The 72,089-nt window shown below is 38.5% G+C and overlaps 3 protein-coding genes across 10 annotated transcripts in view; 2 read left to right on the forward strand and 1 right to left on the reverse strand.

The window, feature by feature from the left end:
• Window positions 1–5,350: 5,350 nt before the first annotated feature.
• On the forward strand, window positions 5,351–33,807 carry LOC141428330 (CD63 antigen-like). Of its 2 annotated transcripts, none has more exons than XM_074088278.1 (6): window positions 5,351–5,542; window positions 26,643–26,828; window positions 27,494–27,658; window positions 29,563–29,766; window positions 30,637–30,728; window positions 32,855–33,807. In XM_074088278.1, the coding sequence occupies exons 1-5, from the start codon at window positions 5,483–5,485 to the stop codon at window positions 30,706–30,708; spliced, it is 687 nt and encodes a 228-aa protein (XP_073944379.1). In that variant the 5' UTR covers window positions 5,351–5,482; the 3' UTR covers window positions 30,709–30,728; window positions 32,855–33,807. The 2 variants fall into 2 exon arrangements, with proteins under 2 accessions (XP_073944379.1, XP_073944380.1); XM_074088279.1 differs by having other exon boundaries at window positions 5,352–5,542; window positions 30,637–30,695.
• Window positions 33,808–35,386: 1,579 nt separating this feature from the next.
• Ero1L (endoplasmic reticulum oxidoreductin-1-like protein) lies at window positions 35,387–45,706 on the forward strand. 2 transcript variants are annotated; one of them, XM_074088277.1, is made up of 2 exons: window positions 35,387–37,024; window positions 45,595–45,706. In XM_074088277.1, the coding sequence occupies exons 1-2, from the start codon at window positions 35,598–35,600 to the stop codon at window positions 45,644–45,646; spliced, it is 1,479 nt and encodes a 492-aa protein (XP_073944378.1). In that variant the 5' UTR covers window positions 35,387–35,597; the 3' UTR covers window positions 45,647–45,706. The 2 variants fall into 2 exon arrangements, with proteins under 2 accessions (XP_073944378.1, XP_073944377.1); XM_074088276.1 differs by lacking the exon at window positions 45,595–45,706 and adding an exon at window positions 39,751–44,642.
• Window positions 45,707–50,577: 4,871 nt separating this feature from the next.
• The window catches only part of LOC141428332 (uncharacterized), a 609,788-nt gene continuing 588,276 nt past the window's right edge, over window positions 50,578–72,089 (reverse strand). For 4 of the 6 annotated variants that reach the window (XM_074088283.1, XM_074088282.1, XM_074088286.1 and 1 more), the window contains 8 exons: window positions 67,374–67,526; window positions 63,790–63,955; window positions 63,082–63,239; window positions 62,426–62,555; window positions 60,118–62,341; window positions 59,689–59,818; window positions 58,448–58,580; window positions 50,578–54,796 (listed from right to left, as the gene is read on the reverse strand). In XM_074088283.1, coding sequence (XP_073944384.1) covers window positions 54,624–54,796; window positions 58,448–58,580; window positions 59,689–59,818; window positions 60,118–62,341; window positions 62,426–62,555; window positions 63,082–63,239; window positions 63,790–63,955; window positions 67,374–67,526 — 3,267 coding nt within the window. In that variant the 3' untranslated portion in view covers window positions 50,578–54,623. Of the gene's footprint in view, window positions 54,832–58,447; window positions 58,581–59,688; window positions 59,819–60,117; window positions 62,342–62,425; window positions 62,556–63,081; window positions 63,240–63,789; window positions 63,956–67,373; window positions 67,527–72,089 lie in introns of all 6 variants that reach the window. The other 2 variants (XM_074088285.1, XM_074088284.1) reach the window with 2 other exon arrangements.

Genomic DNA, 72,089 nt, shown 5'->3' on the forward strand with positions numbered 1-72,089 from the left:
GATGTGTGGGTTGTGTGATTGTTATTTCTTTTTGTTAATTTTATATTTTAATTTAATAATTTTAAGACAATAAAAGTGACTTTTGTACTGTTTAGATATTAAATTTTAATGACAATAAAAATGATAAAGAAATATTCGCGTGTTTACTTATTTATCCTGAATTATGTTTATAAATGACACCTACCTATTTAGTAAGTAATTAGGTACTCCTTTATTAGCCCTTACTCATGGCTTCGCTTACGTCTAGTATTTGAGTATAAATTCCGTGTACTCGTTAAAATTCCCGTGGGAATTCCCAAAAATAACATCATGGTCTTCATTAAAGTTGCACAAAAACACCCCTGCCAAACTGCATGACTCTACATAAACCTAGCGGTAGAGTGGGCGTGGGAATATTGGGTAAGAAATAGCCTATGTCAGAGATCCAGCTATCTGCATGCATATTAAATTCCATCCAAATCCGTCCAGCCGTTTTAGCGTGAAAAATAACAAATACGGGCACGCACGCACAAATTGACTCTCAAAATTTCACATGGCGATGATGATGATTAACCATTTAAAGTCTAGTGTCAAAATAAAATCGTTAATCCTGTGTCAGCAGTTTGTTTGGAGATTAACTTAAAGTTATAAGGTCCGCATAGACAAATCATCGAGTCAAATGGTATCTATGACAACGTAGAAATCATCCTTGAGCGAGTTAGCACCGATTTTTTACAGCTTCATTCCTTCTATTTTGAAATCCCGGCTCGCAATGCAACACATCCGATGTTGCAGTTTGTGCAGAATTCGCAAACATTGGCCAACGGGCCTTGTCCGCGTGCCGAGGTCTGCAGTTCTGCAATGCACCACGCATAACCAATACATACTTGCGAATTAAGACTGAATCACTAATTATTTACGCACATGAACTTTTATCGTACTTGCATGATTTTCACTCTGAACCTCGAAAGAAAAATACCTACGCAACAATTGAGACATTTATATAAATAGATTACCATGCCACACATTTTAGGAACTGAGACTGACATGAAATTTGGCACAAGTGTCATTCATTGCATGTATAATGAAAATAAAAACACCATGTTATTTTTGAATTTAGTAATTTCTGTTTTCAATTCAACTGACAAGCAAAGCAGCGGATAAAGGCTAGTACTGTCTATGGTTGCGGATTGGAGGCCAGCTGATAGCGGGGCGGACAGGGAAGCGGACAGCGGAGCGGCGAGCATATTCTCTATTCATTGCACCGCCTAGACTCTCGCACAGAGGTCACTTAGCAGCGCAGCACTCGCAATGAACAGAGAAATAGCTTCAAGGGCTTGGGGCCTAGCCACATCACCATATGCGGCGTCACGACGTAAAACAACGAAAGGGAGCGCGGCGCAGGAGTGCGTTACGTTGCCGTTACGTTCCGGATTCGGAGCGCTACAACATGCTGACTGTAGGTTGTATCATGTTCTCGGCACCGTGTATACTGTACGATGCGGCAACGTGCCTCACTCCGGTGCCGCGTTTTTTCACGATACGGCGCCGTGTCGTTTTACGTAACGACGCCGTTCCGTGTTGATGTGGTCACAGGCCTTTAACCGCGTAATATTTCTAAGCCAGTAGGTCTCCGAAGTTTTCGACAAGCAAATGCTTCTATCTAATACCATAAAAATAACTTTGGCTAATATAAATCAAAATGGACGTCACGTGCAAAGCGATCCGCGGCCCACGCGCCTCCCGAAAAGGATATGGCGCAATGACATAATGGTACTGTTATGTAAGTATAACGACATATAGCTATGTTTGTTTTTACCCGACCGCCCGAAGGAGGGTTTTATACCTACCTTGTAAAATAGGAGTAAGCCGTTGGTAGCTTAGTGGTTTGGCAACATATGACGCGGTTCCAGTTGAGCCGTTTACAATTTTGATATCATGACCTGATTCTTAAAAGGTCACGAAGAGAAAGTCTTTTTTTATTCCTTGTATCTTTTTGTAAATGTTCTCTGGGAAAGATCGCTTGATTGAGAAGGTTGATAACCGACTAGCCTAGAGGTACTGACTACGAAGCCTGGTGGGTTAGTACTATTATATATTCTGTGACCGGGTTTAAAATACGTAAGTATTTTTTTTCTGGAATCTCTCATATTAAATATTTACCTATCGTATTGTATACATAAGCCTTGGGTAGTTTGGAACTTGGTTGATTGGTGTTATAAGTGTTCCATAAACATTTTTCGTAGTGCTCTGAAATCAGTTGGTAATGTCACAAACTTTTTTTTACTTAGAATTTTCTCTAGGAATATAAGTAATAATATGTTAACACTTTTTCTTTATTTTCTTAATGATATTGATATGTATCTACAATACAAATCTTTACAGTACATAAAATCTAGAGACGTAGCAGATAACAGTACAAAAAAAGATAGACAAAGGTGAACTCATTCCTTAAATTTTTCAGGATGTGAAGAAAAAATCTAAATAATGTTCCCTATAGTAGTGAATGATCGAATTCGTTAATTTTTCCACACAAAACATCAAGAGTCATTGCCTATGCCTACCACATCGTACCTACACTATGCAGTGTAAATATTTACCATGGGCTTTAGCATTCGATTTGCCAGCGGCGCGATTGGAAAGTCGTTGGTTACCACATCGGCTTTACTACTTGTTTGTCCACCACTTTCTCGATAAGTTTACACTCCCTTTTTCGGCGGGTAGGTTGCGTAAAATGATTATTTATGTATTTAGCTAGGTACAGTATTGTTATTTTTTAATTAAACGGCATACTTTAGACAAATGAGAATTACATATTGAAAATCTAAGACTGTCTGCACCGACCAGTGCCAAGGCTTTCATGCTTCGTAGTCAGCTAGTCAAGTTCTCTAACAACTGTATTGTACTTACGGTCGTCAACATGAAGTTTTGCAAAGATGTGCTTCATACAACGTAAATGAAAAATATAACTAAATCCATACTAACATTATAAATGCGAAAGTGTTTTTGTGTGTTTGTCCGTCTTTCACGCCGTAACGGAGCGACAGATCGACGTGATTTTTGGCATAGAGATAGTTTATGGGCCCGAGAGTGACATAGGCTACTTTTTATCTCGGAAAATGCACAGTTTCCGAGGGAACAGCGCGCGATAACCGAATACCACGCGGGCGGAGCTGCGGGCCAAAGCTAGTATGAAATAAGTATGTAATTCTTGAGAATTTAGTAGAATCTACGAATTTCAATTCAACTGCCAGATCTATAAATTGTTCTCGCGAGCGAAGCCTGGGTAAAGAAATGGTAAGTAGTTATCATATCACTTAGTAAGTACATAAATGGGTCAATCAACTTTTTTACCGATACTAATCTGTCCGCGACATTTTTTAAATAATTGCAGATTTTTGTAAGTAAACATGTTCTTTTTGTAATTTAATAGATGGTATACATGAATACATGCCATCCTACGTAAGTTCAACCCATTAAATCGTGAAATATCTTGTTGGAAGTACGATTTTTTGGTAATGCCGGAGACAATTTTGGTAAAGCAGGAGACGCCCAAAGTGTCGGTAAAATAGTTGATTGGCCCAAATATCATCAGCACCTTGTAGTCTATTAATAATTTCTGTGGTACGGACTCCATATAGGCGGTATGGCATGGACGATGCAGTGCTTAACTTTCTCTGGTGGGTTTCTCGGCTTACGGCGATTATGGTGAGTATGGTGCGACCGCTTTTTGCGAATCGAAAGCGAAAAATGGGGAATGCTGTTGTATGTTTGTTTGGATTCGATTTTATAGTAATTTATTGAATCAGACGTTACTTAGGTTCTTATCAATGAACTAAAAACAATTAATACCTATTGACAACAACAATTTATTCATTTTATGGTCGCGTGTGTGTCCACCAAAATAATTGTTTTTGGTTCATGGATTTTACAGGTCTTTAGAAGGTCTTGTACGATAAAATGGAGCTTGCTTTACGTGTTTCTTTCATCGTCTGCTTGTGTATGGCGTCTTAAATGGACAGAACAGGTTAGATACATACCTACCAATTAAGTAAATGCAATCCCCCCAAAAATATATTTTAATGGAAAAATTTGCGAAGTCGAGACCATTGGCTCGCACTGTCAAATAGTAGAGCCAAGCTTTAAACTCTACATTCCCTGATTCAGTTTCTTTGACTGCAAGCCCGTACTTCGGATTGATTGGATTTTTTAGATTTTTTGGATCCGTTGGGTAGTTCCAGAATTCAAGAATTCACACGCAAACAAGGAGATAATTTTTTAGGGTTCCGTACATCAAAGTGACAAGACGGAAACGGTGTCTGTTTGTCTGCCTGTCTGTCACAGCTTTGCTCCGAGTCTAATGATAATAAATAAGCCTATTAAAAATCAAACTTGGTAAATGTACGTGGTTTTGAATTAAGGGGAAATTCTGATTATAAAATAAATAAAGTTTTGTAAACTGTACCTCCCGTTAAATACGTCAATGAAAGGTTTGGTTGCAAGAATTTCATATTGAAAAAAATACTACATAAAATAGTTTGTTACTTGGTTTTATACTTTAACAGTTTCTTATTTGTAGAATGGAATGTTATTATAGAGATTAGTATAAGCTAGAGGGAGAGACAGACACGACGGGGGAATTTGATTTATACTAAATGTGCAGCAGTGGGTAAGTATATCTTAATAAAGAAGGGGAAATTTGTCAGAGTATCGTAGGAAGGGATCTCCCATATCTAATGCTTGATACTCTAGTGCACCGAGATAGTGTAGGTCCGGCCCGTTGCATCTTGCGTAACACTAAAATAAAAATAGAAAAAAGATAGCCCTAAATTTTGTACAGGTACCTAACCTGCACCTAAGTAGTAGGTATATGGCGCGAAAAAAAAACCGATCAAATGAGTCGGACCCGTGTACCAAGGGTACCTACGAGTACTATTAAGTATGTCAAATTGTACAGTACAGTGTAGGTACCCAAAGCGCGTCAAATATCGGTATTGGGACGTATTGGGTGGGACGCCGTCCTAAAAAGTGTCGTGTGTTTTTTTTGTTTAATTGACAAAAGAAAAAATGCGTGTCCAATATTTTCTAAAAATTTGACGGACCATTTAGAATTTTTAAGGACGCTAACCTATCTCCAGTCCTCCAAAATAAACTTTTCGGCCATAAAAAACTACGCACCAATTAACATTTAATTTTAATAAACTGTTTTTGCGTGACTCAACAGATGACTCCATCTGCTACTCATCATACTTGACGTCTTCAAAACATTGGGAAACATTCAGTTTCCCGCGATTTTGTCCGCGCGGGCGAGAGGTACCGGGGGTTGCGCGGGGTCAGAGCGCGGGGGGCGGGGCAGGCGTCGCCGCCATCGCGTTCTACTCCTCATCACAGTCGCCAGACACGCCGAACCGAGTAGGCCACGTTAACTTGCTCGACCAAGTAAACAAATTCGCGAGTGCATTTGTGAAGTTTTGTGACTCAGAAACGAAATAGTGTCTTCAACATGGGTTGTGGAACGAGTTTTGTGAAATATGTGCTGTTCTTCTTCAACTTGTTGTTCGCGGTGAGTTTAAGGGCGCGGGAACCGGTTTCGTTTTGTTCCGGTGCGTGGTCAACCGACAGTGACTGGTCCACGAGCCATGGGCCTGTGACGTGGCCCCAGTTTTACCTGAGAGTAGGTTCGATCGAAGAGTACCCGAATGGGCAAGGTTTGCGTTCGTTGTATGTACGAATTTCAACGTAACGCTCGCGACGTTACGCGAACTCGAGGCACGTCTTTCACGTCAAGTTTTGTAATGAATGAGTGTTTAATTTGAAGCGTGGGTAGAATAATTATTTTCTGGGGTCACTCGTACTCATACTTAATTGAACCAATAGGGACTGGAAACGCCCATCTAAACAGTTGTTATTCAGCCAATCTGTTACTGCCTACGTTTTTTTATGATACTTGCTACGTTTTTTATAGTACGTATTTTGATCGAATAAATCATTTCAAGTAATTAAGGAATAATAAATTAAGGAAACCAAAATTTTAGTCAAGGAATTAGGTATATACTTATAATTAATTTGTAAAACCACAGGAGCGCGTTTTAGCCACAGATAATAATATTTTTGATGTAGGGTAAAACGTATCGTTAATGGACCTCAGGAGTATTTTGTTTTTATGCTTTACTTTTATTATTTCTAGACTGCGATCCTTTAACTGCCATATGAATCACGAAAATCTATTTCAACGTTGCTTTGCTTGTAGGTATAATTCGCAGTTTTTTTGCACCTGGTGTTCTTTTTCTGAGCACAATACATCTGACCTTGTGCTTTCGATGCTGCCAGTGTAGGTACCTACCCGAGATATTATTGTAGCAACAGGGCCTACCTATGTATTTTTGTATAGTTATTGTTTTGTTAATAATTCAATGTCATAATAAGCTGTGATCTATGCTGTAAAAGTAACTCAAGCAGTTATTTATTACATGAGTTACATGACATGCTATGGTGTGTAGTGTACCTAACTTGTAAACTATGAATTGCCTAATTTCATAATAATAATAAATTAGCGAGCTTAATTAATAGCCTGTCAAGCTAATGAGCTAACACACACCTAATACAACTATTCAAATTAAATTAGTAACGACATTGCTGACAATAATATTCACTTACTTTTGGGAGGGTCGTTTTAATATAAGGCACACAGTCGAGTCATTCCCACCTCATGGGACACATTCCAATTCATGTAGGTAAGTACCTGAATAAAATGATGCTGGTCATTCTAATTTATATTAATTTATATTTATCAGGTATGTAGGTACTTATGTAGTTCAATTCAATTCAATTCAATTTTTGGGATTATAATGGCCCCATCGAATGATGCGATGTTTCCGCCAATGTCGAGGTTGGATAAGACACTGCCAGTCAACTAGGTCGAGTACGGTAGAGCTTTCCTTGTTCGGTAGAATACCAGCCACTACTTATGTAGTTAAAAATACCTACGTTCATTTACTGAGCATAAGGATAAAACAAATACGCCTCGTGAGATACCTACCTACCAAGAATTTAAAAGGGGGAATGCCAATGCCACATCTCATCACCTGCCATACTTGACAAAAAAATGCCATGTGTGTGTGGTGTGCGCCCTCGCACTCAAGCCAGTCAGTACAATAGCATCAGAAAACGCCCTGAGAAACATTCTTTTGGTGAATATTGTATACGAAAAAGACATACCTATGTTTAGATAAAGCAGCGTTGAGAGAAATGGGGGAGAAACTAAATAAAAATGGTCCTGTTTCTCTTCAAAACTACCTACTCTCCCTCAAAATGTTCACACGGTTTCTGCTCGATTTTGTTGGATAACTTCTCGTAAATGCTACAAACCTTTGTCGCATGATGATGTTTACAAAGCCATTTCTCAGAATGATTACCGCTATATTATTCCTTTAATACCACTACTGTTTTAACCTCAAAGTTACAATAAAGTTGTCATGATTTGATTTAAAGCAATTTAAAACACGAAGGTTAATGCTGTTTAAATCTTATCCCTTGAATTGGTAGTTGCGGTTACTTTTAAACTTAAAATGCATGCATAACTGCTACTTTATGCCGTGGCGACGACAATGATTATTATAACTGGCAACTTAACAGCAGGGCTACCACGAAACTCGAAACTCGAAGTTCGTATCGTACCGTCCCTCTCGCGCTCGTATTAAATAGTACATAAGTGTCAGAGGGACCGCACGACACGAACTTCGAGTTTTGAGTTTCGTAGTAGCCCTGCTGCAATCTGACCATGCCAATTTAATTTACCAGTTTAACAATTATTAGGAAATTAGTTTCTGATTGAACATTCGTAATCACAAATATAATTAATATTTACTGTTAGCTTGCAGTTTGATTAAAGCTAACTTAAAAGCCAAACACTTGTTGTTTTGTAAAAAAATACTTCACTTGCATTGCACGCTTTCCTAACGAACCCCTAACTGGGGCGTCGTTTGCGTGACCAAGCTCCCTTTGCCTTCACGCCCTGCAATCAACAGGTGTATTTGGTATTCAATGAATAATTAATGCATCGTAATTTTCCGGTAGTTTCGTGATCATTTCTTCCAAGTATTATTGTTCAACAGGTACATCACTATGATTCAGTTTGATGTGTACAAATGACATGACAGTCCAAGGGGCTCCTAGACGGGCCATATTTTCATTGCAATTTGTGGCCGGCAACTATTGGTGTCCCTCTCTTACTTACATGTTAGACAGGGACACCATTAGTTGCCGGCCACATATTGCAGTGAAAATATCGCCCGTCTAGGAGCCCTAAGCAGTCCATCGATGATTCACGTATTTTTCGTCGTTATGGCCGTCGTAGTAATGCACGACATCCAAATGTCCGACCCAGTCCAATGGTAATAGTAACAGTAAATACCTACTGATCGATTTATCTTTAACGACTTTGTGTCGACTAATGTGAGATAGATTCTAATCTTTCTCGATTTAGCTCTCTTTAGAATAAATCGACTTCAGCCCAAATTGATGTTAAAAGAAGGAACACAAATAAGGAATAGCACGCACTAGTAGTAGGTATTCTATAACTTAAAGTAATACGAACGTTATACGACTGTTTTATATCGTAAATATTTCGCACTACAAGGTTAGTACTTACTGTGATGAAGGTTGTAGCTTTCACTTTATCGGAAATCCTTGTAGAAACTCCTTGGAGACGAAGTGGGTCAAGGAAATATCCTTTGGATCGATAGGATCCGAGGCTAAGACGTGACTCAGTTTCAAGGTCATGTTGTGATTTTCGTACCATTATCCTCGTCACCTACGCCTCAGGGAACAGAATACTTTGTGCGGTTTCGTTGACTTCTTCATTATTTAAATCATTCAATTGTTATGTTGAAGTTCAAACGAAATATAATTATTATATTTTGTCTTTGTAGAGAGCTCATCCAGTTTCCCCATCATTTTATCTACGAGCAACGAGCAATACGACGAAATATTTATGAAACGAATATCAATCTAAGAAAGTATTGCTGACCTTTTATATCCAAGTTTAGTCATACATTATTGATATTATTGTCTCAGACTCAATGTCCGAAAAGCACGTCGGTAACGAAAATCGTTAGCTATGCAAATAACTTATTTCTGACACGTGACCGGAGGAGTGAGGACGTGACATCATCGTACAAACGAGCACTCTCAGACGCCCCACTGGCGCCGACGTTTTGGCTCCAGCTACTGGTAGTTTACCCTGCTGATATTTACATTAATCTATTGTCTTTTAAAATAGTGAATGTTAAGGTACGCAAAAACCACTAAACGAAGTAGGCAAGGAAAGTTGTTGGTCGCTCAGTGTTCCTCGAGATGCGGTTTGCTTCTCATTTATCGTAGACTGCTTTTCAGCAGTGAACTCTCATACGTTATTAAAGTTAGAGTTAAAACACAAGGTTGATCTATAGCTCTGGATCTGGAAAGCTGCATTGTCTTATAAATATGACATCAACATAATTAGAGATTTGATACCACTCTTAATTTAAATACTTATTCATTTTCACAGTAAGACCTAAGATTTGATTTGAAAACACTATTTACGATTATGCATAAAAGTTTGTCTAGGTACCTATACATCATTTCTTTCTTTCATCCTTTCCTTCAATTTACACAACTTTTGTTCTCCTCTTCTTATCTTTGACCTTTTTCTCAAGCCACTCATAATGACATCACTATGTGTTCAAGCATTTTATTTACTTATGTAGCACGTTCACACATTACGTAAGGTAATATTTAGGCGTTTCGACTTTAATTGCGGATGTTGCACGGCGACCTTGTTACTTCAGCAGTTTCATGCTTCATTTCACTGTTAAGTATTAAACCTGTGTGCTTGCAATAGGGGTTAATTTAGCTTCTTCTTTAGATTCCGGGACTGAAGAAACAAATGATTCCATAGCTAATAATTTCTGATTAAGAATCTAGGAGAATTGATACATGCGCTCATTAAAATCTATATTAGTCGTAAAGATTAATGGCATATTTCTTATTGTATTTGTAACAACTGAATGATGTCATCGGCTGTTAAGTCCGCCACAAAGGCGCGGATCCTTGGCGACCCACGATACCCTAATAAATAAGTACCTATTTTAGACAACCTGCTAACATTTTGTGTTTGTTCAGCTTTTAAGAAACGCAGTTTCATTGAGTAATACAGTTGTAGTATGGCATGATAATGATGTAAGTGTTATTGAAATGAACAGTGTGTAGGTGTGGTAGTGTAATAATACATGTGTATGTTGGATTATTTTGAATTTTAAAACAATATGCTGAACATTTTGAATTTTACGATAACGTCAAAATTTGTAGTTTTGAAATTAAAATATTATTATTTAGAGAACTACATATTTATTTTACATGCAGTAGCAAAACACTATCCTTAAATTACGTGTTGTTTTCGAAGAGACTTGTGGCTAAATCCAGAATTAAAGTGTTTTCAATTTATTAATTTATCATTATCAAGTTAGGTGTCACGTCAATGTTAAGCTTAAGAATCTTACAATTTCACCTTTCACAATAACTGTTAACTTATATTATGTATGAAAAAAACATTACCAAGTAATTTATTATTTCAATGAACTGAGTCGTCTGTTAAAATTAACGGAAATCAAGGAAACTAGTGTACGATCGGTGAATGTTTGTGGCGTAAAAGTCGAATATCCCAATACGTTACCTTACACAAAAACAACCCTCGAAACGTCGATTCCCCGAACGCGGATAGACATAAACATCAAAATTCATTGAACGCTACTTGATCAAGGATCTCGTTCAGAATAGAATGAAGTTTAGACAAAAAAAATCAAAACCTTTTATATCTATTTGTTTATACATACGCAGCAACGCCATCTTAAGCTTATCTTATTTATAAGAAATGACCTATTCGAAAATCTGTGACATTTCCGTGTAACCACTTGACTCACTCATTGGGAAGTTTGAGACCATATTGTTCGGGAATTCCAAATAGTACAAGTTTAATTATGACGTCAATAATTATCTATTTCATTTGCTATAGAAAGGCATATAGGCTAGTCGTAATTACTGCGATTAAAAATCAAAACTCTCCCAGAAACATTACTCTTTATCCACTTACGCACCAGTCGTGAGCTTGTGACCATGAAAGGGCTTAGAGATTACCGCGTCCGTGACTCCTAGCCTCTTGTCTATAGGTGTGCTCCGAGCCTCCCCCTCGTACAGTTCACGTGGCAGCCATTGTCGGCGGTCGTCGACCCGCCTTATGCAACGATGGGACACCTGGAATTGCGTAACCTGGTCCACTATTTTCAATCTTATGGAGAGTTGATTGGCGTGAAATTAATGTCATGTCAAATTATTTATAGCTTGACACCCTTTTATTTTGAGCTAAGAGAAAGGTCCGTTAACGTTGGTCATTTAGGTCAGTAATCTTACACAAACTTTGTACTATTTTATTTTGGAATGAAAGTAAACATCTATGACGTATTTAATTCTCAGCTCCGTTCAGTCAATCATCTATTTCATTAATTGAATTTAATAGCTATCGTGCGTCGAAAATTAGGTCAGCAGTGAAAATCATGATGGGTTGCTGACCGCACGATAGGACAAAGACAGGCTAGCAAAGCATGCCCGTGCATTCTAAAAAGCTCTACTGCATGGTTTTAAAGAAGATTTTAGTCTGATTTAATGTTATTGCTTTGTCGTGCGGTCTACGCCGGTTGTAAACTGTTTACTGGTAACCTGTGATTTCGCAGCAACATGCGCTGTAGCTCGTAAAAGTGCAGTAACAAAGGGCTTTTGGAGCACTGTTCTGTAGAACTGTAAAACAACAACTTACGCTTCAATTTCACTGTTGAAGAGTTACGGGAAACAACGCATACGAATCCGTAGAATACTGACGCTTGGCTCTAGCTTCATTGATTGAATATTAATGCTTTTGAGTTCCGGTTATAATGGACAGCAGTGGCGTGACGTCAGATATTTTCGAGGAAAAGCCGAAGCAAAGATCGCTTAAATGTTTCACAAATCTTGTATGTCCTGTTGTCTTATTTTGTGAATATTGGGTAAGCCGCGCGATGGGAATAGGGTTCTATGAACGCTTCGCCACTAATGGACAGTCAATGTATGTTCAATTAATACATTTTGTAGTCCTATATAAAACATTAGGACGCATCCGTTTTCCAAGTTAAGTTAATATGTTGAGTTCCGTTTTAAATAAACAGTCTGAACCGAAAGGCCATGTCAGGTCAAACGATCAATATGGAGCGATATCACCGTTTTATCGCAGCTACGTCCAACAAAATTCGTAAGTAATGGAATATTCTTTGGACACCCAATAAATCATTGTGATGTTATTTTTTACGTACTTAAAGAAAACAAAACAAAAGGTATGCGTGAATAGAATTTTAAAGTTATTCTCGATCGCCTTAAGATACTATTTTTTACACTGATGTCATGTGTTGCTCAATATCGAGTGTGGAGGATTACTCACACACAGCACAGGCCTCACAGCTGCGTTATCTGCATCGTATAATTACACGAGTTATGCAAACCCAGTCGGTCTGAACGAACACAAACTTATTTAAGAATTTTTAAATGGTCAGCCGTTGGTGCGTTTACCCTAGTTTTCGGTGAAACGAGTCTGCAAAATGATTGCCAATTTTTTTTTACTGCTTTTAAAACAAGATTGCTTCCGTTGGGTTTTTGAGTGACTAATGTCTAGGATGACAATAACATTACCTGAATAATCAAAAGTAAATTAACTTCGTAGGATTTTAGTTTCTACGGTGTTATTGCAGAAGGAGGGTTATGTGTTTGACGCGTATTTATGTATGTATGTCTATTCCTATGTCCTCTCGTAACTACTCAACGGCTGAACCGATTTTGATAAATGATACGTCATTGAATTCGTCTTGATGACGCGAGTGACACTGGGTACTTACATGAAATGCTTCAAAAAACAAAATGGCGGATTTTTGGCGCCAAATTGTAAGTTTTCAAAAAATGTTTTTTTATTCAAATCTATCGAGTAGGGTATCAAAATGAAAGCTAATAACTAGCCCATTCTAAATACACATAATAATATTTGGGTTATAATATTTTTAATCTACCATTTTCACACAACTATTAAAATAAAACAATAAATTAAAAAAATCAAAAAGCCCGACTGCGTTAAAAAGTACTAAAAAGAAGAAAACAAGTCTAGTGGGCTAGAACTTTATTAAGTAGCTGACTTAAAGTTCAACAGTCGGGACCCATTAGGTAAGAATTTTTGAGCGTCACAATTTAAATGGGTCCCGACTGTTGAACTTTAAGTTAGCTACTTAATAAAGTTCTAGCCCACTAGACTTATTTTCTTAATTTTAGTACTTTTTAAGGCAGTCGGGCTTTTTGATTTTTTTAATTTATTGTTTTATTGAAATAATAATACGGATAATAAAACGGTTATAATCCATAGAATGGGCTAATTATTAGCTTTCATGTGATACCCCACTCGATAGGTTTAAATAAAAATATTTTTTTGAAAACTTACAATTTGCTATCAAAAATCCGCCATTTTGATTTTTTAAGAATTCTATGTACCCAGTGTCACTCGCGTCATTAAGACGAATCCAATGACGTATCATTTATCAAAATCGGTTTAGCCGTTAAGTAGTTACGAGAGGACATAACAATATACATACATACATACATGCGCGTCAAACACATAACCCTCCTTCTTCGCAGTCGGGTAAAAAGTGAAATAAAACAATAAATTAAAAAAATCTAAAAACCCGACGGTTGAACTTTAAGTTAGCTACTTAACAAAGTTCTAGCCCGCTAGACTTGTTTCTTCTTTTTAGTATTTTTTAAGGCAGATTAGGTTTTTGATTTTTTAAATTTTGTTTCAACTGCTTCACAAATCAGTATTGATTGATATTATAAAGGCATGTATATTAGGTCGCTTAATAGTTTACCTATATGAGCCGTGGTACGAGTGAGTATATTCGGTATAATAGTTTGAACTGTATACTGTAGCCTCGCAAAAAACAGGATCTTGTCCACAACCCCCCATTTTTATGTTCGAAATTAGGTTCGAAATTCACCGTGAGCTTTTAAAAGAAATTTGCTTACACCTGCTTTGCTGGCACCGAGCCCGCGAGGGAACTGCAGCGTCTGCAGATCAAGTACTCAACTTCTGAGAGAACGCCGCAAATTAGACACCAGCGGGCAACGGGGTGGTGAGCGTTTTCTGTATAAAAGTCTGCTACCATGTGATGTGACCATATCGTACGTCTCCTGCATGAACAGAGAACATTTGCCGCTCCGCTGTACACTGGCCGTCCAGTGCACAGCCTTAAAGTGGACCGGAGATTGTAATGATGATTGCCCCCTTGCGCCCCCCTGGGTACGCCCATGACTACACCCGAGGTACTATGTTATTTTGCTCTTTACAATAATTATGCATGCTACATTTTTGCATTATTTTACATTATCTGAATACATTTTAGCAAGACACGAAACCACTTGAACATTGTCAGAACTAACTACCAAGTCAAACACAACCTTTTGTCCAGAAAATAACGTATATTACTAACCATCTCTAGCTATTGTCTGTTGTTGTGTCACAGTTAAGGTCATAGGTAGGACTAGGGTTTTCACTCATTGTTCTCTGGGAAGTAGGTTGCATTGTGGTAAGATGACGCTTTTCCAATGACAACTACCAATAACATACCACTTTAAATGACGTGCTGCTGCTGGATACATTTCATGGAACCTTCAGAAGGTGCGACTGAGGAGAGGATGTGTTCCTTTCCGTTTCGTTACTTTTAACTGCCATTTTGTTAATTTTTGTCAATATTAACATATTTATTATGAACCATACCCTATTTATTTTGATATCAGTTGACACATGTTTTTTCGAATACAGTCTACTTACTAAACTTAAAGTGAAGTCGAACTTGTTCGTGACCTTTGTCGTGAGCGTGAGGTCATTTCATTGTGCAAATTTGGTGTGTCGAGTTGTTTGTAAATCACATATACTAGGTACACAGTTTATATTGATTTGGACTTTACCTACAGCTACAGGTATTTGACCTCTCAATTGGTGTAATTAACAAATTAGGTTCAATGCAGGTCATGTATTTGAGCGACGTCCACTGCACTCTAATTGCAATAGCGCAGGGGTGGCCAACTTGGTTAGACCCAAGATCTACCAAGTTTACTGAAGAAACCCTGTGCGATCAACCAATGAATGACATACTTCTTGAAATATTAAATGAAACAGCATAGGTAGTTCAGTATTTATATTTTTTGCCTGGCCACGATCGACTGGACTAATAGTCGCGATCAACCGGTTGGCCACCCCTGCAAATAGTGGTACCACACGTGAAGGAAAACGTGGTTTGCTTCCATATTTGATATAAAGACTATTAGCAACATTATAAACAATATTTATGGCAATAAATGGTTATTGCCATAAATATTGTTTATAATCATACTGGTGTTAGGTACATACTTATAGGTAGAGTCATTTATGATGACGCGTGCCGTGGTTCTTATTACAATGTCATTAATGGCTAATTTAATTGAAATCCATTTATTGCCATAAATATTGTTGATAATCATACTGGTGTTAGGTACATACTTATAGGTAGAGTCATTCATGATGACGCGTGCCGTGGTTCTTATTACAATGTCATTAATGGCTAATTTAATTCAAATCCATTTATTGCCATAAATATTGTTTATAATCATACTGGTGTTAGGTACATACTTATAGGTAGAGTCATTTATGATGACGCGTGCCGTGGTTCTTATTACAATGTCATTAATGGCTAATTTAATTCAAATCCATTTATTGCCATAAATATTGTTTATAATCATACTGGTGTTAGGTACATACTTATAGGTAGAGTCATTTATGATGACGCGTGCCGTGGTTCTTATTACAATGTCATTAATGGCTAATTTAATTCAAATCCATTTATTGCCATAAATATTGTTTATAATCATACTGGTGTTAGGTACATACTTATAGGTAGAGTCATTCATGATGACGCGTGCCGTGGTTCTTATTACTATGTCATTAATGGCTAATTTTGACAAAATCACGCGTCTTCGTAGATGGCACTAAATATAATAGTGCGTCACAATCAACCAATTTACTGTATACAATATTTTTTAGTTTTAGTCAACAATTTTATCTAATAATTAATTAATTAAATAGGTATAACATGTCAAAGATGTTATAATAAGAGAAATCACCAATATGTACAGTAAACATGTCAGTGCCTTAAACATAAAATAATAATATTACTTCAGTCTTAACAATAACATTAATAAGTACCTAACCAATTAAGTATGCCGATATATGTCTCAGATATAGTAATAATTTAAAATTATTAATACATTTTTTTCATATGAGGGCGATGTACTTTAATAAATAACACTTAATATATACAATAATTAACAAAAATAAATAAAAATAGAACTAAAACTAACTTACTCTAATCCTAATCTAATACAATTTATATTGCATAATACAGCTATTACAACACATATTTAAATACGATTCAAATATCAACATTAATACTTTTCACCATATATTTTTTTAATTAGAACCAGCTAACTGCTTAGCGATAAGGCTAGACCCTGTTTGAATCGTAAACTTCTTAAACAAGTTGTTTTCTGTTCAATTTTCCTACTTCCTGTACATGTGTGGCAGAAGCCGACCTATACTGCCGTTAGTATAGTTAATAATAGGTGTTCCTATTTACTATTTATACAACTCTTGCGAGTGCTTTTTCCCACTATATTAATATATTTATTAGTAAAACTATAAGTAGGTCCCTGATTTTTCTACCTACCGTTACTTCAATTGGAATTTTCATTACACACACAAAGCATCCCCCAAAAGTCGTACCGAGCTGTAATGGTTCTGCATGAGCATACACTGAAAAATAAAAATAATCTAAGAAAGAACACAATGAATGTCTCACATTTAGGGGGAAAAGGTAGGCGGTTTGTGACACAAAAATTCATAGTAATACATGGGGGGGGGGTTAAAATGGTCAAAATGAGTGTGGTGTACTTTATCTACTACCTCTCTCTAACCGTCAATAACAGAGATGTTTTGAGTTCGCGTTCCAATAACATTAGGTCAGTATCGGTTACGTACGATAGAGTACCAATCTCTTTTACCCTGTCCTTCTGCCTCTTCCAAAACATACTCTAAGGGGCTGTTTCACCATCCATTGATTAGCGTTAACCGACGGTTAAATGTGATGCCGTCTCCCTCTATTCGAACAAAACGAATAGAGACGGCATCACACCTATCCGCCAGTTAACACTAATCAATGGATGGTGAAACAGCCCCTAAATCTTTTACAGTGCAAGCTGCCAGGGCTTGAGAAGGATGTGGCTTACACCTTCGCCTTAAACATTTGAGGACATTTCATTTGTTTTATATTCGCATGTATTATATGTATTATGGTTATGTACATATATATAGTAGTTTATTGATTTATTTATATTGTAGTTTATGTATTATATTGTTTAAAAGACTGTATAGTAGCTTCCACTCTTTTGACTTAAACTCACTCTTTGTCGGACCCTAACTGGTTACTCCTCTCATCTACTCAAAGGTTGACTGGTAGAGATCACTTAAAGGGATAAGTCCGCCTTTGTACAAGTATCTCAAAGTTTGTCAGTTGTGTTATATTTCTTTTCTATTCTACAATAAAGAGTTTACATACATACCTATATACATTTTGCTTGTTTTTGCTCAACAAAATGTACTAACCACGCGCGTTTCTGATTCACAAAGCATCTGTCGAGTTGCTTAGAAATTGAGAAGCGAGTTGAGTTAATTTCACTCCTCCATCTCAGTTGCCGTAGTTTTGGCCGCTATCTTAGTACAAAAATACCCCTAGTTTTTTTGAGCCAAAACCTAGACAATAAAGGATCTCGTTTTATACTTATACATAGAATAAGATGTTCGTTGCCTTGTCCGCCCTCCCTGTAGTCCTTGCGTCTAGACGTCTGGCCGAATATTATAAAGGTAGATAAGTACCTATCTTATTTTCGTCTTAGAGATCAATTCGAAGCCAGTCCAGTACGCTGTCCTTAATTTAAACTCCGTGATCCCAATCTATGTTTCATTTGGAACGCTGTAAGATTCCACAAACCTTTTCGAGTAAGTTTCAATCTAACATTTTTAGAAAGGTATTCAGTGTGTAGAAATTCCATTACATTGAATCGGAATAAATAACTATCAAATTTTTTATTTTGTATTCTTACAAACACCTTTTAGTTTCCTCTTCTGAGCTCTTTGACAGGATGCGCTCTGTACCTGCATGCATATACTGAATTGTTTTTTTAAGCAACATAAAGACGATGTTTCTTTGTTATTTTACATTTCTCCGCTTCGCTATCAGATCGACGCGACGTCATTCAACATAATTAACCTATCCTCTCCCAGAGGCACAAATTTGTGCCCAAATTCCTTTAATCCTGTTATCCTGGGAGATGACAGATTAATAAGACGTTAGACGACAATCACGACTTCCTTCCACCAGTGCAGTGCAATGCAAATAAGCTTAATTACACTTGTAAAGTGACTTGCCTACGATTCTACCCACTATGACTTTGCAAAGACAACCTATATTTATTCGTAGCAACCTTGGCAGATTCTCAAGAAGCGCACGTTGTTTGTTCACTTGTATGTTTCAATTTTTCATTCATAGTCTTGACTTGCGGCATTAGGTACCTACTTACTCCTTATACCCTATTCTCAATCCTTAAATGCTGAAAAAGTTTTCATCCGCTATAAAATTACTGTTTTTCTCCCATAGCCTTTTGATGGTGGAGTTTCTAATTACCAGAACTAGCTTTTGCTTGCAACTTCGTCTGTATCTCGCGGAAACTTTGCAGATTCCAGCAGCCTATTAGTCATTAATAGTGTAGTTAAAATTTCATCAGTAAAAGAAAGAAAATTCAGGAGTTCCAAAGATTATTCAGACATTTGATTATGAACACTTAACATGGAAAAATTTACCTCATCGTTAAATTATTAACTACTACGAACTAAATAAAGTTTTTATATAGTTTCACCTAAACGTGAATTCAATAAATACCTACGATATTTAACCCGTGCCTTCTTTGCTCTCAGGCAGGTCGAACCTCTGAAAGGTTAACAGCCGCGCGCCGCGCGCGGGATAAAAATAGCCCAATCCACGCGAAACGTAATCGTTGGGAACCGATATTTTCATTTGATTAGTCTAATAAACTGGCAGTCGAATGATTCTTGGCTTTTAAATATTACTAACTGGTCCCGTGAAATAGTGTCTTAAGTAGTTAAATTAAAAGCTTAGCCGTAAGCTTTGGTAGACACATGACACAATTCCTTTGTTTCGTTTTGTACTTACATTCTTGTGTCGTAGTTTCCCGAATATGCTGGGCTTAGTCTGCCAGGGCAATAAAAAGTGCCACTTCAGACAGGCGTTACTTAGAAGTTTATTTTTGGAATTAGTCGGTCTAAATTTCTCTTGAAGCAAATAATATACTCCGCTCTTATTCGTCTTACGGGTATAGGATTTCAATCCATCTAATAACAATGAGCAAATAGCATCTACTCTACTTACTAGGTAGTTTTTCTGCGCTCCGTGTCAAGGTAAATGGAAAGACCGTGTTTCACTTCACAGTATTAGTTTTACCTGTCACATTTTATTTACCTAGTTAAATGTTGTCAATTGGAAATGGAAATTCTATTCCATTTTACAGCGTACTCGATGCCGCCTATGATGATGATGCGATCCTATTATCCCTCACTAGGGACATAGGGCTCGTAGAAGAGTTTTCCATTTGGCTCGATCTTGCGCGGCTTCTTCCAGCTCTTCCCAGCCGAGACCAATGAGGGCTATCGCGTATGAATTCGCCACTAGAGGCGCTAGTGTAGCGTGTGGTCTCCGAAATGTCAAATCTCATAGTTTTTGGTTGAGCTACACGGGTTTATTTATAATTAGAATAATTTTGTGAATATTTTGCAATATCTGAAATTAATTATGGCAAATATGCGTTCCGGGGCAATGAATGTCTGTGTTTTGAGACAGTTTTGTCTTTCGGAAACCTTTGTCCTCCCTTTTTTCCGAACAAAACGGGGACTATGCAACACTGTGGCATGCTCGATATTTTTATGGTACGGTTTTAAGGTGTATTAAATATGATTTAAATCTAAATTTTGTTTTCACACCCGTAATAACAGACTTTGAAAGCCATACTTAAAAACCTCACGCAACAGTGCGCCATCTAGTGAGACAAAAAACGATAGCCCTCATTGAGCCAGCCTCCTTCTCAACTGATGGCCGCCTTCTGCCAGTAGATTGCCAACGGGACCCTGCATGGGCAGGTGATAATTCGACCCTCGAAGCGTGCCGCGTGTGCTCCAAGTGTGCGATGCCGATGCCACCTATAATGGCGGTAATAAGTGGCGCAGTAGGAAGCACATCATAACTGATGTGCAAATTTGTGAAATTGAAAATGTTGATCGTGCACCGTTATTGAAAACTGACCTAAAAGTTTCAGGAATCGTGACGGCCATTATTTAGCGCTTAACAGTATTCTTTGGATGTGTGTGGATGGCTTCGTCTGTACTAAATTAAATCAACTGGCTGTTAAATATGGAACAAATATGGATTGAATGAAACATGGTAATCACTGTGATATGATTTGATTACGACAAATTCCTTTCGACATTAGACGTGTATGACTTAGTTAAGTCCTCAATAGACAATTTAAGCATGTCCATAACTGGGAGGATAGGCTTGTGATTGTGACGACTTAAATCGCATCTTTTCTGTGGACATGACAAAATTTAAAACAATTCATTCATTATTATGTTCGACGCTTAGCCAACTTTGCCTATTCAAAGAAACTAATTTGATGACTCCAAGTCGTTAACTTATTATCCACTTTCACCATCATCGTCAGCCCAAATCCAAAGACGTTGCTGCTGAACGTCACAATCACAATGACGACCCATATCCATCACACTCCTGCGTGCGACCTTTACCTGCCCCCTGTACCACAAAAGTTACAAGTGCTACAATTCGACAAAATTGTAACATTTTACTATGGGAAACTTGACAATTTTGTCGAATTGTAGCACTTGTAACTTTTGTGGTACAGGGGCAGGTCTTTGTCCACTTTGTGAAGACTACTCACGCTCGTCTTCCGGTATCCACTTTAAAAAGACAAATGCTGTTTATTATGTACTAGCTTTTGCCCGCGACTTTGTCCGCGTAAAATAGTAACTTTGGGAAGTATTTAATTTATTAAGGATACCTATTCTGCCAATAATAGCAATAGCACATAGAAACTTCTACAATTTACTGAAAATAACATATTTTAATACATTGCTATAAATATAAACTATTTTTTTTGTTCTTCCAATCTTTGGTAAAACATACATATTTTACACAAAAGGACTGATTCTTCATAGTGAACTGTAAGTTAGGAGGGTAGGATTATAATTAAGACGGCATTTTTACTAAGCATAGCTACACATATTTCTGATAAATATACTTAGTAAATTTATTTGGAATTCCTTACGAACTTTCATCCCCATATTTTCAAGTAAATAGGTCGAAATTTGAATAGCGCCGGAACAAATGTTTTTTAACCTTAGGAGGTTAAAAAATTTACTAGGGATTTATTTAGGAGGGATTTACTATCAATCCTAATTTACTATCAATAGTTAACTCAGGGTAGAAAGAACAAGAGTCGGTATCATTTAGGTTCAATCGTAGTGACAGTTTCCGTGGGGTTGCCGGACAAGAATAGCTCCCCCCATCTCATTCCGTTGGGTGTCGTAGAAGGCGACTAAGGGAAAATCCAGAAGACGGGCAGCAGCGTCTTCTGCGTAAACCATCAGCAAACACTGCGATCCCCAAGCCGCCTGCCAAGCGTGGGGATTATGGCAACCCCCCCCCCCCCAAATAAAAAAAATGATAGGTACAAATAAGCCGCGGCCCCTAGTCCCCGGCAGCTCCTTTATCCCTGGCCTTGGTAGCGGGCCAGGTAACGGAGGAGCAAGGGGTGCGAAGAATCTCCGGGTGACTCCTCGCTACCATCCCCACCGGACATTGGCCCTGGCCACGCACAACATTCGCACGCTGAGGACGGATGAGAAAATCATTGAGCTGGAGGAAGAATTGAATAGTTTGCGTTGGGACATCATGGGATTATCGGAAGTCCGACGAAAGGGGCAGGATACGATAATCCTGGAGTCTGGCAACATGCTCTTCTTCCGGGAAGGAGACGAAAGTCTCAGGGTGGTGTCGGGTTTCTCGTCCGCAAGTCCCTCATTAATAACGTGGTAAAAGTCGATAGTGTGTCGAGCAGGGTAGCATACCTGATACTCAGAATCACCGATAGGTATTCGTTGAAGGTTATCCAGGTGTATGCGCCAACCTCGACACACCCTGACGATGAAGTAGAGGCTATGTATGAAGAAATCTCTCAAGCCATACATTCCTCCGAGACATACTTCACCGTTGTTATGGGGACTTCAATGCTAAGGTGGGCACTCAGAATGGCGATGAGTTGAGAGTGGGGCCGTACGGTTATGGGCAGCGGAACCAAAGGGGCCAGCGGCTGGTCGACTTCTTGGAGAAGGAGGAGCTCTACGTAATGAACTCCTTTTTCCAGAAGCGACCATCCAGGAAGTGGACGTGGATCGGCCCCGATGGTTCAGTCAGAAATGAGATTGACTTCATTATGACGACCAAGAAGCGAATATTCAGTGATGTCTCTGTGATCAACAGGGTGAAAACCGGAAGTGATCATCGTATTGTCAGAGGCACACTGAATATTAATGTGAAGCTAGAACGGTCACGTCTTGTGAAGTCCACGCTCCGTCCTTGTCCTGCCCAAATCCAGAACCCCGAAAGCTTTCAACTCTTATTGCATAATCGCTTCCAGTGCCTAGCCGAATGCAAAACAGCGGACGAGATCAACAACGGGCTGGTAGAAACTGTTCAGGCCGTGGGGTCCCAGTTCTTCAAGACTCCGCGCCGGAAAAGACCTCAGAAGCTCTCCAATAAAACCATTAAATTAATGGAACTTCGGAACGAGATGAGGCTGCAATCTTCAACTGACATGTCGGAATATGGCAGACTTAATAGGCGAATCTCAAAATCCATGCGACACGATGTGCGTGCCTTTAATACTGCACGTATTAAGGAAGCAATTGAGCGGAACCAGGGCTCTAAAGTGTTTGCAAAGAATTCGTCTATTGGGAAAAGCCAAATGACTAAGTTGAAGATCGACGATGGCAGTATCATCTCATCGAAACCGGAGTTGTTGAGAGAGCTTGAAAGGTTTTACGAACAGTTATATGCCTCGACACAGAAGCCCGTTGTAGGTGCAGCTCAAGATACCAGAGCTAAACTAACCCGTCATTACACTGAAGACATCCCAGATATCAGCCTGTACGAGATTAGAGTGGCTCTCAAACAACTTAAAAACAACAAGGCTCCGGGGGATGACGGAATCACGACAGAACTTCTGAGAGCGGGTGGTAAACCGGTACTTGTAGTCCTCCAGAGGTTATTTAATTCCGTCATACTCGAGGGTACCACGCCGGAAGCATGGCACAGGAGTGTGGTGGTGCTCTTCTTCAAAAAAGGCGACAATACCTTATTGAAGAACTATAGACCCATCTCACTCCTGAGTCATGTATACAAGTTGTTTTCGAGGGTCATTACGAATCGTCTCGAGCGAAGATTTGATGATTTCCAGCCTCCCGAACAAGCTGGATTCCGTAAAGGCTTTAGCACCATAGACCACATTCACACGCTCCGCCAGATTATACAGAAGACCGAGGAGTATAATCGGCCACTATGTTTAGCATTTGTGGACTATGAAAAAGCCTTCGATTCAATCGAGACCTGGGCTGTACTGCAGTCCCTTCAGCGATGCCATATTGACTATAGATACATCGAGGTGTTAAAGAGTTTGTACAGCAGCGCCACTATGTCGATCCGGTTGCAGGACGAGAGTACACAACCAATCCAACTGCAGCGAGGTGTGAGACAGGGAGACGTTATTTCTCCGAAACTGTTCACAAATGCGTTGGAGGACGTTTTCAAGCTCTTGGACTGGAACAGGTTCGGCATCAATATCAACGGCGAGTACATCACCCATCTTCGTTTTGCCGATGATATAGTCATAATGGCGGAGTCGCTGGAGGGGCTCAATACTATGCTCAGTGACCTCAGTATCGTCTCCCAACAGGTGGGTCTTAAGATGAACATGGACAAGACTAAAATCATGTCAAATGTCCATGTCACACCCGTGCCGGTTATCGTTGGGAACGATGTACTCGAAGTTGTTGACCACTATGTTTACCTGGGACAAGTTGTCCAGTTGGGTAGGTCCAACTTCAACAAAGAGGTCGCCCGAAGAATCCAACTCGGATGGGCAGCGTTCGGGAAACTTCGTGATGTCTTCTCGTCCAATATTCCGCAGTGCCTGAAGACTAGAGTCTTCGACCAGTGTGTGTTGCCAGTGATGACTTATGGCGCTGAGACGTGGTCCTTAACTGTTGGCCTCTTAGAGAGGCTCAAAGTCACGCAACGAGCTATGGAGAGAGCTATGCTTGGAGTTTCTTTGCGCGATAGAATCCGGAATACGGAAATTCGTCGAAGAACTAAAGTCACTGACATAGCTGGAAAAATATGCAAATTGAAGTGGCAATGGGCAGGCCACATCGCTCGAAGAACAGATAACCGTTGGGGGAGAAAAGTCCTCGAGTGGCGACCACGAACCGGAAGACGAAGCGTTGGCAGGCCTCCCACCAGGTGGACTGACGACATCGTGAGAGTAGCGGGAAACCGGTGGATGCAAGTGGCAAATTGTCGTTCATTGTGGCGTTCTAAGGGGGAGGCCTTTGTCCAGCAGTGGACGTCTTCGGGCTGATGATGATGATGATGATGTAGTGACACCATTACTTTTTGCAAAATTCAGGTCGCAAATGATCTATGTCTTCCGCCTTTGATTCTGCTTTCCGCTTCGTCTTCGTGTAGATGAGTCATTGTTTATTCAATGGAAAAATCCTTTATTCTTCATTAAAAAAAAAGGCTTAAGTAAGTAAGTAAGTAGTAAAGAACTCAATGTCAGCTCTCTTTAAATTGTATGGCAAAGCAGAAATAAATATAACTTTTAAATTTATTTCCCCTCTTTCGTCACGTCGATTCCCGAAATACTTGGATTTGACGAAGTAGAATAGAATAAGATCTCGTTCCTAATTATTGGAAACAAAATAGAGGGAGAATAGAAAAAAAATAACCCAAAACACTTTAGAATCTAGACTGGAGTGAGTATAAAAGTTTCTGAGACATGGAACATAGTTTCAACAAGGTAAATTAGTCTTGCGAAATGTGGTCGGGTTTGCTGCCTTCATAATGTTGAATCGGCAATGAGTCCTACAACTACTTTTGATTTGAATTTGATCGTATCACTGTACTTAGCTTACCATGTATGCTGCCAATTGATATAAGACGCTTGTGACCCAATACTCAGACTAACTGTTTTTTAAATAAAAGTTTAGAACACTGATGATTCAATATCCTGACCTCGATACCCAGCCATCTGTTATACAACACTGGAAACAAACTGCCCTTATCCGTAAACGCTGTCTCTTTTCCGCACCGTACGCGAGAAAAGTACAAACCCCACCACACTTGTGGCTTCGAATGCGTTTGCGCATACGATGCACGTTAAGATTAGAGCTACGTAATGCGGGCAATGCCGTTTGAGAGAAGTTTGTTATTCAATCATTCTATTCGGTTTATTGATTGGTCAGTTCTGCCGTTGCTAATATGAATAAATGGAGATCATGTTCATAAAACAGCAATTCTGATATACGTTCTGGTATCGTTTAGAGCGTTTGTTTTTAATTATATTCGTTCAATAACCCCTATCTGTGAGTTCAGTCTCAGGCGTACCGTACCTATTGGTGTATTTTTGTACCAAACTGGCATGCTGTGTTAAATTAAAAACTAGTAGGTAGTATTTGACTTGTATCAATTGGGTTAGAACATATTACGAGAACGTGTCTATTCAAGAGCCTATCTGAGTATTATGTAAAGGGGCTCGTAGACGGGCCATATTTTCACTGAAATATGTGGCCGGCAACTATTGGTGTCCCTCTCTTACTCACATGTTAGACAGGGACACCAATAGTTGCCGGCCTTAGGAGCCCCTTAAAGCTGGCATACCAATAGAGTAGAGACTAACTGCCTAATTTAGATCACCGGATTATTTAGGACATGACTGGTTTTTCTAGCTCAAGAAAATCGTTCCAGTAGCATGACACTGCGGTGCTCGATCGATCTTGTGTAATTCGTTTGGATTGTGACCCCGCAATGTATCGCTACTGGCACGCTGTTACTGGAATGACGTGAACCGGGTAGGTATAAGTCATAACTCATCTGGTACGCAAGCCGACAGCAGACTTATTTTCGGTAATTCTACTATGAAGTTCAAAACTTTAACATTTGCCGTCCCGCTTACTCTAATAATATTTATTCATACGAGCCTGAGCGGGACGGTAGGATACAAGTTGCCCTCCGGCTCTTACCTCTAAACTAAACGAAACTTTTCTTCCACAGCTCGTCGGCATTGCTATGGTAGCCATCGGCGTGGCGGTGGTCCTTAAATGGAAGAACATGAGCGAGTTCACAGCGGGCATGAACATAGCGCCGTGGCTGTTCATAGTCATCGGCAGCGTGGTGTTCATCATATCCTTCTTCGGATGCTGCGGTGCCATTCGCGAGAGCCACTGCATGGTTGTCACGGTACGTTGATGCATGTTTTTTTTTAAATTAGCCTGCAGTATCGCACTGCTGGGCAAAGGCAGTCCCCTGGATTTCCAACTCGCCCTTTCGGCACTAATGTCTGGCTAGTCGCTGGAAAACGCGTCTAGGTCATGCCATAGAATAGATAATGCATGAAAAAAATAACAAATTAAGAGACGGAAAGTCGTTGAGATAGTACAAATAAAATTCACAATTCCCGTTTGCAAGTCTCTATCTATCCATAGGTATCTATTGAATATCCAAAAAAATAGGAACATTATGATTAAGTCTCTACCATATACAAAGCAGCTAAATATTTTCAATCTTGAACCTATACTGGTTTTAAAAATCCTGTACTATAATTTAACCCACATTACCTAATCTCATCCTATTACTTAGTAATGCCTTAATATTGAGTTAAATTATAGTACAAAACTTTTAAACTCAATGTATAGCTCCATGTATCTTGCGACTTCATCTGCGAAGAATTCCTTTATCGCGCGCCTTCGGGAACATCTAATTTCTTCGGGATAAAATGTAACGTAATTTTTATAATAGTTTTCAAATATTATGCTAGCAAAATTTCCTGGCAATTGATTAACTCATTTCTCATTTATAATATTAGTAAGGATTTATAACTGACCGTTTTATTTGTCTCATTCCAGTACGCGATCTTCCTGATCGTGATAATCATCGTGGAGGTAGCCCTGGCCGTCTGCCTGTTCGTGTACGCCGACAGCATCAAGCATGGCCTCAAGGAGTCCCTCAACAAAACCTTCGACAACAGCCGCTCCCTCAACCCTAACCCCTTCCACGAGATCGAGCGCCAGGTAACTAGCTTTATTATACTGTTGCCCGCGACTCTGTCCCCGAATTCGTTTGTTGCAAAATGAAATAAAAACTATCTTATGTCCTTCCCCGGAACTCAAACTGTCTGTATACCGAATTTCGTATAAATTGCTTCAGCTGTTTAGACGTGATAAGATAACAAACAGACGTACAAACTTTCGCATTTAAGTATAATATTAGTGGGAATAGTCTTTTCCTGTAACTTTGTAAAATAGGTGATATGGAGAGAGAAAAAGAGTAACATTTATTTAGCATTTTTCTGTATTCTCTTCCATAAAAACCTTCTCCTGATTAGTAACGAACACAGCAAAAAAAGAGTTAGCGAAATCGAACCAGTCGCTCCCGAGTTTTGTGCTTACGGTAGGGCCACACACATCGCGATAAAAAATATCGAGATAAAATTTAGTCTTCGGCCATTTCGGTCATGCGGCATTTGATTGTGCATGGCCACATTGCAAACAGAAATATCGATAGTTTGTGCACACGTTTGTTCCGTCCCTCTGACGCTTATACGTAGTACCTACTAAGTATTTAATACCAAGTGAGAGGGACGGTACGATATGAACTTCGATTTTCGAAATTCTTTAACAAAAATTTGGAAAACCCCGACATTGTCACTTCAAAGTTCAAATATCTCAAAAACAACTGAACCGATTTTGATAAAACATATCTAAGAACCATCGCTAGAAAACCTGATAAAAAAAAACCGCATTTAAATCGGTCCACCCGTTTAAGAGCTACGGTGCCACAGACACACAAAGCGGTCAAACTTATAACGCCCTCCTTTCGCGTCGGAGGGGGGGGGGGGGGGGTAAAAACGGAACATAGTCTCTTTAAGAAATGTTGGTAATAAGTTATGTTGACCATATCCACAAGAAGCTTTAAAATCGAAATAACTCAAATCGAACCTTCTTGTGAAATAAAGCGATTGCATCAGATTAACGATACGCTTATCTGCACTTACATTACGATTATTGTCGTTTAAGCTATTCCATTAACGGACTACAATCAACCGGATCGTAGTGCTCGAGATTGACATTCAATTTTGTAGGTAGTAGTGTAGATACTTCAGACAAAAAGTAGCTACAAGCCGAATGCTGTGAATAACATAATGAGACAGAGGCTATTTCACCACCCATTGATTAATTTTAACTGACTGATAAATGTGATGCCGTCTCCTTCTATTCGAACGAAACGAATAGAGACTGCATCAAATTTAGCCGTCAAATAAATTTAATCAATCGATGGTGAAACAGGGGGTAAGTATACCCTTTGCACGTGTGGTTTTACTATGTGATTTGCTCGGCGTAATAGTAGCGCGTGTGCGCGTGTAACTGTATACAAGCCGGGGCGTTGTTTTAATGCTGCCTCAATTTTCCGTTTTGCGGGAACTCTGTCTATACTTTTTATGATGTGTTTTTTAACGTCCGCTCTGGCTATAGTCTTCTAGGAAGGGCGACTACGCGATGCGGGATAACACCGCATCTTAATCTTCAAAGTTCTTAGGTTTGCCAAGTCCGTAAATCGTTACTCGTATTCTAATTGATTTCTAACTCTACTTTCGAAATTCATACTTGTTATTTATTGCGCTTTGCCGTTTTTTTAGAAGAAAATCAAAACTGACAGCAAAATTACCAACTGGTTGGTATTATAAATAGTTTGAAGGTATCTAATCTAATAATATGTTAAAGAAAGTTTTAGACTTGGCCCAGCGAAAAAAGGGTTTAAAAACACAATCTGTTTTAAAATATAGTGTAATCGAATATACTCTCGATTCTGAAGAAACTATTTATAAACTTCCGCATTTATAATATTAGTAGGTACACCATGATCACACTTCTCGTATCACTGAATCGTGTCACAAACCCCAACTTAACATTTCCAGTTCTCTTGCTGCGGTAAGACCGGGCCGGGCAACTATGGTCTCATCGAAGCCGCGACCCTGCCCGCCGAGTGCTGCGCCGTCGGCGCCCCCTTGTGCACGCTGGCCAACGCCTACCAGACCGGCTGCACCGACATATTGCTCGAGTATTACGACAAGTCGCACAAAGTTATCGGCGGCGTAGCTATCGGAGTCGCTTGCGTTGAGGTAAGTCCTGGCCCTATACTACGCTATTCCGCTGACGCTAATATTATTTAATACGAGAGTGAGAGGGACGATACGATACGAACTTCGATTTTTGAATTTCGTAGAAGCGCCCCTGAGCTTCCCTCTACGAAGCTCCAGGGTCATTCAAGTATTACGTAAATTTAGTCATTTTGCAATTTGTATATCTAAATTGGACGACAATGGAACTGCAGCAACAAAAAGCACAGTCAGCGAACAAAATTTGTATTAAAAATACAAAACAATACAATACAATTACTCTTTATTGTACCCCAGAATAGTGATGTTATTATATAAGATTTTTTAAGAGAAATTAATATTAGTATGGGCCGCAAATATGTTGTAGCCATGTTGCTGCACCCGTAATAGTTTTACGAAACTCGCTCTTTTCCATGTTTGCTTGCAAGCATCAAATCGATTATTTTTGTTTTTATAGCCGTAAAAAAATTACTGTACGAACTGGCTGAAAATAAATATAATATCTCCGAAAGGTATAATCATAACTACACCCTATTTTTCATGTAACAAGATGTTATGATTTGTTTATGATCAATATAATTTTATTTTATCGTTTCAATAATTTTAGGTAGTGAAATAAATGATATGAATGACAGTAATACGAGTATCACTAAATTGACTGTTGCATTTTTTTTTATTTGACTGGATGGCAAACGAGCAAGTGGGTCTCCTGATGGTAAGAGATCACCACCGCCCATAAATATCTGCAACACCAGGGGTATTGCATGTAGCAATAAAGGCAACCCACTGCTGCCGTCTTCTGTGATGTTCAAGAGTGTATTGTATTGTAAAAAAAATAAGGAATATTTGTAATCTCAAACATTTATTTTACAGGTGGTTGGAGCGTTGTTCGCGCTGTGTCTCGCCAATTCCATAAGAAACATGGACAGAAGGTCACGCTACTAATATTTTGTACATTAAAACTGGTACCTATTTATCACCATTATTTTTTGTTTTGACTACTTAACTTACTTTAAGTGGGCTGTGTAACTGCATGGCTAACTCGACGGTTCGTCTGAATTTGTACCCTGTTTATTATAACTTATTTTAAAAATTTGCTTGATTTGTCGCCTTTAGCCTTAGTAAAATCTAATTTGTCATCTAAGGGAGCGTAAAAAAAAACATTTTTTTATTTTTATTTAAAAGCAGGGTTCAAAATTCGGTGTTAATAAAACATGGGCTTCTAACTTATGATTCACATTTTTTGCTATTAAATTGGTAAATAACGAAGCCGTTATAAGTTACTAACAACAGCGCAATTAACATTAAGCCATTTTTTAGCATTAGAAGTATACCTTATCGCCAAGGGGAAATATATAAAAATACATTGAACAAAAAAATCATCCATGTGTTAGTTTTAAACCACTATAAAATATAGGTAAAAGACGAATAGAATCAAATATAGTAAATGTGGTATATTAGGTATATATAGGCTGCTCAGGAGTTGAGTTGGTAAGTTTTGCTTTTATGTACCTAAATCAAAAACTGCGACGGATGCGGCCCACATCCGGTACTCTTTATTTGATTTACACGGTTCGCTCGGACCCGACCGAATGCAAAATGTTCTATTTATTTTTTATTTTTGTTACGGATTAGAATTGCGCACTTTTAGCCGAACAATTTTTTAATGGCGGTGTTGCCAGCTTTCAATACTATTCAATACTTATGTATTTTGCAAACGCTTTTTATGTTGTAAAAAATATTAAGATATACATGTTATCTTATAAATATTATTGACATGTTAATGATCCGTGTACTTGTGTAAACTTTCCGATAAATAAACATACAATAAGGTGTATTTTATAGATAGTTTCTCGACTATCACTTTTTATTGAAAAACTCCACTGAAAGAATCTCTTAAGTTCATATATTTGGATTAAGTACTATTAAATGCCACTAAATAAATGTGCCATTTTTTAGGAAACTGTGCTTATTACAAGTCTGTAACATGATTGTGATATTTCTTAATGGAATTTATGTAGATCTTTATCGAAAAATATTCTTGATGTTTAAAATAATCGTTCATAAGATATTTTCGTATAGCAAAAGTGAGGCACAACTCATTGAATATTTGTTAAAATTGCATTTATAAGAGCATTTCGTAGAACAAATTTGCGATCAGGAAACTAAACGGTAAACCTTGCGCTTGCTATTATGGTGGTCCAACAGCACGTTGCTAAGTCGTCGTCGTCGTTGTTGTTGCTGCATATTCAATGGGCAGCTTTGAATAGAAGTGGAATTAAATACAACATTTCCACTGTCCACTCAAAATGTATGCATGGCTATCGCAACCTATCATAGGTCCGCGTCGCAATGTTGACTAGAAATGCAGCTTCAGAAGGAAATTGTCTTTTTATTTAGCCTTTCCAGTGTACGAATCAAATTCATAGATTACAACGTTTTGCTATCGACTTTGAGTAAAATTAACAGGCATCATTACTCATAGTGTATGATAGTTTCGATCTGTAAAATATTACGCATAGTGTGCCTTGCTGTGTTGCGTGTAAGAATTTTATAAATTCAATAAACTATATATGTGACCAATTGTATTTTAATTTACACCTATATAATATTTAATGTTGCACAATCACTTAAACCCTAGGTAAGTTGGCTATACAAAATTGTTAAACTACTTACTAACAAGCATGTGTATTAGAGGTTAAATTAATTTTGTTTGATGGTAATTTTAGAACGTATTCACAATGAATGTCATATTCACTGCTCTGCCGAAAGCATCAATGAATTATTGTGACTAGGTTCTAGAGTGGCCTACAAGTTGTTTGTCGGTACTGCTTATGATTTGTTAAATGATTTCGTTACTAGGGTTAAATGCAAGCGTTTTCAAATGTGATTATTGTTTTTGATTTGTGTTTAAACAAATATTTGTAGTGTGGTTACTTTTATGTTTGTGTATTACTTGGGTGTAAGTTTGATATTTGGGTGCACTTCTTGGTTGTGGTTTTTTCTATGGTACCAGTACATCGTCTGTATTTGCTTTTACTTGTATACAATTTCAACTTCACTCTGTATTAACTGTTTTTTCTATTTACAGGTACGCCTAAATCGAACACACCGAGATACATTCGAGAAAGAACAATAAAAGATAATTACGAAAGAAACTCACCACTTATGTTATGTACAAGTTAATTAAGTTAGGTAACTGTAAAAAGCTAGAAAAAGATCCACTTATTTACTCGTATTGATTTTCATAAATGTTATTTCCTGAAACCGGCCACACTTTTATCATTTTGATGCATCGTATCTGTATTTATTTCTCAAGGCCCAAAATTATTTAATTTTAAACAAATCAAATGGCCATAAAGGTACAGTACCTATTCGCAAAGCAACGGAGAGGCGGTAGGAGCCAAAATGATTAGAAGTGTGGCATATCAAAGCACAAATTAAATCATGGAGGTTGTGGAAGTAAACGTGATACTTGCATACTTACTCTTTATGTAATAGTAAGATCACCATACGAATGAATACGAGTTATAAATTGACTAGCGCCTACCTTTTAGAAATAACGACGTTTTGTTTTTGCGATTGACTGAAGTTACACCGCGTTAAATACAATAGGAAGACAGTAAATTAAGTCGTGTACCATCGAATCAATTATTTCTTCGGTGTGATGTTCATATGAATAAAAATTGGGCAGGTCCATTTTTGTTCACCTTTATTGCGATTAAAAACGATTGTTGAGTTTAGTTAAGCGATTGTTTTTAATTTTACTTTACCATAAGGATTATTATAAAAAGTATTTTCATACTATTCAATGTTGTACGTCCAATTTACAATACTTATATTAAAGTGTTAAAATTTATATGCATTTCTATTATAATGTGATTTATTCGATGTTTCATTACTAGTATCTATGAAAATTATTATTTTATTATATCGGGAACAAATGTTTTAAAAGTGTTTTTGAATCTCTCGTGCATTTCTGTTGAAATAGCTTTTGTGAATGATACTTATTGTATGGCAAAAAATAAATTTTCTACTATTAATTATTTGTTTTACAGTTATTTACTTACTCCTTAGCCCTGATATAAATTCAATCATTGAATCTTAAAGTATATAGGGCCTGCAGGGCTACTACGAAACTCGTAACTCGAAGTTCGTATCGTACCGTCCCTTTCGCAGTCAGAGGGATCGCACGACACAAACTTCGAGTTTCGCGTTTCGTAGTAGCCCTGCTGGCCACATCACTACGGCGCGGGCGTCCCGTTGAGTACCTCAAACCCGGCAGGGCTACTACGAAACTCGAAGTTCGTGTCGTGCGGTCCCTCTGACACTTAGACTATTTAATACGAGAGCGAGAGGGACCGCACGACACGAACTTCGAGTTTCGTGGTAGCCTTGCTGTCCAGATGAGGCGTTCTGCGGAGCTAGCGAAAACTCATTTGATTGTGATCGCGAGTGTTAGAAACGTAATGGCTCAGTTAACTTGGTCGATAACTCGGTTGATACACCGCTTGCGGTACGACTAGCATGAGCCGATAACTCGGTCGATATACGTCATGCGGGGAGTACCTAACCGCATGCGGCATATCGACTGAGTAACGACTAGTGAAACTCATAAGTCGATAACTCGGTCGACATACAGCGGAAAACGAATGATAACTGTTCCCCGAATGCCCGCACCGTGCCATAGGACCCGTCCTATGGCATGCGTTGTAAATCCACCGCATCCCGCATGCGGGCTATCGACCAATGAAAATGATTCCCGAATGCGGACCCTATGGCATGCGTTACAGTACAGAAATCTACCGCACCCAGCATGCGGGCCCTATCGAACAATGTAACTGAGCCGTAACGTAATAGACCCTAACCGCAAAAAGTCAAATACCCCCGAATATTTTCCTGCATGAAAATTAAAACGGTACTTACCCTATATTCTTTTTAGCATGGGCGTATATAGAAGGGGGCCGGGCCCACCCCGGTATGGTCTAGTGCCCACCCCAGGATGTTGGGCTACCGATTCGAAATTCTATAATACTGATATTTTCACACAAAAATCCAGGCCAGACCCACCGAAAAATAACCCTAGATACGCCACTGCGTTTTAGGTGTAAGTACTTCGTCGATACATACCTACTCTGAGTCATAAGATTACGTTAATTCGAGGAGTATATTTCGTACCAGCATCATCCAATTTCAATAACAAGTCTCGCTCCAGTCACAAAAATATACGTAGTAAAAAAAATAAAAAAATACGTAAAAAATATACGTAGTAGTGTATGATGTATACTAGTGTAGTTTAGAGAAACACATAAAGGTAAAAATTTCCTAACGTGTTTATAATTGCAATGGCATTTACTCTAAAATTTATTTTTACTTGGGAGCCGTTTGCTCCTAATTGGATTTAAAATTATAATCAAGAAGATATACTTACGATAACTATATAATGAGTAATTTTGATTGAACCCAAACATACCTAAGGTTGGATTATTTTAATTATAGTTTGCTTTCAAATTTTATGTGTAAAAGGTTGTCTTGTGCACCAACATGAAGGCAATAAAATAAAAAGTCTATGGTTTATGGTGCGATTTAAGCTGGCAGCATTTCCCTACTGTCACATCACAACTGTCAATCAAACTTGCGTTGCGAGATGAGTGATCGCTCGCACGTAGTGCGTACTTTCGTATTTATTATTCGGTGGTAAAAAACAACTTTCACTTATATGTGTTACGCGACTCCAAAAAACCATTTTTAATGTGTTGTGAAAAGCTTCATCGAACTACTGAAATTCCTCAGAGGCACTAATGTTGTAATAGCATATTAAAAACATTTCGGAGATGGCTTACAAAAATTGTTGTGTAGTGTTTATAATTTTCGCTTTAGCGATAGTTCAGGCAGTCAGTGACGACACGGAACTGTATCAAACTACGCCTTGCGACAGCAATGTGTGCTTCGAGGCGCTCCATGGAGCTCTGGGTGACTGTTCGTGTAACGTCGATACGATAGATTATTTTAACAATGTCAAGATATTCCCTCGTATACAAAGCTTGGTAAGCAAAGACTATTTTCGCTTCTACAAGGTCAATTTGAAGAAAGAATGCCCGTTTTGGGTGGATGACAGCCGATGTGCCATGAAGTATTGTCATATTAAGACTTGTTCTAAGGAGAGTGTCCCTGGGTATGAAAACGGCTATGAAAACCACATAGATGAATTACCAGCATCCAAGTACACTAAAGAAGCACAATCCAATTGCAATTCTGATACAGACCATGACCCTGACCTGGGTTACCTAAACATGACCATCAGTGCAGCAAGTCAATATGAAATTGCCAAATGGAAAGCTCATGATGATGCTCTTGAGAATTTCTGTGAATGTGATGACAGGGACGCTGAAGCAGAGTATGTAGACCTATCACTGAACCCTGAACGGTACACAGGATATAAAGGTCCATCCGCGCATAGGATTTGGCGAAGCATTTATCAAGAAAACTGCTTTCGCCCTAAAATCAATCCATATGAATCTTTTCCATATGTTTTGAGCTCAGACTTGAGTAATATGTGCTTGGAAAAACGAGTGTTTTATAGAGCTGTCTCTGGAATGCATAGCAGTATTAACATACATCTTTGCTCCAAGTATCTTCTTTCTGAAAAAACTGCTGGCTTTGCAGCTCCCCCCGAGGGTGAATGGGGGCCGAACCTTGAGGAATTCCAGCGCCGCTTTGACCCCTCACAAACTTTAGGTGAAAGTCCAAACTGGCTCAAAAACTTGTACTTTGTCTACTTATTAGAAATGAGAGCTTTAGCTAAAGCAGGACGGTATCTAGAAAGAGAAGAATATTATACCGGGAACCCCACAGAGGATGAGGAAACTCGGGAGGCAATACGGAATATGCTTGGCATTATCTATTCTTTCCCGGACCATTTTAATGAGTCTTCTATGTTCAATGGAGGCAGTCAAGCAAATAAATTGAAAGTAGAGTTCCGTGAACACTTCCGTAATATCTCCAGGATTATGGATTGTGTGGGATGTGACAAATGCAAGTTATGGGGTAAGCTGCAGACACAGGGTCTTGGGACAGCTCTAAAGATTTTGTTCTCTGGTAAATGGGATGGCCCTGAGGATGACCCTGATCAAGGCAGATTACCATTAAGGCACAAAGCACATGAAAGACTGCAGAGAACAGAAATTGTTGCGCTTTTCAATGCTTTTGCGAGACTCTCCAATAGTATAAGAGAGCTAGAAAACTTCCGGAATATGCTCAGGTAAGACACAATTTAATACCTTATGTAGTTTTGCTTTTTAGATCTTGTTTCTGTGTTGGCTAATTTCTAATTTGGTTTTGTTCTATTTCATTCTTAATGATTGTTAGTTAGCACTAAAAATAATACTTTTTTGGTTAGATTTTATTATTATCATCATTGATGGGTTTCACTAAAAATCAAGTATGTTATGAAAGTAACATTAAGAAAAAGCAGAGATGTATTTGGTAGTTTATTTAACTTCAATCAAATTTGGTAAAAAAAAGTATTGTACTTGCTTATCATGAACTTGTTTGTGTATTTGTTAGTCCCAACCAGTTATGCTGTCAAATAATAGAAATCCTCAAAACAATCAATTATCATAGAAGAATGTGTGAGGAAATTCTATGCAATAGTCAGTTAGCCAACTAGAAAGTTACATTGACATAGTGCTGTCAATTATGATAGTGGTTGCATAGTTTTTAGCATTGCATTTACCTCAAACGTGTGAAGCTAGGGTTGCCATATGAAAAAATGAAAAGTCCTGAGAAAAATCCTGACATCACCCTAGAAGTCCGGAGATTTCTTTTAACAGAGATTTGACATAGGTTGAAGGACATGCCAGCGCGGCGCTGCGCCGCGACACATCCATTGTGACACGGATATTATACGAAAGGAAAAAATAATAGTAATTCTAACTACCTATGTACGTTAAGGTGTGCAACTTTTTGGTCAGCCTTTGATTAATAATTGAAACCAAATGACAAAATTAGGTTGTAACTAGTTTAAGCAAATAATTGATTGGGAATAAACATAAATAGTGTTAAAATTTATTCGAGGTATAAAATATACCTATAAATTGGAAAATTCATAAATTACGAAATAATTTTTATTAATGGCTAAGTACTTTTTTAGTTGTAATTCATCCTATGTACCTGCTCATAAAAAACGGTGTAATTAATGTATCATGTAAACAAATATTTCTTTTTCTTCAATGAGGTTATTTCTAAAAATTTGGACACTTGGTAAGTCCGGCAGCAATCCTGACAAAGGGTCAAAAATCCGGACATGTCCAGATAAATCCTGACGTATGGCAACCCTACGTGAAGCAAATGTGTGTTCAATAATGCTTTTAAGTTTTTACCAAGTCCCATATATGTTACTGGCTGGTGGAGGATACATTGGTGGTTGGTAAACTTTTTTAAATTATGAATTAGGACCTTCTGAATACGGGCTGAGGTGTTACCAACATGCTTTGGCATTAGTGAACTTAGGCGAGCATACCTTTTATGCAAGCCCGACAACGCACTAGTAGTCCCAAAGGTGCTGTAGGTGTCCAAGGGCTGCGGTGATGTACCATCAGGTGAACCGTAAGCTTGTTGGCTGTAGTATAAAAAAGGTTTTACTTCAGATTAGAGTCTGAACAAAACTAGTATTTGCAGCCGAAACCGAATTTCGGTTTGTCTTTTAGTTTAGAGAAACAGAGACCGAAACTAAATTAGAGTGATTTAAGTAATTTAATATATTTTTTAAAGTTGTCTTTTTATTGAAAATGCTATTTGAAAATCAATAAATCTTACTTAAAATTCAAAACCATCATAATATTACCTAATTACTGTACCCCATCGTAATTTAATTATTACTTAATGATCTTAAATGTAGTTCACTATAGAATTTTTCAGTAAAAAGAAACTCAGGTCCTTTTTTTAATGCAGAAAAAATGGTGAATCCTTTTTTTGAAGACAGTTAAAAAAATATGTAAAACTGGCTATTTCTCTAAATGACGCAAGAAATTACATCGCGTCTAAATTCTGCCAAATAATCGCTGTTTTAGTAGGATTGTGACATAACTAAAAATATTTTTTTCCAGGAGAGCCGTTAAAAAAACACTAACTAAAGCATCAATGCATCATGTCTGTGCAATTTACCATGCATGCCAATAGTAATATTATAAGAGAGTGACGAGCTTAAAGGGTATTTCCTGAACAAAACGGACACATCCATACAATATTTTGGGGACACATCTGGAGACCCTGTTTTTCCAGCTCGGAATCATGGACTGAGTCTACCTTCCAAATTTTGTTGAAATCTGAGATAAACTCAGGGTACAACGGTAGATAGGAATGCCCAAAACCTTTGCTATGATGCTACCAATATACTGCTTATATCACGATTAACTAGAGTCGTATTCCTACGTTGTACAAATCACGTAGCACACTAAACCTGAGTCATTGCACTTTCATATAGGAGCAGGTGTTTTTTTAACGCAGAATTTGTCAACAGACAGCTATATTTAGTAAAATATTTTGGCAATGAAAGTCACATGTTTCATAATATTTCGTCAGTCCAAACAATTTGGCATAATTTAAAAAGAGAAGTATAAGGAGTCATGTAATGTTTTATGGGGGTTGTTGCTCGGGCTGGTGCAAAGGTCTTTGATTGATGACACGCAAATGTTACGATGGTAAATGAAGAACGATAGTTAGGTCACGTAGGTGTCGGTAACTATAGTCGTGAGTCAAACCTTTGTTGATCTCAAAGAACTGACGTGGCCCAAACAAAACCGCGTTGCGTAATAACGGGAAAAACACTGCGAATTTTATCACTGTACTTATTTAGATAACTATAAAAGTTTTAAGTGCTCGAGTGTTTATAAATAGGCGTGACAATGCAAAATTTCCGTCGAATAGCAACGCATTGTTTTGGCAAAATTTTAAATGTGTTTTTTTTTTGTTCAATTCTCAACGCAGTTCGCATAAAGAAACACCGAAGCAAAATATCTTTGGCAGCGTTCAGGAGCATTCAAACGACAAACACAAGGTGAAAGAACACTGCTCTTCAAGCGGAGCCAAGCCGCAAATATGGAGTTAGATCGTGTCATTGTCAATTCGTAGAATGTATGAAGATAATGAATTTATTTAAATATTGGCGTAAACAGGAAATGAAAGTAATTATTTTCCAAGTGATATTTGATCTCGGTGCGTTATCTTGCTTTGCATTACTGACGTCACTGTTATGTATGTAGTTTAATATTAAGTCTTATCTAAACAGCACATGGCATTGATTATCGGTAGAGGTATTAAAAATCGATCAGTTGCATTTGTTTCGATGCAAATTGTAAATTGTATATTTTCCGCAGTATAATTTTGCTGAACCCTGACTATTGGTATGAGTATAATAATTATAATTAATTATGGGTATTATTAAGTGACGTTAAAACCTGCGGTTCAACTTAATGAAGTATTTTCAAATAAAGGCTGTATTTCTTGTGCTGGTTAATAATATTAAGATTGTTTTTTGGAGTCTCCAAAAAGACTCCAAAAACCAATCTTAATTTGATTGCTTGATAACGACATCTCTTGTCCGGGTGAGTGGTTAGTTCCAATGGAATGCTGAAAGTTTCTCGATGAGGGCTACAGCATAGATGTCGCTAGTGTCGCTGCTTAAGTGACTAAATAAGAAACAAACAAGCTGAGATATGTGGTGTAAAGTGGTGGTGTAGCGGTATAGCACGTGGCACGGAATGCCGAGGACCTGGGTTCGATTCCCAGCGCTGGTCTATTTTTCTGGTTTTTCTTTGCATCTATGTTTCAGTTTGTATTTTCGATATGGGTTAATAATAAACGCCACTTCAATACTTATGTACTATCGAATCGAACACTCACTAAACTGGTTATATATGAGAAATGCTCACATTCAAGGAAACTGAATCACATACCAGGGTGGAACCTTTGTGCTACTAATGTCACGTTGACATCCCATACATCTGCCAAAGAAATCATAGCGAAATTGGTTATGAAAAGGTTCCACCTTGGTACGTGATTCAGTTTCCACGACTGTACAGTCGCCATAAGATATTTCGGAGCGGCCAAGGTGGTCTAATATATCGGCACGTGCACTCTATTATTAAGGTATTAGAGTTCATGTATCGATATTTTTGACCACCTTGGCTTTATAATTGACTTTATTAACTTAAATTGTTCAAACGCATCGCATCGACTTTCTATTTACGCCAATATTAACCAGATCATCACAAAGCTAATTTATTAATGTCCAGTGACAAGTTTTGAGCTTATTTATAACGCAGAGTAAAGCTGAATATAGGTAATGGAAACAAAGCCCAAATATATTTTTAACCACTTATATGTAATCTACATAAAAGCCGTGGTGGCACATAAAAGCCGTGGTGGCCTAGTGGTTTGACCTATCGCCTCCCAAACAGGTCGTGGGTTCAAACCCCGGCTCGCACCTCTGAATTATTCGAAATTCATGTGCGGAATTACATTTGAAATTTACTACGAGCTTTGCGGTGAAGGAAAACATCGTGAGGAAACCTGCACAAACCTGCGAAGCAATTCAATGGTGCGTGCGAAGTTCCCAATCCGCACTGGGCCCGCGTGGGAACTATGGCCCAAGCCCTCTTGTTCTGAGAGGAGGCCTGTGCCCAGCAGTGGGACGTATATAGGCTGGGATGATGTAATCTATGTAGATCAAAACATTGTCACATAAAGCAGCGCCAGCTTCATAAGTAACGTCCTAGTTTTTCAGGCTTCATTGCAGCTCCTAGAAATTATTCTCATAATCTGAATGGCAAAATCAGATGTTTATATTACAGAATAACAATGAATTAATTGCGTCTATTGTTACGTGACTGTGAAATGCACGTCATCAGTTACTGACTACTGAACAGGTATAAATAAAGACGCAATATAACATATAGTTTCTTTCTAGTAATTAAAAACCTTGACATTGCCTATATTCAGCGTTACCTCATGCCGAATGTTGTATTTAAGGACTTAGGTGTAAGAAAATATAGAACTAAATTAATTTGTATCAAAATTTATTTTTAATTGATTAATTGATGGTACTTTATAAAGTGTTTTATAAAAATAGGATTTCAAAATTGTGAAATGGCTGCTGACATACTATTTTTTTTTTGCATCATAGATAGACAATATCTAGTCACAATACAATATTTGAAATCCGAAGTGCAATAGAAATCCGCCCTGGTTTTTAATATTTTTTTTATATTAGTTGTGTCAAATATCCAATTGTAAATAATGGATTTAAAACACCCTTGTCTCCCTAAGATAAATATCCCTCCAGGCAAACATCTTTACTTAATTAAGATTTACTCGTAATTTAGCCAGAAATTTCTTTGAGGCAATTTGAGAAATTCGTACGTTTTTTACCATATGTTAATAAATATTTCCTCAAGCGAAATTTCACCAATAAAGTTCATGCCTTCTAAAAGATATATCAATGATATTAATTACACTTCAAACTGTACTTTCACACTGGCAACAATTTGCCTGAAATGCTAAATTATGAGTCTAAAGCATGTTGCATTTTTTCGATATAATCCTGTGGTTACTTTGACAGTGTTAATGGACAACGGGCGTAAACCGCAGTTACATATATTAATTATTTGTTTAATTCTATGGATTTACCTCGGTTTTTGTAAAGAGTTTTAAAACTATAGTTGTGTACCTTGATCTTGATTCCGTCGGTACATTTGGCTTGAGCTCAAAATATTATTTTATTACAATTACTTACTCCAATGCTTGCCAAGAGTGTTATACGGTTTTACTAACAGGGCCCGATTGCATAAAAAATTACAAGCAAATAGTATTAGTGAATTTCAATACAAAATCGCTAATACTATGAACTTGTACTCGTAATTTGTTATGCAATCGAGCCCTGTTTGCCAATTTTAACTAGTTCTAAAACGTCTTAAAATCAGAAAATCATTTGTTTTGTGTCTCGCCACTAGATATATTTTTGTATTTAATTAAAACAAAACATCAAGAGGCTAAAATTAAGTAGGTATACATAATTTCCTTTTTGGTCAGTTTGTTGCTCTATTTAGACTTCAGTGGCGAAGCTAGTGGAGATTTCAAATTATATTTCAGTTAATAAAACGTAGAACTGTATATTTTGCAGTTTACTTGCTCTAAATTGTTTGTCACAAAACTGTCACAAAATTTTACTCAGCCGAAATATTAAGTATTAATTAGAATAATTCAATTATTACAATATAAGTACATTATATACCTAGCATTTTAAACAGTGATAAATTGTGAATATTTTATGTTACTTGTACAAATATGTTCACTTAATCTTCCCAAGTTTTAAATTTGAAATATTTATGCTTCAGTGCATTAAATTCCTCAATTGTTGTTAATCTAATTTTCTTAATTTTTTTTAATGTTACTATATTTTTATGAATTTAGGTAGTATAAAGCAGCGTTTCCACCAATAATGTGCGAGGATGTGGCGCGAGGGATGTGTTTTTCATTAACCAACTAGCTGTTGCCCGCGGCTTCGCCCCCGTTGTATTTTTTCTGTATTTTCTTCCATAAAAACCTTCTCCTGACAGTAACGAACACAACAAAAAAGAATTAGCGAAATCGATCCAGCAGTTCCCGAGTTTTGCGCTTAGCAACTCATTTTACGATTTTTTATTTTTTTTATATAGATAGAAACGCTTCATTTACACATCCTCGCACAGCACATCTCCAGTGGAAACAGCGGAGCGGAGCGAGGCGAGGTATCTATTTGTAAATGAAAAACATATACCTCGCAACGCATCCTCGCGCATCTCTGGTGGAAACGCTGCTTGATGATTTAATGTTTCCTAATTAACATCGCTCTTGTTAAAATTGCCAATACGGCAACCATATTTTGGCTTAATTTATGAGCATTTGTACCTACCTACTATGATAAAGTTCAGAGTGAAGTTATTATTTTCAATGCAAAATGTTCAACAAATACATAACTTGCGACATGTAAATAGTCATGCCATTTGTCAATTAAGTAATAGTGCTAAAAAATTATTTGATCCCTGATTTGGTGACGCCGATGCTGTGTCAACTAGAATTTGAAACTTAATGTCAATCAGCGACATCAGCTTTAATGTTTGTCCCAAATTTAGACAAAGATTAACTTATGTCAATTAACAGATACGACAGTCGTGTTTGACAGCCGTATGAATATAATTAAATACCAGCCGGCTCAATATAGCCTAACCCGCCTCACGCGGCGGCAGTGCTAGTAGCCTAGTAGCAGTCAATGAATTTTCTAATGACAACTGCTAAAGAGAATAGAATCATTACGTACCAACTGAAGCGGTTGGAAAGTACTCCATTGTATAGCCTCCTGAGTCCTGACATTTTTTAACAAACTTATTTTTTCAATGAACAATTTGTACTTTATAAAGTACATTCGGTCGTTATTCTTAGTGTTAATTGCAATGGTCCTTTATAAAGTACGCGAGGACTTAGGAGGATAGATTAACGGAATACTGGCGTTAGTTCCAGTCAGATAAGTTTGTACTTCAACTTAATGGACAAATGACAGATTTCACGCTTTCTTCACCAGCGTCGCAATAATGGGTTTTTTAATTGAAATGCCTCGGATACACCGTATCAGAAAAACGTAAACCACTGTAATAACTTTCATAATGGATTTATTGACGTTTTATCTCCGTAACGAGGTGTGGATCAATCAATTTTACAAGTCAACTTGAAGTTGATCTTTGATTTATTGCGATCTTAAATGTTTACCTGTGATTTTAAGGTCTAATGTGATCATGACAAAATTATTTATTTCTTATTTATATTAATAAATGTTTTATAATTCACTTTGTCATACTTATTTATCCTAGCCAGAACAGTTAGCATGTTGTCTTACATCTAAAAGTAGCATTCCAATGTTGACAACCGCGACCGCCGACCGCGACCAACTGCTTAGTACCTCTTCACCGCCACAAAACAAACGAAGTGACGTGGCACTGTACGCCACAGAAAAACCAGCGACAAATCAACTTTATTTTTAATTCTATTGCGGAATGATTAATTTCGAGTTGAATGTTTGTCATTGTACATTTTAGTGCCATCTACGAAGACGCCTGATTTTGTCAAAATTAGACATTAATGACATTGTAATAAGAACCACGGCACACGTCATCGTGAATGAATTTACTGGATGACTGACGGTGAAGAGGTTAATAAGAAGCACTGCGATGGATGCAACGCAACCCAAGCGAGCGCGTTCGCGACTAAGTTCATACTAATCAGTGGGTCGTGCGATCCGGTTGCGGTCGCCATCTGATTTCGGATACCTTTACCTCTTTCTATCAAACGGCATAAGATGGCGGAAGAGAGAGAGAGAGATGATGAATAAGATTGGCTACATGCCGCTGTCCTATTTCTTCATTATGTTGCTGGATGCAGTACGATAAGGGTCTTGGTTCATGTTATTAATGTAGGTACCTACTTTATGCAAAAGTACAGTGTCATTTTGGTTTCGTTATTTCAACCATGTATAACGTGCCCGCATATAGAGGTGCAAGATATTCGTCCTTGTGATTAGTTGTGACCATTGGTAGTTAGCAAACTAAAAAGAAAGATATACTTTTATATGCCGTGGCTAATTCTCTAAAGTGTGCTATGCTACTGTTATAAAACAGACTAATCTAGTGTTTGTATTGTGTTTTCGGTAGATCGGTAACTAATCAAAACTAACTTTCGTATAACAATAGTAGTTTTTATTCCTCTAATTCAATTATTTATGAGAGTTTTACTCGTTTACAGATCACATCAAGAGCAACCCGCTTTTCTGTCATGCACCACGGGTCTAGTATGAAGCACCTGCATTTTATATTACATAATTTGTTTTTAATAACTTTATAAAGTTTTACCTTTATTACTGGGTTCTTTTTCACATTTGAATCGTTTTTAACAATCAATTGGCCTATTATATTTTTCATCATATTTGCTCGTAAACAGTGTCGTAACATGCAGGCTAGCTTGGTTGCAACTCCCCAAATAAAACCCTCGACCTTAATGTGCTTGTCATGAAGCCCGTGGTCGGTATATTAATCATTGCCCGTACTAATTTTCTTGTCATGAAGCCCAAGGTCGGTAAATGAGTCAGTGCCCGTACTGATGGCGCTGCGCGCGCTGCTGCAGGACCACATGCACACGCACGTTGCAGCGCATGCTGCGGGGAGGGGTAGGGGGAGGGCGACGCTGCCAATAGCGCAGCCTAAAGTGTCGCCAATATTTAGAACAATCATATTTTTTCTTTTAGAAATATAAAATTTTACTCGCAAATGTGATGAAAAACATTGTATGTCGCACGGGCGGTACTAGAATTACGAACATCGACTCATTAAAAGCTTCGGGCTTCATTAAGGACTTCGGGCTTCTAATAGACTCTCGTTCGTAATTCCTTATTTACCGCCCTTAAGACACAATGTACTAATAAGTCACGTGAGCCCAATATGGTCAACTTACGTGTTTGTATTTTTTTTTAACTTCTTGTTAAGGCTTTATTTATTTATTTAATACCTTAATATATATTTTGAGATATTATATGTATTTATATAGTATATTTATTTTGAGACGTTTAGTACGTGAGCGTATCAAGACGCGGAAACTTTTTAAAAATGTTGCTTTGTCTAAAAATGTCGAAAGATTTCTTCGATCATAACAGAATCATATTAACTGTCTCTCCGATTATTGGTCACACTGTTTCATACATATCTTTCCATGTTTATTTTTATGATTATAAAGAAGTTTCACACTGGCTTAATGTCAGGGCGTCGCAGGCGTGCGCGAGATAAATTTTGCGTGGCCCTATGATGGCACACCATATTTGACCGATTCTTAAATGAGCCAAAAAACCGCCAAGAGCGTGTCGGACACGCCCGAAATAGGGTTCCGTAGCCATTACGAAAAAATTAAGATATATTTTGTAAGGATTCGTATTTTGTACGGAATATTCCAAGTTTAGGTATATTTTATACCTTAGGCTGCTATTTACTCTTAAACTACTAATAATTCTCAAGAAAAATTAACCGGTATAGTTTTCCTTGTAAGTTTGATATACTTACTACCATCCTGAATTTTTGGACGCTCGATTTCAATGAAAATTTGCACTTTAAAGTTGATTATTTTGCAAACAAACTACTGAATCGAAAAATTTTAGCAACCCCCTAATGGTTTTAAAAGATCTATCCAACGATACCCCACACTACAAGATTGGATGAGAAAAAAAAATCAACCCTACTTTGGGGGGTTTTTAAAACCTTAATTTTTTTTTAAATCTTTTATTGTACAATTTTGTCGGCATAGTTTACATATATTTTCGTGCAAAAACACAGCTTTCTTGCATTGACAGTCCCTGAGCAAAGCCGCGGACAGACAGACAGACATGGCGAAACTATAACGGTTCCGTTTTTGCCATTTTGGCTACGGAACCCTAAAAACGAGAAACTTTCGAGGCGCCAGGCCCCCTAGACCATAGATTACTAATATATAATAGCTCCTTGGACCGCGAGGTGGTATTACTTGTATTAGGATGTGGCCCACGTCGCCTACAGCCGCGTATCCATTAGAGCAGCCTCAGGCCGAGCACCGCGAGCCGAGCCATATTTTGTCGGTTTTTTGGCCGTGCTCAAAGGAGCCTCAGTCTGAGCCGTGCCTTTGGCAGCGTCTCCACTTGCGCGGCCTCGGAGCGAGGCAGCCGCTCGGCCCGAGGCTGCCTCTAGTGGATACGCGGCTTACGCCTAGCGTTGCCTCAGGGGAGGCTACTACGAAATTCGAAGTTCGTATCGTACTGTCCCTCTTAGTCTCAGTGTTAAATATCAGCGTTAGCGAGGCGGCAAGACGAAGTTCGAATTTTGCACTTCATAGTATAGGGCCTGCTTAATGGTCAATTATTGCGAGTCTGTACAATCTGTACATAGTCATATTCATTAGTAATACTAACAACTGATGGATCCTAGTTATCTGAATAAATAAATTTTATTATTATTATTAGGAACAGAACACTTAGAATCACATTTTTGGAACTAAACATTTAAATCTTTTGTTTACCAATTTAACCGCTTCCGGTATTGGAGTATCATATCAAACTTATTAGGCCCCGCTGTTGCTTAAGACCGGATGCACAATTTAACCATACTCGTTACTTAACATACATGGAGTTCGATAAAGGTGTGTCTTCACAGCATGCATGCCTGCGCCTTTATCAAATGCACGTGCTGTGATACACGCCCTTCGCCGTCAGTTTTTGTCGTAACGTAACAAGCGTCTCGGAAGTCTTTCACGTCAATCAAAGTTTCAAGTAGGTAATTAAGATATATTTTTATAAGATTCGTATTTTGCGGAATATTAAGTTTAGGTACCAGGTGGATACTCTTAAACTAAACAATACGTTATAGTTCCTTGTAAGTTTGATATCTTATAATCGTGTTACCCACCAGAATTTAAAGTTCGCATTGGAGTCCTGACAACGCCGCGAAGGACAGACATGGCGAAACTATAAATTGCCATTTTGGCTACTGAATAAAACGAGTATTCGAGGCTCCTAGACCATAGATTACTATATATAATAGCTTCTTGGACCGCGAGGTGGTATTACTAGTTTTAGGCTGTGGCCCACGTCGCTTACGCCTAGCGTTGCCTCAGGGGAGGCTACTACAAAATTCGATAATCGAAGTTCGTATCGTACTGTCCCTCTTACTCCCAGTGTTAAATATCAGCGTCAGTGGGACGGCAAGACGAAGTTCGAATTTTGCACTCCGTAGTATAGGGCCTGCTTAATGGTCAATTATTGCGAGCTGTACCTGTACATACTAGTCATATTCATTAGGAACAGACCACTTTGAATCACATTTTTGGAACTAACCATTTAAATCTTTTGTAAACAACCAACTTTTAACGACACTAATCTTCCGCGACATTTTTCAAACAATTGCAGATTTTTTAAGTGAACATGTTTTTTCCGTAATTTAATAGATGGTGTACATGAATACATGCCATTCTACGCAAGTCCAATTATTAAACGTGAAATATCTTGTTGGAGTACGATTTTTTGGTAAAAACGCCCAAATGTCGGTAAAAAAGTTATTGACCCGTTTACAATTTAACAGCTTCCGGTATTGACGGCTATCGTATCAAAGTTATTATGTTGCTTAAGAATGCACAATTTAACCATATCGTTACTTAACATACATGGAGTTCGATAAAGGTGTGTCTTCACAGCATGCATTTTTATCAAATGCACGTGTTGTGATACCCTTACCGTCAGTTTTTGTCGTAACGTCTCGGAAGTCTTTCACGTCTATCAAAGTTTCAGTAGGTAGGTGTATCTTACTGTGAGAACCGCTTCGCTGATTTAAGGTTCGTACAGTGTGGAGGTGGAGGAACTGCATGAACACGCATATCTTCCCTAAACAGCTATCATAAGGTTGCGGGTGAGCAAAGAAGTTATCAGTTCATAATAAATGATATTGTAACGGATAACTCACGTCCTAAACCGAGTTTAGCTCGACATGTTTCGGGCTATTTCGTAGCCCTTCTTCTCAGGAGCACGCGACTCGGCGGCTGCCGCAACCGCACACCTCACGAGAGCCCCCGCCGTGAGTCTCACGGTAGTTTCATGTTCAGAGTTATCAGTTCATGTTTTTTCGTTATTTTTGTTCTTTATTTTATTACGGCCCCCATAACGACCCCCCAAAAAGGTCACGATGCACGTGTTGAAAAACGCTGTACTTATCTATAAACAAGGTGCAAAAAATTTGCTCGTGAGTGAACGATTCATGGAAATTCCAAGCCCTTCTATTTGCACTCGAAGCCCAATTATTTGCCTTTTACTTGATAAAAAATAATGGACTATTATCGCACCATAGAAAATTGAAGATAACACACAGGTAGGCGGTAATTTAGATAGCGAGCGCTCGAGCTAGTGAAAGTGGTATTATAGTTCATATGAAATGCAAAATTCAAACTTCGTATCTTGCCGTCTCGCTGACGCTATCATTATTTAATACGAGAATGAGAGAGACGGTAAGATACGAACTTCGATTTTCGAATTTCGTAGTAGCCCCCTGATGCGATTAAACCTTTTCTGAAATACTTACCAACATCTTAAGATGCATCCAATGATGTTAGAGCCCCCTGCGCATGGGGGCGATAGTTCCATACATTTTGACACTAACCTTGGGTTAACAGTTAACTCTGTGTTAAGTAGTAGGTATCCTACAAGCCGTGGTTTCAACTCTGACATTTCCGGAACTTATGTGCGAAATTACATTTGAAATTATTAACCATGAGGTTTACAGTGAAGAAACGCATCGAGAGGAAACCTGCATAAGCCTGTGCAAAAATTCTATGCTGTCTGTAAAATTTCTAATGCACATTGGCCCGCATGAAAACATGGCCCAAGCCCTCTGGTTCTGAGAAGGGGCCTGCCCTGCCGAATCAAACCGAGAATAAACTCGTTTCGCGTATTTATTTAAAATACTGTTTCAATCTAGATGTTAGCACAATTTTCGGTTGTTTTTTCGTTTTAGGTACTTAAATTTCCAATGCGAAAAAGTAGGTAGGTATCTACCCGCCTATTTGGATGTTTTGTGATGGTCTCCGTATTTAGATATTATGGCAAATAGACGGGATCTTCTAGTACTTTCAGAACCAGATCTATAATAGAATTTAAACTCCCAATCTATCTATGTGGCGTTAATCTGTTCGTTAATCTGTGGGTAAAAGGTTAAATCAAACAAAAGGTCACTTGGGAACGGAATCGTTTATTGAACCCATCTGTTACAGTTAAATCATACAGTTACTCTACACATTTTGTACTGTTCAAAGTACCTACCTATCTCAAGTATTCTATTTCTTAGGTTAGAATGTACCAACAAATGCACCGATTATCAAGGAATAGGTTTTCATATAATTTTATCTGATTTATTCGAATTGTGCTCCAAAATTCATTGGTAGTTACCAATCACAGTACTTCCCGGATCCTACGAATACAATACAATGGATACATAGAATACGTTTCATGATGAAATAAATATGCCAATTTGTTTATTAATCATTATATAATTTGATAGTGATAGAATAAGAATGAAAATAGGTATGACGTTACTAATGGTAAACAATTGAATCGCGATTACTATACAATACAATACTTACTCGTACAGGTTCGTTTCAGTCAAGGTCTAAAATAAAACAAAACAATGCCGGAAGTTCAAATTTCGGGGCAGGCAACCACTTTTATATAGTTTCCGGTGATCACTTACTATATTATATTATCTTTCAAATGTGATTGTAAATAATTATTTGTCTTTTTTATATGAACCTGATCGCTGCAGTCCCAAAGGGAATTTAGCGAAACCTCTTGTTCCTCCATCATCATAGAGGAAACTATGCATTAGGACCAAGATTAAGTAGAGCTTAGATCCATGTTTGGATTGGGCGTTATAAGTCAGACAATCTTTTATTAAACCAAAAGTATATAAAAGTGATCCAATCCCCGTTCGTTCATAACACAAATACCAAATACACCATATCATTACGTAGGTAATCTATACTAATAAGTTAAATATTTTAGATATCGATCGTTTCGCTTCGTTTATATTTATCAATAATTAATAATAGGTATAAATCTTCCTTTATTGTCTTCAATATTTACCATTAAACAAAGCTGGGGTTAAATGGAAATATAAACTGAAACTGTGTCAGTCTAACAAGTGTCAGAGTAAAACATCCCTTTTCATAGGTAGAGCAACAACCGCATCCCGAGCTACCCCCACTTATACTCTGTGGGGTGAAGTGGGATAACAAAGTTTCTTTCCCATTTGTAGTTTGTAGAGAATAAATTCAAAAATACTAATTAATAAATAAGATTTAGTCAAAAGAGGAAAGTAGGTAAAAGAGAGAACTTAACTTTTTTGCCGATCGTACCCGAAAAGGGTAGGAATGCTACTTATTGAGCGGCTGTTGAGTAATATCGACGCTTGCAGTTGTAAGATTTCGCATACACTATCGCATTCTAATAACAAAAGTGCACGAAGCACGTTACATCTTGTCCACGGCTGTTGCCAACGTATCGACACTAACTGACGAGCTTTGTCTGAGCTGCCACTAACGCGTCGACGGCTTTTATCAGCGCATTGACGGCTGCCTTCTCCTGGTGGCGACGGCTAAAGATGCCTTTGCCACCCGCTAATATAACGCTAATTGTGGTTGTTGCTCGAACCTATTTACCTATTTTTGAGCGAGCGAGTGTCGTGTAAAATAGTTTTGGTTGAGCTTGGAACTAAAACAAGTTAGAAAGGGCTAACTGACCGAACAACTACTAAAACAATTTTGTCATTAGACCTGACCAGATGGCCGAAATTTGAGCCATCGTCCGCCCATAAGAAGCAGCATTCATTTGTTTTTATTAACGGTGACATTAAGGACAGTTATTACACTTTGTTTTAAATGGATCTGTGGACCGATTCTTGACATCAAATCTGTGAAAAAACGATACAAACGTGGAGAAAGAATAGAATATTGTGAACATACGTATAGTACTTAATGTAGGCAATTTTACCAATGATATTTCGATGCATGTGATTTCAAAAACCAGTAATCTAGGACTTAGGCAAATCTACCGGTAGAGAGAGGATTTTTTCAGGTCAGCTAACTGATTGTGCAATGTTATCACAGTTGTTCAGTCAGCTAAGCCGGAGACAGAAGTAGGTATATAAAATATAGGAATCAAAAGTCTAAATGGATAAGGTGTTCAAGAATATCTAAAAACACTACGCCTCTGAATGAAAAATTTCGAACACCTATCTTGATTTGACATTATATTTGTCTAAATAACATATCTAAGTATCTGAATGGCTCGCATTGAATTACGAATAGGGATTAGAAAGTGACGATAAGTATGCAATAAAAATATTAACAAGTTTCAAGGTTTATAACCGTATCCAATTAAAGAACATAGAAATAGTTTTGCTTGACACTGTTTTGCTTGACTATAAGACTAATGCCAACTCAACATTAACAAGCCTTAAAATATTTATTATTATTATTACAATTGTTTTTGACGGAGTTGCTTGTCGAGTATCTAACTTCGTCTGTGAATTTAACTGACTTGTTTAACTGTAATATTTGAATGTAAAGTATAATTATTCAATTTAATACCAGTTTCAAATCTGCCGCCCTCATAGTTGCCAACATTAAAATAATTGTTCGATGTGTTGTGTTGATTTAAATGTCTTCACTAATAAAAATACTAAATATTAACCGTTTCTAGATATTTTTGAATGCGGCATTTCAATACATTTCAACATCCGCCAAAAATTTAACTGCGTCATTCGCGGACATATTTTGCACTACAAGTTCCACTGACTTCCCAACCGATGGCGATTCCCAATCGTAAAACGAAAACCATGTTTCTAATTTATTTTGCCCGAGATTCATTGCAGAGGTAGATAGTAATAGTACATAATGAGTACCAATCCAAATCGTGTTCTTTACTAGTTTTAAAGTCAAGCAATTTTATAATGTCTATTAAATAGATGTATAATAAATAAGAACTCCATGATATGTACCTAATTATACCACAAACGATCGAAAACCCGCAAATGATACAAGTCCATAAATAGCATCAATGACAGTAATATTTATATACACTTAACATAGTTTAGTACCCTTCGATTTTAATGGATTTTTGTATGGTTAATCGATTATTCTATAATATAGATGACTATCCTTTATAATTAATAGGTGTAGTTACTAGCTCGTTACCTACTTGAATAAATCATCGTCATTATTTACATAAGTACCTAATAGTAAAACCGCGTGGCGGCGGTAGAGCGTTGCTAAAATTCAGACATGCGACCCATGCACTCATATCCTAAAGTTGCAAGGTATTTTCATAAACTGACACTAGGCATTGATAACAGCGCCATCTATAATCAGATCTCGTTACTAGTAACGCGCTATGGTCGCCACGCGCTACACAATTACTGAAAAAACACATTATTTTTCACCCTAGAACCAACAGCTGAAAACGCTTCGTTCGGTTACAAATGAAACCATTTAAATGTATATGAAAATAAGTGGGACTTACAGTATATACAAAAATATCACATTACTTCGAGGCCGCAGCTTTCATTATCTTAGTAATTAGTTCGTCTTGTTACCTAAGTCGTTCGAAGCGTAAGCAAGACATCGCTGAGAGTAATCAACCGTTCGTAACTATTGTTATAGAAGCTGTAGTTGCTTGTACAAGCCGTGTGCAAGCGCATAAACACAGATAAAACAATCAAATGAAACTTTGCAAAACAGGATCGTGAATTTCATTCAAATGCGAAATTTTGTTACACAACCGAAATAAAAGAGTTTTACCAATTTGTACATGAAAACATCCTCAAACATGGCTCAGACCACTTCTTCCTACACCTACGTAATAAAAAACGAGGAAGATTTTAAAGACTAGGTGCTTCGTCATAGTTTCAAGTTAACGTTAAGAGTGAAATGACTACACCTAAAGTAGGTAGATTATCTCAACCCTGATTTTGCCTGGAGTTCCAGTTGAATTTTCCAATAAAATTCATCGTCATCAACGCAGGCAAAATCAGAATAGGAGTTACAAATATTTAGTAAAACCGTCGCTAGCTCCTCCAAGCTGCAGCCTTAGCAGCAAGACAACGCTACACTAAAAAAAAACTATTTGGCTTACCCATAATTTACATGCTACGCGGAAGCGGACATCGAACACTGCACAGTTTATCACATAGAAAAATATAATTTGGGGGTTATTGCTAAGATTAACAGTCTTTGGTCTCCGTGGGGGAGATGTCGTCTAGGAAGTCGAAGGTAGCGACGGCGGCTCGTTCCCTGTCGCCGTAGCGGACGAAGAAGCCGTCTCTGCCGATGATGGAGGGGCGGCGCGTGCGCGGGAAGCGCAGCACGGCCAGCCCGCGGCTGCGCAGCGCGGCGGCTGCAAGCGAACACGTCACTACGGGCGCATGCCCTCTGACGAGACGAGACAACGCGTGAGGCAAGCCCCGCAGGCCCTCACTGAGCCTCATCTCGCTACCGCCTCTCACACACTTATACTGGACAGGCTACTGGAAACTTTGCTCCTTACTTGAACGGGATTTTTAATTCCATTGCAAATTAAAAGTCGTACACAGAGACGACGTGCATGAATTTTACGAGATTATACAAATATAAAAAAAAAATAGAGAAGTACCGTTAATGTAAGATTGGTTTTTTGGAATCTTTTTGTATTTTTTATTTCAATTTTGTTTTTTCTGTGCATCTATATTTCAGTTTGTATCTTCAATTACCGTTAATGTAACAATTGCAATTTATATCTATAAAGTGTAGGTACTGCAATGTTTTTTCTAAAGTAATAGCTTTAGTATTTTTGTATTACCTACAATGCTATTATCAGTACCTACAAATGGCTCATATATATTGTGAGGAGGATCAGTTTCTAGTAGTCTTGCCTAACATGTGCCTAACCTAATGCTTTCCCTTCTACTTGATAGTATCTTGCATTAATGACATGATATGATATTAATGAAAAATACTTGATACAAATTGCTCTCATGTAGATTAGTTCCATACCGTTATTGATACCGCTGTTGACATACCGTTATGCACATTATTTTTTATCCACATCCAGAAAAACTTTGCTTCGTCATTTATAGTCGCTAAGCTACAACTTTATAACTTTACTAGAGTATTATGGGTGGGTGAAGACCAAAAAGTTGCACACTTTAACGCAGGTAGGTAGTTACTTATTTTTAATTTTTTCCATTGTGACAGGAAAATTATCCATACAAATGTATAATTAATTTTCGTGTCACAATGGAAAAAAAAATAGTAATTCTAACTACTTACCTGCGTTAAGGTGTGCAACTTTTTGGTCTTCACCCAGGTACAAATTAAGTCAATACTTTTACTAAAAGTTGATATAGTTTTTAATATTCTGGTTACCGAGAAAATACATGTGACTCCTTATTTACCTATTCAATATTGCTAGCTAACTGACGTTACTATAATTACTGAAAAATAGGCAAATAAAGAATAACAAAGAAACATATTAGTACATTACGCTGGCTGGGTAGGTAGCTACGTAGCTATCCAGCAGCGGAACAACTGCTCCGAAATTCAAAATTCGTACCTATTATACCGTATCTTTTACTCTTCCTTACTCGCGTGAGCGATTTAGGTAGTTAAGATTTCTAACTTCGCAGTATAAAGCCTAGTTATAGAATAAGTAATACAAAAATAATTTCTTACTAGAAGTAATGGACTCAGAAAATAAAGTGTCATCTATATAAGTTGCACAACGGTATGTCGCAGATGACATCTAAAAATTCGAGATGAGGCGACAGAGTGAGGTGCGAGTGAGTGAGCGGAAACGTGACGTGGCTGGGCGTGAGACAAGACATGACAACACGTAACGACACGCGACGTCACAACAAGCCATGCGACATCATTTCAGGATCATGAAGTTGCACCACCCGTCATGTAACGTCACTTCGTGAATGTGACATCGCAAAACAAGTCATAAGACGTCACTAGGTACTTGATCGTGACGTCGCAGAAAATATTTGACGTCAATAAGTACTTGGTCACAACGTTGCGTGTCGTCACAGAACAGAACATGAAAACACATGACATGACAAAACACCAAGTCGTGATTTTTAGAAAACGCTTTTTATTCAATTTACAATTATTATATTAAAAGTAGGTGGGAGTTGACGAAAGTATTTAAAAAAAATCACGATGACAAATTGAAGATCAATAAAGCAAATAAAACAATAATGAACTTTACAATTGAGACTCCGCTCACCGGCGAATGGGTGGCGTGTGAGATGATCCCATACGTAATCCCAAATAAATAAAATAAAATCACATCGAATTGCATCGTTACCGCATTTTTAATATAAAAGTAATAAAAATGACACGCGAGCTTAAAATGCGACCAACATGTGGATAAAAAGCTGTATTTTTTCCCAGTCCAATTTTATTGCAGAGCTGGCGGTTCTATAAGGATACCATTTCATTGGTGGGTATCGTCATCAAAAAGCTATGAAAACGCGCTAAAATGTGAGCTCACTGACAGGCGATAAAGTGGTGACATCTATTGATTGTGGAAGAAAATATACACGATAACATTTCTATTTCCCTTATTATTTCTTCTGTGGTATTAGTATTTTATATTTGTGCCACTTCTGTCACGCTGGGATGATGATATTTATTTCATAAAAAGTTGGTAAGTTAAAAAATATAATGATCCGTATCTCGCCTGCCTTCACAGTCCATATATAAAAAACAGGAAGATTTGCATAAACAGATTTAACCACAGAATGTAACCCCACTAATATTGAATACAATTAATAGTGGGCGTTTTTATCACGACAATGACTTGATGCCCAAAACCAGCGGGTGAAAAATGTATTTATGAATTTTCAAACGGTTTATTCAGTCAATGTCAAAAGTTGTTATCGATTACCTGATGATACAAATGGATATCCAATTTAAATTTGACATTGATTGTATACCTACTTACTTAATTAAGCGTAAACGCTATAAGCCGCAACCAAAATTCTGGACCATTTTTATGCGAAAGCAGAATGGCGAACCTTTATTAGCGAATTTGGCACCTATTATGAGAAATATTAACATCCTCAATTAGTGGCTTGCCCGAATTGTTTTGTCCCGTTCTATTCTTTCGCTGCATCTGCGCGCAAGAGTAAGGTAGAATTTGGCTTGCGTCTTCCAACGTGAACGATCATAGGCGTAATTTTTGTCGATCAGTCAGTCAGTCGATCTCCAAAATTAAACTGGCTTACTTCGACATAATCTCAATTTTTAATTATACCTAGTTGTCTTGGTACAAAGTCCATTATTGAAAAGGAAAAATATCGGATTGAGTCTGTTTAATTCTGAGGGTGCGGTGCGGGTTCTTGAGCAATAAGGTGAAAAAGGCACGTCTATTGAAGAATACAGGCAATACAGCTGTCTTCTTCAACACACATCACTTGTAGACTTAAGCCGGGTTTTGTGACACACGAGGCGGCTCGCTTATTGTAGAGTCGAGTCGTGAGACGGCATGAGGCTAATGTTATTTGCCACAGTGCTCGGATTGAAGTTCATATTATACCTACTCAGCGGGCACAAAATTTGGCCCTTTCTACATACAGTCGTGTTCATAAAATTGTGAGCAAAAATTTTTATTAAAAATCTCTAAATATGACTCTATTATCAACGGCGTAGAGGCGTGTTCAGATATTTTTGATAAAATTTTTGCTCACAAGTTTATGAATTCGACTGTACAAAATTACCTATTACTGCATACATTTGAGGGCCACATTTTTTGCTGCTCAGTATACATTTCGTGCGACCCGTGGCCGTATTGTCTAACGCCCAGGCGCTCGCGATCGCATTCAACCATCTCTTTCTACTCTCATTCTGAACCATATGACAGAAAGAAGTGGTGAAAATTATTGTGATTTCATGTGTGTTAAACAATAACGCCTCTGGTCACTAGTCAACATTGAGCGATACCTTGAGACAATATGGCTTCGGGTCCGATACTATAAGTGGCGGATCTTGGAGTAAAGATAGTTACCAGTTTTCTGTCTCCGGGAGCGGTGAAGGCGGTGCAGGCGCGAGTAAGGCGGCTGAGGTTCCGCGGGCGAGCCGCACGACGACGGTGAGGAGTCACTCGACGCCAGCATCACGTCTAGTAAGTTAGCTCGCGCCTGGAAGATAGAAAAATAGCGGATGAAGTCTTAGGGCCTACGCTAGCTGACAAGGTTTGCACGCAGCGGTTGGACACCTATTCAAAGTAAGAGCAGTGCTAACTGCACGCGCCGCGTGGAACGGATTTTAACTGCACCCGCACCCGCAGCCGTGCGCCCGCTCCGTGCACGTGCACCAGCTAGCGTAGGCCCTTAAGGTCCTTACCCCTAGAAGCACAAGTGGTAGAGACTCGACACATATGCTATTGGCGTGACAGGTTATGGCTGCCTTTAGTAGGCGATAAAACCTTTCAACGATGCCATTGCAGGCAGGGTGGTAGGTAGTATAAAACTAGCCATGTGTATAAAAGTGTATAAAACTAGCCAACTGCACGCACATGCACATGCACGCAACCAGTAGGATTAGTAGTTATCTATCAATCAATCAATCACAGAGATCATTCAACCAAACCGATTTAAGATGATAACGGAAAGAGCTTCATATGAATCAAAATTAAAGATAGAGCTTCTACCAAACTCATATTATAATATTAAAAGTTCAATTGTCTTTGTTGAAAACAAAACATAAAATTTAAAATACACACCAAATTACATACACAAATGTTTTACACACATGAGAAATATATAATTCGAAAAAAACGATAAATTATTTTTGTTAAAATGTGTTAAATCAGGCGTGTGCCTTGCTGCCAAAACAGGAAATTAATAAATAAATTTGATAAATAGTAATTTGTTAAAACGTCACTGTTTTCTGATAACACTGTTAATAATATCAGTTGTTTTGATAATCAAGTAAGATAAAAATGGTGAGACTAAAATGTCAATGGAATTGAGCTGTGTTCCAAATAACCGATAAAGGCATAAAACGTTACGACACAAAACAGTGTATTCAGGACAATTTATCGTTGTAATCACAAATATATTCAATTCCCAAAAAGATGCAGAAAGGAATAACAGTGAATTGAAGAAAACTGCATTTTATCTATCTTATTTCAAATGCCACTTTAGTTTGCCTATTTTTGAACTTGGGCATCATCGTTTAGAGTAGAGACATTGATAAACTTGTACTCTCCGATATTATTTCTCCTATCTTTACTTTGTCGCTTACCTTGGGATCGCTAAAGTCGATGTCCTTTTCAACATGGACCCAGCCAGTGGGCGCCCAAAGCGCGCCATCCTTCTGCGTTCTCTCCTCGCTCTTCACTTCGCTGGTCGTGCCTTCGCTTTGGCGGATCATTCTAGAAAAACCAGTCGATGTGATGTTTAGTTAAGCCAGATGCCTCTTATGAATACCATGTTTTGCTTCATACATATAGAAATAAAATCCTTGAAGATTCAAAAGGTACCACGAAATAATAATAATAGAGAGCACTATGGTAGAGCGCAATCTCAGCCAGAGTCTTTCCAGAATACAACCATCAAAAAAAACTTTTAGGAGCACGTCTGTAGAAACAATCTTACAAGAGGCAGAATTTATGGGCTTGACAAATTGAAGACGTCACTAATTTGAAGATGTAGAATTCAAACACAAACTAACCTGTTAAGTTCTTCAATAACATCCTTCGATGTGGCGGCTTCGTGGAAACTCAGCGTATGCTCTTGCTTAACAATGACCGGTTCGGGCGCGGGCGGCTGCGCAGTGCCAGCCCGAATCCTGTCCGCGACCGGGATCTTGGACTTGGTTCTGTTCGGGGAAGAAGGCGGCCTTTTTCCACCCAGCAGCATTGGTATACGACTCTTCTCTTTACCCCTGTCCTTGGCATCCTTATTACTTACTATCACAGTTTCAGCAGTAGATGTACTAGTCGTATTCGATTCGGTCATTAGAGGCGAGCTCGTCTCAGGAGACGAGTTCTCTTCCTCCTCTGGGACGGTAACTAAGGCGCCCGTGCTCCGTCTGCACGCACTCAGTACTTCCTCAACTAAAGACACTTCAGTATCTCCATTCGCAAAAGGGAAACTCGACGATTTTATAAGACAACTCTCAATATCTGGTCGCTCGTGACTCAGTCCTTGCTTAAGCAGTATTTTCACAGCAGCTTCCTTAAAAGAATCATCCGGGATACGACTAGGTTCTACATCACTCGATCTGGCTTCTACCTTATCCGGTAAACTATCCAAATCAGTCACTTTACTAAGGTCAATGCTCTTGTTAATTTCGTTTTTTCTTTGGACTTTTAAGAGATGATGCTGGTCTAACTCGTTTTCTTCGTTTTCAGTTCTCGCGAACTCGTCGTAGTAGTCTTCTGATTCAGCGTAAGGGTCTTCCCGCTCGATGAAACGTGGAGTGGACCTTGGCTCGGAAACGCCGTCACAAAATTGGATTCTAGATCTGTCAGGTTGTACTTCACACGAGTCATTTTCTGAGAAACTTCCGAATGAATCTGGGCGCGCTCTGTCTTCAGATACCTCACTTCGCGGGCCAATCGACTCATCATCAAAGTCAGCTGCTGCGTATGGAGGAGGCAATTCTCGTATCTCAGATACAGGCCTTGAAGACGCCGAATCTGTTTCCTCTCGATCTCGACAATATTTCTGCTGCTCTGCAATGAAATTAAGTACATTCTGTAGGGCTTGCTCGCGATCTTGCAATGCCATCGCCTGGACATCGTGGATTCTTAAGTGACTGTTAGCGTCGGCGTTTGGCAAGCCCCTTGAAGAGTTTGATGCTAAGCTTTTTGTGCTTTCGTACTTAACAAGACGGTAGAAATCACGAGTGAAATCAAGACCGACGTTAGCACAGTCACCGTCTTCGCTAAGCGCTGTACTTGATCGTTTATCGGGGGCATCTGAAGCACTAGACCATGACCCACCTGGAGAATGCGTCCTGGAACATTCCCAGCGTTTTTCTGAAGTTTCTATGTCATCCCCTATTCTACATTCATCAATTTCAATCGTAGCAAACCCACAATCATTCCATAGGCAATCACCAACATCTTCTTCTAGTTCCAACGCATCATCTTCCCTAATACTTGGCAACGTGGACAGCGAAATTTGACCAGGAGTTGTTATTTCAGCGAAAGGAGACTGCCTGTCTCTGAGATCTTCGCATGAAAGAGATAAGCTCCAATCTTCTAATTCAGCTCTATCGTATTCTAGTTCAGCTATATCTCGATGTCTTTGCTGTAGGGCTGATCTAGCATCATCTAGCTCCAGCCAATGCTGAACATAATCAGCATCGTACTGTGACCCGTCCGCGCGCTCGTCCGCTGTGCTTCCCCAAGAAACCCGTTCAGAACTCGTTGTGGAGACTATTACTGGTCTTCTCAGCGGTCTCTCCGGCCCTGGATTTAAGTCTAAAACTAACATGCCCGAGCTAGGCGTGGGGCTATCGAGGCAACTTGTCGGGCAAGTTGTACCAGCTAGAAGTTTGAGGCAGAGGTGGGAATCGGAGAAACTTCTTACGACATGTTGAAAGGGCAAGATAGGACGGGACGGAGGATAGCTGCCTCGGACACCGGCGAACGCAACACCAATTGGAAAATATATGTAGTCCGCATCAGTTCCTAATAGTCTAGCATGTCTGCGAGATTCTCTTGGATTTATAGACACTATTGTTTGATTGTCAGTTTCATCTGACGCTTCGTTGAGGTCAGGTAGGGCTCTGTCCGCAGCGTGATCGCTCTGTCTGGAGGCATCAGCTTGGACGTCGCTAGACATCGTGGAGTAGCCTTCGTCTTTGGCCCCGCTTTCAGGAGACTCTGCGCCCGCTTCGCCAGTCTCGCCGTTTTCTTCTTCTGTCACTTTATCTGCATCTAAACCTGAAACCAACGAATAACCGTTTCAGAATAGGTACCGTTGTAAAGTTACTTCAGCAAATATATAGGATTGTTTTAGATTTATACCTCTGGCTGAATCTGAACAGGGTTGGGGCATATTAAGACTCAGCGTGGCAGGCCGAGACGGCGCGGCCCAGAGCAACGGATCCACCCCTGACAACGCTCGGGCTAGATTGGCCGGAGTCATTTCCAGACCCTGAAAATTAAGCGAGACAAGTTAGCTACGAGAATGGCTTTAAAAATATTTTGGATAGTTATGAAGCTCGTTTGGTGCTTACGTTTTATTTCCATTCGTGATTATGTTGGATCTTCTGCATCTATTCCATTGTGATGTACTTAATTAGCACTAGTGTAGTAATATAATATTTTGCAGAGCGTCCTACCTATCTAATGACATTTAGTTTCAGTGGAAGTGATTGGCTGATGAAGTTGAACAGTTAAAGTTAATGACATATCTCTTTTTTAAGTCGTTACTCTTGACAGTGGTCGTGGGGGTTAAGGATCAGTGGTGAACCTTCATGACGACTATCTTGGGAATATAGAGTGGTGGTTTCCCCTCGCTTTCCTCACAGCAGGGCTGGAGTCTGGAGTTCGTAATTGGAAATAGAGCCTGCTGCCTGCCCACTTTTACATTAGGTCGCTTCCACCTTTAGTCGCTTAGATCTCATCTACAGAACAACGAGTTATGTTAATGTGAGTGAAATATAGATTTTATAACTTACCTTGAGTTCAGTCCAGATGTCGGTCAGTATCTGATGGCGGCGTTTGTCGTCGTGGCAGAGCGCGTGCGCGGGCGGCGCGGGCGCAGGCGCGGGCGCGGGCGGCGGCGAGTCGCGGAACGAGATCAGCGACCCGCACGAGCCCACATCTACCAGGTGCACTGAGAAAGGACAATAGTTATTTGTTATGCAATGGGTGGAAAGATACTGTTTGGCACGAGTGCTTTACATTGAAACCTTGTTTAAATCAATCACGCTTAAACCAACAGTACCTGGGCGACCGAGCTTTGCTCGGGCTAAAGCTCGATAATAAGCATTTTCCCAAAGATAAGACCAAGCTAGATCGATTTGTCATCCCCGAAAACCCCCACATACCAAATTTCATCGAAATTGATGGAGCCGCTTCCGAGATATTGCTCGTTTAAAGGTATTAGATGATTGAGTAAAGGGACCGTGCCGTGAGGTGGGTGCCCTGTGTGAATAAATTTTCAAACACCTTTGTACATATACCACAACAGTAATCCCTCTTCAGGCGGATGTTATGCCGCGTTGAAACCGAAAAGTTTTCGAATGGAAACCGTGGATCGGCAACCGCAGCTTAGGTGCAGGTTCACGGTGGATGCAGGCCACTTTCAACTGAAGCAAGTGGAGGTCTACGGAGGAGGCCTACCGCAGGACTCCTACGGCTCATATGATGATACTTTTTCTCACCTTGCAAGTCGCGTGGTGTGTGTGGCGTGAGTGGCGTGTGCGGCGTGGCGGGCGAGGGTCGCGGGACGGGCCGCAGCTGCCGCACTAGAAGCGCGCTCAACGCGCGGTTCTGCGCCTCGAGTTCCCGCACGCGCGCTCGTGCACATCCCAGCTCCTCGCGGACACTCTGAAACGAAACGCTACGTTGTTTTGACTTGCACTTGTTGAATGTTTTTAAAATAGGCATAATAATAATCGTCATCAATTCGTCATTGGTTGACGTGATGCTTTGTATTGACGATGGTTTACGCACAGTCGAGTTACACATAGATACTTAGAGTACTTTTACCTACATTTAGTATTATGCACTAATACCCTACACGCGTAAGCAAAATGAATCCTTAGAAGAAATGCTAAGAAAAGTGAAGCGGAACTTTCGGTAAATAAAAGCAAACACTATTTATAAAGACGAAAATAAACCTAGAAAAATCCCTGTTGATTAAGTGTTATTTTATAGTCTGCCATGGTCTAAGGGGCACCAAACCCAACGTTCCTCCTCATAATTATAATAATTTCAAAAATAATAATGTTTGCTGAAGTCAAATACGCCATTTCGTGAATTTAAACAAAGCCTTAATCAGAATTTTGCAGTGAACGCTATCAATTACGGAATCATTTTAAACCCTCACTCTCAGGGATTCTGAGCGTCTTCAAAATAAACGCGTATATTTTAATTACGCTTCATTAGTTAAATTAAATTCAAGCAGAAGTAATTGACAAGCGGTAATTAGAGGGGAGATGGAGATAGAGGGATGGCAACAAGACATTGCTCTCAGTGTTGCCAACTTTACAAAAACGAACATGGCCGCGACAGCGTTGTTTAAAGATTTGGCGGGAGTTTCTTAAATTAATTTAAATCTTTAATTAACGGCGTGTGAGCTTAATTAAGTCGGTTGAAATATCATATTTTCGAAAGCCATTAAACGCGGAAGATAATTATAATTAAGGAAATCAGCAAGTTTTTGGACGGCTTCTGTTCATTAGCGTGTTGAAGTAAAGTGCTACCCGGACATAAAATACTAAATTAGTGGAAACAAAAAAAAAGTATATTTTTTTTTTAGTTTGTATTTTCGATATGGATTTTACGGGATAAGTATACGGTAAAAGTAACAAAATTTGGAGTTGAAATAAAAAATACAAAAAGACTAAAAACCAATCTTAATTAGATTGTTTAATAGCGACATCTCTTGTCCGGGTGAGCGGTTAGTTCTGTCCGATGGGGTGTTGAAAGTTTCTCGATGAGGGCTAAAGCATAGATGTCGCTAGTGAAGCTAAATAAAATTTGTGACTAAATAAAAAACAAACAAGCTGAAATATGTGGTGCAAAGGAGAAATTTGTGCCTGTACTCCTGTCCAGTGGTGGTGTAGCGGTATAGTACGCTGCACGGAAAGCTGAGGACCTGGGTTCGATTCCCAGCGCTAGTCTCTTTTTCTGGTTTTTCTATGCATCTTTGTTTCAGTTTGTATTTTCGATATAATTTAAGTAGTGTTATTACGAATAATTGACTGATTTTGAATTGACTTTACTTTGCAGAGGTTTACGTCAGTGGCAACAGTTGCAGTTACATTTTTTCATTATTTTTATGAATCCGTGCCTCAGTTGGCAAAAACGGAACCCTCATAGAATCATTTGTCTGTTCGTCCGTCCCTCTATCAAGTTTCAGCGACTCTTCTTCTCACGAACGTAGGTACTCGTAGGTTAGTAAAGCTGAAATTAATATCAAATACTCAAATCTGAGACAAAAATCCAACTTTAACCTCAAAATCAAACGTCAACCCAATCAAAAGATACAGGCAATGTATTTCCATAGAAATTGCCGGGGTACCAAAACCTATGGTGCCAAGTAGGGTTCTGGTTTTCCATGAAACTTGAAATTGAGTATGAAGGTAGCTCTGTCTATCTAAGTCAGTATCCTATAGTCAGTTACTATAAATTGTATTTGTATTTGTTTCAGGCAACTAGCTGCATAATTATACAATACGATACAACAATTATCTCGCAATAATAATACTATTAGAGCTTGTAGTGTAATAATAATATTCATAGTTGCCAACATCATAATGCATTAGATACAAGAACTACTTGCTAACACTATCTGTGTATCCAGCCGTGAAATTGTGACCCGCATAGATGATGATTAAGTACCTACCAACTCCCATCTAAATATTATTTCATCATTCGACTACACCATTATAAAGTAATTAAAGTCCCCGAGCTTATGGCTTGATTGATCATCCCTTGACGAGTTTATTGATAATATAATGCTTTAGGTATGCAGATATAGGGGAGCCATGTGTGGAGCGTCTTGAGGAATTATCTTAAGTAATAATTAGAGGGTAGAGATGAAAGCCTGTGTGTCATAATATTGGGTTACAGATAAATTAGGCGGAAATTCACATCAAACTGTAAAGGTGTTGATTACAGGTAAGTAAGAACAATTATTTTAATACACGTTAACGTCCCAAATGGAGTTAGATTAAAGCGAAAAGCAGTAAAACGAGAGCCATTAATACTGGCTCCTGTAAAAGTTACTTTATAAAGTTAAACGTATCCACAGAGAGCACCTGTTAAACTTTCAAAAACAATCAAATGAACGCAGCCGTTCCGAGCACGCGGCGCCATCTTTGCTAAGTTCGCGCTAAAACTAAAAACAACATGGCGGCCATTCACAAACTGGATTTAAACGCAAACACTCGCATTATCGGCCAGATTATGTCCAGATTACTGCGGGCCAGGGCCTGGGAATTATTACGGTGCGGGCTAAAACCGGGACGTCCCATTTCAAGCGATTTATGTGCGAATGTAGCACCGCGTAATCCGCCGCGGGAAAACAGGTCGCCTATAATTATGAGAAAACAATTTCTGGGATGCATCTTAATGCTTTTAGTGGATTAAGAGATACAGAAATTGCGTCGTGTGAAATATTTCGGGGCGGTGATTAGGCCGGTTTTGTTTTTAGGGATTTTGTAGGTGCTTAAGCATTGTTATAGTTGAAGTGAATGCCGTACTTCGCTCAGCTTTTTTCATGCAGAAATTCAAGCTACCACTTGACAAACTTTCATTATAAGTGTTCATAGTTTGTCTATATTCTCTGCCATCAAGTGCTTTCACTCGTGTATGCCAGCAGCTCGTTCATCAGTTCAGCAGAACAACAACAACACCGCCTGCAACAGCGGCTGTACCTTTTACGACAGCAGTACACGCACTGCTTGCGGCAAAACCACTGCTAACGGCGCTGTACCTTATATGACATTAGACAATAGATCTTCTGGGCGTCGCCAATTAGTCACCGCTCCCGTATCCGCAGGTAATGGTAGTCTAATCGGCGCCAGCAGCGCTCATGACAAGCCTGTTTGTTCGCAGGTAGCAGCGGATGCGGCGGCTTTGCATGCAATAGCTACTGTTAAGGCGGCTATAGGTACCTGTCGTGCTGAAGCCACTGGTCTCGCGATCGCGGACAGCTGTAGCTACGCAGCCTGGCAACAGCGGCAGTTAATTTTCTGGCACCATAGCATGGCAACAGCGCCATTCACAGCAGATATACCTTTTGCGACAGGAGCGCGCGCACGACCTGTTGCGCGACGTCGTCGAGCCGTCGCTCGTGCTCGCCGGGCAGCGCGCCGGCCAGCTGCGAGCAGAGCCGCTCGTTCTCTGCCGTCAACGCCGCCACCTGGCTCTGGTAGTGCGCCGCGGACGCCTGGAATGGAGGGGCATGCTCAGCGATACTATATTATACTGGTTTATACTATGACGCACAGTGAAAGCGCTAAGCTAAGGTTCCCAAAAGGCGTAAGGCGACGTGGTAAGTACGCAGGGGCGCCAGGTGAGACTCCTGTTAACTTGAAACCTAGGCAATTCGTAGAAATCGAGTTGTTGCGGGCTTCATCATTGCTAGCTACTTTATCCTATTTCAACTAGCAAGCTACTAAACCAGTAAATGGGCCGCAAACTGAATTAGTTTGGGAATCGTTGCACTAAGCGAAGAACGCGACTACGTCCTTTAAAAATTGTTGCAGCCCAAAATTTAAAAAATATGACTGAAAGAAAACAAACAACATCAAAATTTTGTTATGCTTGGTATTTTTTTGAAACATGATCTTATCCATCTACTAGTTAACGTTAGATTTCAAAAAATATGGTCGTAGCATACCTACGTATTTTCATTAGGTACCTAAAAGACCTTCTTTTCATTAGACACTGTCTAAATCGAAATCTATTTCGATCAAGAACCGCCCGCCGTGGAGGTTAGTTATCTCCCGGAAAGCAATTAAACATCGTATTTAAACGAAACGCTACGTTAATATTTAGGCGTATTTCCGCGGCGTCACTCGTCACACCACTCCCATTATAAACTCTTCTAAAAAACTCCAAAAAGCCATCATTCGCACTCTTAATTAAACCAGCTAAAAACCAGCGTATCTTGACCCCCGCGCAACCACCCATCTATGCCGCAAAACATACTAACCGAATTCCCCATTCATAGTCAGAGGTCTTCTGAAATTTGACACGAATTCAATTCCACCGCGTTAACTAGGCTGTTTATTTTAGGAATGTGGTCTTTAGAGGGTTGTGATAGAGTGGTGTTATGCGGTATATGTTATCGTAGTAGGGTTTTCATTAGTCGTCAACCGAGGGCGAGACACAAAGAGCGTGAATCCGTTTGTCTGTCCGTCTGTTGAAACAACACGCGGTTGATACGGCAAAGGGGGAAGCTTCAATAGGCATAGCCGCTAATTTGAACTTTTGTTCCTGTTTTCGGTAGAATACTTAATGGTTTATTTTTGAACCAAAAAATCTTTTATTTTTGAATTTAAAAGACGCCCTTTGTTTTACTTTTACAATACAGCAATAGTTAACGTTTAAGGAATGACAGTTTCTTTTACTGAAAGAGTATTAGTACCTATAGAGCTTTTGCTATAGTAGATTAGCCCCTAAAAGAACATATCATTGCACGAGCATTACACACACAATACACATAAGCACTATATAGTGCTTCAGCACAAATTACAACTCAAAATCACTGATATTTTTTTATTAATACACGTATTAACCCACGCAACATACCAACGCAGTTTTACTTTATTACGCAAATTTGCATTAATTCCATAAGAATAAGTTTAATTTATTGAGTGTTATTGTTTACCAAAACCAATGACGTTTATGACGGCTGCTTAAAAATAAAAGTAAATATTTACGGCCTTATATTATACGTGACATTGACGAAAAAAGTTTGGAGGTTGTAGGTTGAAGTGCCCATAGACAAAATTTAATTACAATTGCGGACACAAAAAGCAACCGCCAAATTCTCATCAATTTCACATTTTAAATTAATGCCGACATTGCACCGTGAATTTATAAATTTAATTTATATTTGGAAACGTAACCGCAGCTGTAGCTAATTAAACTGAATCGCACGACTGTAATTGCTTTTCCATCAATGACAAAATGAAATAACTTGCGCTCAAAACACAGCTACAAAAATCAAAATGTTGTAAGCGTTGTTATAAATCCATTCCAATTTCGATCTTGACACGACTTTATTAAGCCTGAAATTAGGATTGATTGTTGCGACCTGATATGCCTTTAGTTTTTAAGTTGTGAAGGTGTTTGGGTCTTGATTTGACGGGTTTCCGTGAAACAGTTGTTTGTGTTTAGTGAAATGGGAAATACCTGCCATGTTTTGGAGAATTCTACGAAGCCATTCCCTATGGAGTTTATTACTTTAGGTTTATACAACTTTGCAAACTGTGAGGTATATTTTAACAACATATTGAAGTGTAAAATTTAAAGCAAAACTGGACTGTAGAATATTGTTGAAACGACTACATTTTAGAATGTTAATTACCTAAGAAGAGAGTATGCTGAATGCAAGAATATTACTGTAAACAGTTGTAAATATATGTATGATCCAAATTTAACGCAAAAATATTTGTTCTCACTGTTCTGGATGTATGTGTATGTCTTTTTCATAGATTAGTCAGCTTTTACCTTTGAGTATTTATCTAGATAAATTCTAGATAAATACTCAAAGGCTTACAAGTGGAACACTGTTAAAACAAATAGTCCTTTTACTTGTATTTATTGGAAATTAAACTTACTAGGGTCCATTAAATAAAACTTGCATCCGTTTATAGTTGGTAACAATAAGACAGAAACAAATTCAAATCTCAGAAAGTATATCATTTATAATCAGATCAAAAAACAAATCAAATAAAAAACTACATTGAAAAGATGAAACGTAAATATTCCTGTATAAAGTTTACGGAAAAGCATACCGACGGCAGTTAACAAATTAAAATCCCTTTCGTACCACAAATATTTGTTTTATCAATTTAAGTTACGAGTAGTATGAAGGCTTTAATTAATTAAAAAGCCGCGTTGAATAAATAAAGTAAAATTGTTACAAATATGAAAATATCATACTGAACGCTCAAGTATTTTGGGGTTATAGTAATTCTATTGGACTGGCTTGATAGTTGCTAAATATGCTGGGCTTGTGGGCATAACTTCGGCTTTGATGCCATGGAGAAATTAAAAAATAGGCTAGTTCTTTATGGAAATCTTCTCTGCACCTGTATGATATTCAAAGCATAGTTCTGCCAAAATTCGTACTCCTAGCGGCTATGGCTGTTTAAATCAGTCAGTCAAGATTACCTACGTGACGTACTCATTTATAGTTACACTTTCTGATATATATTTTTTTGTGCAATGACCGCAATGTGGCTAGTGTTTTTTCTATAGGTACACAAAAGATTAGACATTGATTTGTTTGAACAAATAAATGCCTTATTTCACGCGACTTCTTCCAGCACACGTTTATAAATGTAATCGACTGCATAACTTAGCCTCTAAGATCATTTGTAATTCAACTTTACAAGAAGTCCAAGAATATTTAGCATATGGAACGCATAACTTACAAGTGTAAAAATAATTGGTTAAGTTCTAAGAATTATAAGTACTAAGTACTCCTACTAAATTTGAAATGAGTAATGAACATGACCATTTTGTACAAATGCATTACCTGTCGTTAGCTTCACGCGACCAAGTAAGTAATGTTCGACCCCTGGTCACTGATAAATCACAAGTCAAGTCTTTACGTAAATCAATCTTGAATATTATTTTCAGTAGCACAAGGTTTCATTTCGATCTACCTAAAATAAAGCATGCGCCCTCTATGCTTTGCTTAACCAGTGAAAATGTTCTTTTGTCGTTAAGTATGAGGCACACAACTTGAATGCTGTATTATTCTTGTTAGAAATAAATTTGAAAAGGAAACGGCATGGCGTTGAATAAATAGTCCCTGAGTACGACTTAGGCGGTGAATTTATGTTGAAATAAATCATACAATAATTTCTGACACGTAAGTGTAGAAATTTTAGAAATTAACTGCATTTATCTTATAACTAAGGCCCATAATGCATGGGTTTGCTGAGCTGAAAATTGAAGTTAACACATTTATCATCATTTTAGTTCTATTGTTTAACGGTCATACAAATAAGAACACACAATCATTATATTTAATTAATTACGTACTATGTTTATACTTTTCTTACAACATGAACACGTACACATCCACATAAATCCCTAATTGACTCAAACACTCATGACGTTGCAAAATCATCCCATCAAATCAACACAAATGGCTTAAGCTACGTCAAGAAGATTAATCCGAAAATAGTGATTGTTTCGTACAAAGGCCCTTTCACAGTGGCGCCGCGGCGCGCTGCGGCAATAACTGGAATTAAATGCGTACCATTAATCATGGCATGCAGTACATCATTAGTGTTGTAAGGCGCAGCATGTCAACGGCTTTGATGTGCGTATTCGATTAGGCTCCGTGGACGTATATAAATAGTCTATGGATAGAGTGCCTATTCGTTAAACCTTAAAATGGAGGAAACTTAATACTTTGTAATAATAAAATCGAATGAAACGTAAATAAAATATTAAAATTTATTTGCAAGCCCTATAAAATTTGGTCATACAGTCAAGGGCAAAGATATCGCCACTTCCAAAGTTACAAAAATATTATGTATACACGACTTTATGCACTTAACATTAAGGCTGTGTATAGATATTTTTGCAACTTTGGCTGTGTCGATATGTTTGCCCTTGACTGTACATATACCTTATGGTCATGGGAGAAAAAGACATAAAATGTGTATGTGTGAGTCCTATTGCTGCATTCTGAGCATGTTTTCTACTTTTTTAAATGCCCGACACAAAGACGGGCGTTATGAGTTTGACGCCAATGTCTGTC

The sequence above is a fragment of the Choristoneura fumiferana genome, chromosome 5, assembly GCF_025370935.1.
Source record: "Choristoneura fumiferana chromosome 5, NRCan_CFum_1, whole genome shotgun sequence".
Classification (NCBI taxonomy): Eukaryota; Metazoa; Arthropoda; class Insecta; order Lepidoptera; family Tortricidae; genus Choristoneura; species Choristoneura fumiferana.

Coding starts and splice junctions, on each gene's coding strand:
- LOC141428330 (XM_074088278.1), top strand. CDS start 5,483: ATGGGTTGTGGAACGAGTTTTGTGAAATATGTGCTGTTCTTCTTCAAC. Junction 5,543..26,642: donor TCTTCAACTTGTTGTTCGCG/GTGAGTTTAAGG, acceptor TTTCTTCCACAG/CTCGTCGGCATTGCTATGGT. Junction 27,659..29,562: donor TCCACGAGATCGAGCGCCAG/GTAACTAGCTTT, acceptor TAACATTTCCAG/TTCTCTTGCTGCGGTAAGAC.
- Ero1L (XM_074088276.1), top strand. CDS start 35,598: ATGGCTTACAAAAATTGTTGTGTAGTGTTTATAATTTTCGCTTTAGCG. Junction 37,025..39,750: donor AACTTCCGGAATATGCTCAG/GTAAGACACAAT, acceptor TTCTCAACGCAG/TTCGCATAAAGAAACACCGA.